Source organism: Calidris pugnax, unplaced genomic scaffold (genome assembly GCF_001431845.1).
Source record: "Calidris pugnax isolate Ruff unplaced genomic scaffold, ASM143184v1 scaffold118, whole genome shotgun sequence".
NCBI classification, from domain to species: Eukaryota; Metazoa; Chordata; class Aves; order Charadriiformes; family Scolopacidae; genus Calidris; species Calidris pugnax.
The window spans coordinates 4901492-4973005 of NW_015090855.1; the positions used below are offsets into that span (position 1 = coordinate 4901492).

A 71514-nucleotide genomic window follows, 5' to 3' on the forward strand; every position below is an offset into this window, starting at 1 on the left:
GCACATGGTCACCCAGTAAAAAGAACCCAGGAAACGCGATGATGACTCCAGATCTGGCATCCTTTGTCCTCTGTCTCGCCACAAATAACCCTGCTGGGACTGGGCAGACAGACACATCCTGGGGTTTGTTAAAATGTGGGTATGGAACCAAGTACAAAAGACTGAGTGAATTAAATGTGTAGGAGAATGAGTGTGAGTGACTGAAATCCGTTTTGTTTAAAATAAAGCCACCTTCTATACAGTCTCACATTTAGCTTTGCTGTGTTGGTTTTACATCAGTAGCTGCTCCCAGTTGATTATTAAAAAATGTCAATAAAACTAATAGTCTGTGGTTACAGAAGAATGTCAAAGAGAGCATGCTCTTAAGGCAAACGAGGACACAGCAAGCTTGAAATAGCTTGTCTTTTTGAGGCAATACTTTTTTCCTCCTTTTTGCCCAAAGGAAGAGACTTGGTACACTTACGATTTCTGCTGTTACACCAATAACTTCTTATTTCACGGTTCATAAAGAAGAAATAACTGTTAAAACAAGTTGGTTTCTCAAAACTAGCCCCAAGTATGAAATTACAGGAAATGTCCTAAACATTTTTGCAGAGCGACACATGCACAACTGTGCTAATACGAGAAACCTGAACAGAAGGGCGGCTGAGAAAACGAATATTTCTGTTTACCTGAATACGCAAGGCTTAGACACCAAATTTCAGATGCAAAACATACATTGCAGTTTAAAAAGACCTGCAGATTTCTCGGCTTCTGAGAATGCTACTGAGTATTTTAAATTGAACAGAAAGAAAAAAGCCAGAATCATTTGCAATAGTCAAAGTTGCTATTGTTAATACCAACAGCAGTTGTTAAAAAATTGTGGCATATTTGGTACCAGTGACCTGTTCTTTCCCTGTGTAGCCATCAACTTGTGCCAGTGATTATTCTGCTAAACACGAAGGATAATCTCAATGATCTCAGAGGTCCCTTCCAACCATGGTGATTCTGGGATTCTGTGAGCAGTTTAAAAAGACCTGCAGATTTCGTGGCTTCTGAGAATGCTACTGAGTATTTTAAATTGAACAGAAAGAAAAAAGCCAGAATCATTTGCAATAGTCAAAGTTGCTATTGTTAATACCAACAGCAGTTGTTAAAAAATTGTGGCATATTTGGTACCAGTGACCTGTTCTTTCCCTGTGTAGCCATCAGCTTGTGCCAGTGGTTATTCTGCTAAACACAAAGGATAATCTCAATGAAAAAAAAAGAAAAAAGAATTCAAGGTCAGCTGATAGAGTTGCAGATGTTCTTGCTATGGAATGATTATGCTTCCAGGGACACAAAATGGACAGTATCAAAGCCATAATATCTGTAAATAACAGTGTGATACTTACCCATGTCCCTTCCTCTCTTTCATGGTTATATGTGGCTTCAGACTTTCAAAAGTCAAATCTGTCCAAAACAGTAAGTAAACTACTGCAGTATCATTTATTATGAGGTTATTTGCTCAGAAAATTTCCAAAGGGAAGCATTATTCCAATGTTTTTATCCTAAAAGATGTGATTAAATAGGACAAAAGGGCTGACAGCATGTACTGGGATAGGACTTAGAATATGAGGTTAATTACAGCATCAAGTCACGGCATCTATTCTTGCCTGTTTCTGCAGCTATAACATAGGGATACTATTCATCACAGATACTAGCTTTAAATAAATAAATAAAATAAAAAAAAAAAAAAAAGAATTCAAGGTCAGCTGATAGAGTTGCAGATGTTCTTGCTATGGAATGATTATGCTTCCAGGGACACAAAATGGACAGTATCAAAGCCATAATATCTGTAAATAACAGTGTGATACTTACCCATGTCCCTGCTTGTGCCAGTGGTTATTCTGCTAAACACAAAGGATAATCTCAATGAAAAAAAAAGAAAAAAGAATTCAAGGTCAGCTGATAGAGTTGCAGATGTTCTTGCTATGGAATGATTATGCTTCCAGGGACACAAAATGGACAGTATCAAAGCCATAATATCTGTAAATAACAGTGTGATACTTACCCATGTCCCTTCCTCTCTTTCATGGTTATATGTGGCTTCAGACTTTCAAAAGTCAAATCTGTCCAAAACAGTAAGTTTCTGCTGCTGAACCTGTCTCACGGTTACAAACAACAGCAGCCCCCATTCTCTTGCAATGGAAAGCACCTGCCTCCTTGTACAGCCAGAGGTTTCATTCACCTCATCCATAAAGAGAAATAAGGCAGCTCCTTTAATGTTTTAATGCATCTTTAAATCTGCAATAAGACTCACTTAACTCTAAAATGGACGATTATGCTTCAAGGGACACAAAACGGACAGTATCAAAGCCATAATATCTGCAAATAACAGTGTGATACTTACCCATGTCCCTTCCTCTCTTTCATGGTTATATGTGGCTTCAGACTTTCAAAAGTCAAATCTGTCCAAAACAGTAAGTTTCTGCTGCTGAACCTGTCTCACGGTTACAAACAACAGCAGCCCCCATTCTCTTGCAATGGAAAGCACCTGCCTCCTTGTACAGCCAGAGGTTTCATTCACCTCATCCATAAAGAGAAATAAGGCAGCTCCTTTAATGTTTTAATGCATCTTTAAATCTGCAATAAGACTCACTTAACTCTAAAATGGAAATACAGGTTGATCAATCGCCTTGAAAATAACCCTCAGAAAGACCCCTGGTTTGCTTGTTGTGTTTCTTGCTCAGTGATCTCTCCCCAGATCTTTTTTGCTCTTTACTCCACTCAGACTCATAGATTCAGTCCAGTTTGGGAACTAGATGGGCTATACTCTATTTTAGCCACAGTCATGCATTCCAAACTGACCAGATGCTTTATTGCTGGAGAAACTCGAAACAAGTTCAGGATGGCCTCAAAGCTAAGTAAGATGGTGGCCAGAAACGTCTTCAGTCTGACTTGAAACTGAGACAAGTAGCGTGGCTGTGAGTAAAGGTGAGCCACAGAGACAGCGCTTGTGGAGAGCACTGGATTCTGCAGAACGGGTTTGGTTAGTTTTGGTTAATGCTCTGCCAGTGACTGGGGAGAAAACCTTCCCAAAACCACGCTACGGTGTTTGTGGCCCAGTGTGCTGTGGGCATGAGCTGTTCCTTGGCACTCAGATCCCAAAGAATACTCTTTCAGAGACAGCGTCAGACACAATTATCCATAATGGAATAGACAATCAACTCCTCGCTCTCTAGTTACAGCCCTCCTGACCCCGTAAGCGCGTGTCTGACTGCCTCTGCTGCCAGAAAATGGCATAAGGGAAGGGAGAGAGATGCAGGGCAGAGCCGTGGGGAGCACACAGGAGCAAAGGGACCGCCGGTGTGACAGGAGGTGTGGATGGTAACCACTGCTTCTGGGACAGGCAACCCCTTCTCCCACAGAAGTTGCCACCCCTAACAGCAGGGTGTATCCTGCTTGGCAGCATAACAACTCTTGGGATTTTCTAGCACTCTGATGCAAAAGAAGAAGGCATCTTGCTGAACACCCCAGGAGCCTCTCTCCTGGCCTGTTTCCTACTTTGCTGACTGTCTCACTGCTCCTCTGCCAAAGGAGCTGGCAAACTGTGGAACGTTACCTAAAACCTCCTAGTTCTGCACAGCCACAGTGCTACAGGATTTTCTGCTAAAAAGAGAAAATGTCTAGCTATGAGTCAAAGGATTTGTGGACAGAGATGCAAGCAGTTCCAGGTGAAGTACTGGAACTGCTGCTTTAAATTCCTAGGACAAATTCAGCGTTGCCAAAATACCAGTGCTGTTCTGGTGGTACTGTTGCTGTAGCTGTAATGGTCCAGGGTTACACAGCAAACAAGGATTTGCAGGGTGAAACAGTTGCTTATTAGGCCAGCAGATGCAGCTGGAAAACATGGAAAAGCTACAGGTACCTGAGATTTCTTACACAAGGTCTTGCTAATTCTATTTCAGACAGCATGTTGGATTCAGTATAGGAATTGAAATACAGCATTTATATATATATGCTGATGATGTACTTTTTTACTCACCATCTCCGCACTTTTCTTGCTCAATTTGGGCTTTGATTGTCTTAAAGTTTCCATTTCCTTTGTCCCAGATCTTTTCTCTCTGTCTGTCATAGTCTATCCCTGCCAACCATCCCCAGGCTAGGGATTCCCCCAATACCTCCTCCTGCTGTCACCTCATGATATTTCCTCACACGTCATTCTCCTCTTCGTCAGTTCTACTCTTCTTGGACTTTCATGAATACCAAACCATCATTCTGGGTCAGTTTTCTCCATCTTTGACTCACCACTAGTTTCGTTCATTCCAGTGATCATTTTTCCTCTTCTAGGGGAATATTTCTTCCATGAAATAAATACCAGAGTGTGTGGTTTTCCTGTTCCCCTTAGCTGTACTCCTACCTAGCTTTCCATCTTTAATTTGGCTATTTCTCTTTCCGCTGTACTCCATGCCAGTTCCTGACCTCCTTAATTCTGCTCCTTAGTCATTCTCACTTGTGGGCTTCTCTCTGATAACAGTGTTCTCTTCCATTTCAAACCATTAATTCCCCTTGCTGTTCCATCTATTGCAGCCTTTTCTTTGCAGTTACCAGCTCACCGAGCACACCATTTACCAGTCCCTTGCAGGGTCACTTTGGACACTCCAATCCTGTCCTTCCCTATTCTGGATTCCACCCGTGGGATTGTTGTGCAGCCTCTCTTCCCAAGATTTCCAGTATGCACCATCTACACAGCTAAATATCTTCTCCAGCATCATCTTATTTTATATCTCATCATGACACCATTCCTTTGTATAGGATGAACAGGCTTGTGGGCTGAGCCGAGCAAATCCTTAACTAATAAACAAAAAGCCAACAAATTGCATTAATAAAAAGTAGATCAGGAAAAACTAAAAATCATTGTCAGCTTTTTATTGATAGTATATTCTTCCTGCTGCATCACGTTCGGTTCTTTTTCCTTTCTATGAAAAACATACAGAAGAAATTGAACGAGTTGCAGAAATGCATGACGTTCAAACTAAGATATGAGCATGCAGAGACTGAAAAGTCCAAAATTGTGTAATTGGGAGGACTGTAATATCGTATCATAAGATATGGTATTACAGAGGAATACAAAGCACTGAGCAATAAAGTGAAGCAAAGCCACGGGTACCTTTTAACCCAAACAATGTAAGAAATAGTGGATCTTAAAGGAGGAAAGGAAATGTTTAGAACATTATTTACACAACTCGTAATTAGCATGTGAAACTCATTGCTCTAAGGTACAAAAAAAACCCCAATGAACTTTAACAGATTCTAAAAACAAGGCAGCTTTTCTCTGTGCAAGAAAAAGGTGTTTTCAGGTCAGTTATGTAAATTCCTTCTTTCAGGGAGCAAGTACCCAAGTGAGTGAAGGTAGGACAGATTTTCCCTTCACTGGATAATTGAGAAAGACTGCTGTGGGGCTTCCTGGTGACTCGTGAACTGGCCTGTACTGGCAGAAACAGGAATCTCAGCTGATGCAATACTGCACAGATACTGTGCTAACATTCCTCCATTTCTGTATGAAACATTCTATTACTTTGAAATGAGCGGTTCTTAAGCTGAAGATGACATGCAAGAAGTCTGCAGGCTTGTGTGTCATATTAGTCAGGAACTTGGTGACCCTTCCCCACGGGACACGGAGTGAAGTTTGTTCACAGTGGGCACGTCCCTCGCAGTAATAAAGCCACGACCAGGCAGATGAGGCTGCATCATCACTGAACAAAGAATACGTAGTTTCCCTGCTAAGACCCTCTCTACATCAAGTATTGAGTACCAAGAGTATGCAACAGGGGGGAAAAGTAGATGACGTGCAAGAAGTCTGCAGGCTTGTGTGTCATATTAGTCAGGAACTTGGTGACCCTTCCCCACGGGACACGGAGTGAAGTTTGTTCACAGTGGGCACGTCCCTCGCAGTAATAAAGCCACGACCAGGCAGATGAGGCTGCATCATCACTGAACAAAGAATACGTAGTTTCCCTGCTAAGACCCTCTCTTCATCAAGTATTGAGTACCAAGAGTATGCAACAGGGGGGAAAAGTGTCACTGTCACAGCTTTGACATTGGAATAAATTCCCCAAGGACAGCTCAACTACACACAGATATATTATACATGACAAATGTGCATTCAGTCTGTTCATAATCTCCACAGAAAAAAATGGTTAACAATTTCACAGCCTACCTAGAGGGTACAACTGAGTACTTGTCTTCACTGCCAACGTTTTTATTTTATGCTTCACTTCATTGTCTTTACTCAAAGACTAAAGTTTTTAAGCCCATGACTCCTCAGCTGGCTTCCTCTTTCTATAGCCACCTCTCACCTTTTTCAGAAATCATCACCCTATCTCTGCAGTTGCCTCTGTTTAGGACTGATCCAACTTGATCCTTTAAGATTTTTTTAAGCTCTCCATTCTCTGGATTCTTGACATTATCCAGCTGAGATTAGCCCAGGGCTAACACAGTACTTTAGCACAAGTCTTACTAACAACAGAAAGAGCGTTTTTAACAAACATCAAAGCTCCAAGGCAGCTTTTAAGGTACTTCAGTCACTGTGCCCTTCCAGTCTGACAGGGATCTATTGAAACAACGCAGCATTTGTTGTCTTTACAAGTTATACAGTTAACTAATAGAAATCTTGTGTAATCAGTGTTTCCAAAGTGTGCTTGTGAAAACACTGTGTGGGATCTCATTGCAAATCAAAGCCAGTATGTGTGATAACCGCTGCATCTTACTTCTCTGGTGTATTGATCTATCAAGGGAAAAAAATTAGATGGGCTTGACTGACTTCTCGGGAACTCCATGCTAGTTGTTAATCATCTTCTAGATGCTAACAAGTTTATCTATTTCAATATTTCCCAGAAACTGGCATCAAACTAACTGGTGCCAACTCTAATTTCTCAGCTCTTTCTCATGCCTCTTACCTCAATTTTATACATAGATGTTGTGCTTATCCATTTCTGATCTTATGAAATTTCCGCCTTTCAAGTTCTTCAAGGTAAGCGCTAACATTCCTGGGATTGCTTCAGTCTCTTCTCCCCGTTGTAGATAAGTGAGATAAAATGAGATAAAATACCTTATTCAAATCCGTGTAAGGAAATGGAAGCTCCTGTATAAGGAGAGAGAGAGAGAGATCCATGATTGTAGATAAGTGAGATGAAGTAATAATAAAATGAGATAAAATACCTTATTCAAATCCGTGTAAGGAAATGGAAGCTCCTGTATAAGGAGAGAGAGAGAGAGATCCATGATCAAATTGCTATAGAGAGCTGATGGGAAAATGAAGAATTAGCCTGAAAAAAAAAGAAATATTGTGAGGCCATGCTAACAAATTCATTTTCTTTGCGTCTATAAGATGCCCAACCTGTGCAGATCAAAGTATTTTAACATTTATTGTTGTGCCTTTTTAGTCAGAGACTAGATGAGTAACCACCAGAGAAGCACAAATTACACTCATAATTTGTACCTGCTACAAAATGAGTGTTTTATTTTATGAGGTGAAGTTTCTCTGTGCAGGGAGAGTTTCCACGTGAGTGCTTACGTTACATTTACAGCATTAATACCATTAGTCTATTCACCGAGACTCTAAGGAGTGGCTGACACGAAGGCATGACTCTGGTGATCCGAAAAAAAGGACTGATGAAGTAAATGAAAAGTTTTGGGGTTTTTTTCCAGACTTATGAGTACATTCATAGGGAGGGAACCCTATGAATTTTATATGAATATATACTTTTATTGCATTAATACTCATCTGTGGATCATACTTGGAAAAGATATTAATTCATACTGACTCAAAAAATATCCCTTCCCGAGTGACGCATCGTTGTATGTGAAATTCTAGATTCCAGGTATGCAATTAAATGCTCTACTTTTTTAAGCATCTCAGTCAACCCTCTGGATAAATAGCCAGAGTTGCATAAGTGCAGTGTGTTAAAACCCATGAGCTAATATATGGTCACTGGGAAGTTTACATGCCCACTAGTATGACTTACCTGCCTCACCCACCTAATGTGAATTATAATTGGTTTGAACATAAGGAGAGGCCTAAACTTTTCTCTATAAATGCTGCCACGCAACCAGAACTTTAGGTCTTATCATATAGGCTTACAGTTGCTCACAGAAACAAAGTCCCAGGCACAGAGGATCAAGGAAGCATGGCGGGTAAGTAAAAAAAAAAAAAAAAAAAAAACTTTGTGCATAAGGAACAGGCATCTGAATAATGTACCATATGTTAGCTTTCTATTTCTAGTGTTCTGTTTTATAAAGGACTCTGAATTGTTGGAGTGCGCTCCAGTTTGGGATTATGAATAGGTTGTTTCAGCATTTTTCTTTCCTGAATTTTCTGAATTCACAAACAAGAAGAAGATCATCCATCCATTACCATACTGGGATTAAATATATATGTGGTTATAAAACCACAGATAGAGCAGAAGAAGTTGTGGCAAACTGCAAGCTGTCTTTTAGCATGAAACTTAATAAATCATAGAGTAGTTCGGGTATGAATGAATCTTGTGTTAATGGGAATATTTGCACCAAGAATAGACTATGGGCTGGATTCCTTCCTGTAGGTTCAGAGTCAGTGAACTGCAGTACCATTTTAACTGTTCGTTAAAATTAGTGTGAAAGGCAAAGGCACTTTAAAATACAGACCGAGCAAGCGGATGTCCTGCAGTGAGGTCTCAGGAGGAAAGATCTTGCATCAGTACCCTTTGGAAAGGGTGGCCCTGTTCTTGATTAGGCCTGGCTCACTGGGACCTCTTTAAAAAATGGATAATGAGACCAGAGTGCAGATGATGCCACTTTACCTCTTCCAGGCATAGAGCTCCTGCTGTGCTGGCTGTATCCGACATAGGCTTGAAGAACTCAGGAAATTAATAAAAAACAACAATCCAGAGAGCAAAGGCTTGAGAAGAGGAATGTCAGGCATCGTTTTCCCCTCACAGAGGTGGAGAGGCACGGTTACCCTCTTCTGGCAATTTTAGGAAAACTGATTACACGAACTCTTCGGACACAGTGTTTGTCTATTTACTATTATTTGAAATAATTCAAGTTACTGACCTGATCTGCTTGTGCTCGCATCCCTCAACAGTCTCTGCTGGTTGCCTGGCCTCATGATGCTTAGTTAATGACTGGCTCAACGCATGTGCTAAGTGCAATACTGTCTAAATGTTTAAAGAGCTGAACGTAGGCTGGGAGGGAATCAGGTGCATACAATGGGCATAAGGCTATTGATTCTCTCATAAATCTCCTCCGCTGAGCAGAGCTTAAATAAATGGCAAAACATTATTTGGTAATTAAGCTGAAAGATTGGACTGAGTGGAAAAATCCTTCTTTTTAACAAAAGAACGATTTGGTAAAGTGGGCAGTAAAAACCTTTTTACAGCAATGGGGAAAAAACCACCAACCCATTGTTTCTGCATTGTAACACTTCCTCTTAAGCAACGATTTGCCAATAACTTTGCACAAAATGCAAGAAGCAATAGCAGCATTTAACGAACAAACAGCTCTTTGCTGATGATGGTCAGCACCAGCTTGTGAAATCCCCAGGGCCCAAGAAAAGTCCAAGTTTAGCTGGAGATGTCAAAAATCCCTGGGGATGCTCCTCCCCAGTGCCACGTGTGATTTAATGTAAAAAACTGTAAGGGTCTGTGTGCAGGTGTGTGTGCACATTAACTGCTTTTTCTCTCTCTCTCATCCCTTCCTCCTGCCCCCCCAAAACACACACCCTGCAAATACACAGACTTTTTTCCCTAGAAGGTTGTTCTGCATCTGTGGGCCAATCTCCAATTTATCTACTTTAACAGAATCCAAAAGGTGGTGAGTAAAGAAAAGGGAAGAGCACCTCAGAAGATCCCATAAATTTCACAGCGTGATTTTTTAAATGATTTTTGCTAGTCTGCAGCACGCTACTGCTACTGAGGAGTCAGCAGTTTGTTTCAGTCTCACGCTCTAAATAATTATCTCAGCTTCTGTCTGTCACTTTTAAGCTTCAGTGCCATTAGAACTAAGGCGTGAGTCACCCCAACAAGCATCTTGTTTGTGTATTAGAATTAAGAGCCCTTGCCTGCAGCATGGAACAGCATGTTGGCTTCTTAGAGATGAGCAGAGCCACTTGGTGATGGGAGCCTGCAAAGAGGTATTCTTTGCTAATGAGCATGCAGCTGGAAGTTAAACCTTCCAAATAATGTCTTTACTCCATTCCAATGGAAGAGATGTGTGCATGAGTGGGGCAGGTAGGGAAATACATTTAAGAATAATAGGCTATAAATAACAGGTCGCATGTGGTGACGTGGGAGCTGTCTGGGGAGCCCAGCATAGGTTCATCCCAGTCTGTGCGCTGCCAGTTTGGATAATTCCTGTCTATACTGGTCCCGTGGTAGTTTTTGAAGTTCACATATTAGTATGTGTCACTACAATGTCACTGCCAGTCTCCCTCTGGAACAAGCCATCTGGAATGAGCCAGGATCCAGGGAGAAGATCTGAGCCCGGCTAACAGGGTAGCCCTTTTTACACAGACAATATGGAGCTGACTGTTCAGCTTCAAAGTCCAGCTCTTGGAGAACTTCAGGGACAATCAGAGAACTTCAGGAAGGCTTCAGGCTGCAGCAGGTTGCAGGCTTCCACTCAAAATACCTCTGCTATTTGGGGCACTGCAGATGGAAGAGGAAGACAGAAAATAAGAAGTATGTCATGGAGAGCACACAGGGCCCAAAAGAGACCTCAGCCAAGTGCTTTTCCCTATGGACTTGACCAATCTACATCAGGGGGTTCTAGTCCTGAAGAACATTGATGTGAGTCAGTCCATACCATTGTTCCAGGTGCCCTGGTCTCTCCCTAGTGTGGTTCACAACTACAGTATCGCTGTAGAAAACCACTCACCTTCCTAGGATAGCAGGAATGGGGTTTGCTGATTAAATTCCTTGCATAGCTGTAGAAAACCACTCGCCTTCCTGTATCTAAGATAGCAGGAATGGGGTTTGCTGATTAAATTCCTTGCATAATTATCCAACAAGGCAACCAGAGAGGAGACAGAATAGCCTAAACTTCTCAGGGTACTGAGGTGGTTCCTAGTGAGTTGTGGCCATATGGCTGTAGCGTGGGAGTATGTAAGGAAGAGCTGTGCTCAGGAAGAATAAAGGAGCAGATAGGCTATTCTAGGGACTGATTTCCCATCCTGACACAAAGGCACAATTAACAGATGACATCTAATAGAATTCAAGTATCAGTGCAGATTAATAGAGTTGGTGGGGAAGAGAACAACAATAGAAAGAAGGAGAGAAAGTAATACTGAGGGGAGTCAGTCAATTTCTTCACTGTTCAGTGCTGGACTCCTCCTCCTGTACATTCATTTCTTTAGCACAGTTACTGGAGCGAGGGAAGAAATCCGGGTATCGCTGGAAAAGGACATCATGAGTTGTATGAATGAACCAGTTTGAAAAAGACAATTCTGATATTGCTTGTTCTGGCTACAGGAAACAAAATACTTTCATTCTCTGAGGTCCAAACAAATCTTCTCTTGCTATCCACCAGCGTTTCAAGCACCTTCCTGTGCAATCCTGACATTTACAGCCACCGCAAAATCTCTGCAAATACTACTTGGCTCCCAGGAAGCTGCTTGGGTCAGACGCATTCTGCTTGACGAATGTTCTGACTAGTGTTAATTTTTTGTCATTAACTGAATCCTCATTCTCAAGCTTCACCCATAATCTTTAATCCAGAGGTCTGGTATGTATCATTCATTTGTTTTACAAACAAAGCACACCAGGGGCCTCCAAGGCAGCTTAGCCAGAGCTGGGAATAAACACCAGGAGCTGATGCAACAGATGGAACTTGTTCTCCTCACCGCGTTCTCTTCCAGAATAAATGGACTGTATCTGCTTCTTATAACAGGCTCTTTATAACTATACTGTCATCTCATCAAATACCAAAACCAATTATGCCATTTGGCTATAGGGCATGATACCCAGCACGCTATCGCTGTCACACACACAGAGGTGAAACACGTGGCACAGCTATCTGGTGGATAAGCTTTCAACAGTAACTAAACTTTCTGTCAAAGAGAAATGGTTTGCTTAGTATCCAAGGATAAGCTGAAATCTTAAAGCAAATTTATTCTGAAAATTGTTAGTGTGTCATTTACAAGAATTTAGAAGTATGGGTAGGAGAGCGTAGCTTAACATCTGAAACCTCTAAAGTATGGACTTAACATTTTAAAATCAAGTTCTAAGAAATTTTAAATATAAGAATTAAAGTTTTGGCATTTTAAATCACAGTGGGGCTTTGCATGTCATAAATCTATGGTCCCTCTTAAGATTAAATATTATTAATGAACAGCGATTCAAAGCAGCAGTCTCAATTATGTCCAGTTAAACACTGTTTCTTCTAATAACACCTTTTCATAGGAAATATGAATAAAATTTGTCTGTATATGAAATGGGTTGAGCAAGCTCAAATTCTAGAATTTCCAAATGTGATACAAACCTGCAAATTGAACAATTTGGGGCTGCTGAATACTGAGCCCAGCCAATGAAAACTCTGGATTTGGGAATGCGTGTAGCTGTGGCCAGGCCAGCGTAATGGGTATCACTCAGAGGCGTCCTTAAGACTGTGCATCGAGTACATCCAATTTTACAGGTCGTTTCATAAAAGTGTCAGAATTAGCCTCTTTCTTAATAGAAAGCGGAGCCACCTGCAAAGCTTAAGCAAAAATCACTGTCTTTGAAGTGAAAGATTTTTGTGCACAAATTAGCGTTGCCGGTTGCATGTGCAGAGAGATCCTGTCAAACAAAGAGTGGTGTACCACCTGAAAACAATGACAGCTTTTTATCACAAGTCACAAATCTACTTACCTGTCATCGCTGTAGCGTGTCACACAAATACGACATGAAGCGCTTGTCTATTTAACGTTGTTAAACAGTAATTGTGTGATGAATGAAAAAAATCTTTTCTTTAAATTTGACCTGATTACGTCTGGGGCAGAGGCAATAGCTTACTCATTGTTTTGCAATTGCTACAATGCAGTGAGGGGGAAAAATGGATTCAGTGAATTAATTTAAAGAAAAAGCAGTTGTAAATGTTGCTCATGAAGTATTTCAAATTAAAAACAAATGCAGTGCAAGAAGGAGTTATACTATTCCTATAATTTTAACATTATAACAGAAAGAAAAGTACCTAAATGCTGAAATTCTTATAAATGTTAATACGTTAAGAAACTCTTAACAAGTGGCCAGACTATTTGGGATAAACATTGTCTAAACTTCAGATGTTAATTTGCAAGGAAGCAAGACCAGGATGTAGGGACTGAGAGAGCAAAAAATGAATAAAAAATGAATCTTCATGTCCTGTTGGTTGTGGAGCAAAGGTTCAAGCTCCACCCCCAGAGGAAATATTGCAAATAGGCAACTTTACACCTAAACTTTTAAAGAGTGAAAGGCACCAGCCGTTCTTTGAGCCAACAGAAGTAGAGGAGACCATTCAGAGGAAAGCTCCAGGACCTATTGATCAGATATGGGCCCAGGTGAGCAAGTGGGAAGCCCCTTGTGTGGTGCTCTTTTTGTTACTTTCTTACATCCCTGCCTCATATCCAGTTCTGTAATGGACACGGAAAGATCACTACTTCTCTAAGGAGTTTTGATCCCAGAAAAAAAAGGAAGAGAAAATTCTTCCATCAAGAGTTAGGAGAAGGATTTCCACAGGAATTGTGTTTTTTCAATTATTGTGCGTGTGGGAACAGCAAACTTATCAGAATGAGATTTGGGAGAACAGGTATATTATCTGATGTAAAAATTATGTATTTTGCAAATAGGAAGGAAGGGGAAGGCTGCAGCTATTTGAAGCTGTCAGACAAGTGCAAGTGAGAGACTGACAAATCTGACATAAGAGAAAGAAACAAAGTAGGACTTAGAGAAGGTATCATTGCAAACCCTGAGGGAGGCTACAATAAGCACAGAAGGTTGAAACCTGAAGTTAGGGCAGAGAGGATATAAAAATTTAGGAGATTTTTCTTCCACCCCGGTCTGTTTTTTGTGGTGTTTGGGTTTTTTTGGCTTACATGCTGATGTTTATACATATGCAAATTGCCCAGTTTAATAATTACTATAAAATGGTCCCATGTTGCCTTTCCAACCTTGCCAGATAACGCTTGCCTTTCTGAAGAGAAATCTTTTGCATGCCTCCAGCTACAATAGATATGCTTCATTGCTAAGTTTATGAAGATTTTTTTTGAAGTAGGCACGTTCCTGAAAAATCAAAGCACGTGCTGCTCACCTCGATACTGTAAAAAAGGTGTTCCCTCAATTTGAGCTGTGACTACGTTGCTAAGACTACTAATGTAGTTATTTCAAGGCTTGTCTAAACTTGACAAACTGAAGATCAAAAAAATAATAATATCTTTACAGTAATAAATCTGTTTGGACATGGGATAATGATTTTTTACTCAATAATGGCACAGGGTAGATGTGTTCCACTAGTAAGGACCACACTCTTACTCTTCCCTATTCTCCCTCTTTTTTTTTTTTTTTTGGGGGGGGGGGGGGGGGGGGGGGGAGGGGGGGGGGGAGGAACAAGTTTTATCTATTTTTTGCTTTATCAGTTCTGATGAAGTCATACTGGTCTCCGTGGAAAATAAAAATTCAGCAACTGAAAATAATTCAGGTATTGAAATTTAATGTTGAATCCATGCATGCTAATGAATTTACTACATTACATTACAAAGTACATCTAGAATATTGCCAGCTACTCGTGTTTTTTCTTTTTTAAAATGTCAAAATCCAATTGTGATTCTGAAATGCTTACAGATGTGCCAGGTTTTTGTGTGTATTTTTTAATTGATACATTAGCATGCTTTTGGTTTATCAAGATGGCAGCTCGTAGACTTGCATTATTTTTAAAATGTTTCAGTTAAAACAATTCAAAGTCCAGTATGAAGTGCAGTAATGAAAACTTTTAAACCTCCAACCCACTGTTCTAGGGGGGGTGGGGGTGGGTGGGGAAGAGGGGAGGAAAGGGTGTGGAAAAGAGGAGAATATAGAATAATAAAGTTATTTTTAAAAAACACGCAGTGCCCTTAGGAATTAAAAAAATCCAAAGTTAATTTTTTCTTCTGTACTTCTGCACTTAATTTAAACCATGGAGCCATCTTCTACTACAGAACCTTCCATACGCTCTGATGATGTCAGAGCCAAACCAATCTCAGATGCTGTTTTTCAGTCTCTGACTGAAGCCATAGTTCATACAGAAGAACTTTCTGCAACATATTATTTCACATACATGGTTTTAGTAGCGAGCTCTCTCCAATTCTGCCATCTCTCCTGCTGCCAAATGACAGCTCCATGTCCATCAACGCGTTCTTGTTAGGTGCTTCCAACAGAGAGTAGCTGTCAGTTAAATCAGAGGAACATGACATGGAAACAGAGCTAGAGAACACATCATGGTTTACATGATTTAAATGCAGAAGTGTTTCTTGGCTGAATCAGGTTTCTTTATTTTTTATTCAGAGGCAGCAAGGCTGCATCTCTGTCAGGATAACACCATGTCTTGGAATGGATGACACCTTGAAAGAATTAGCTGAGTTCAGCCAGATTCTTTACCCAAGTAACTCACAAGAATCCAATTATCAGGGTTCTCTCCTCTTAGATGCCTTCCTGATTTTTCTTTAGTACCAGATATTCTACTCCTTCTATACTTAATTATGCAGATAATCTCTAACAGCTTACGCGAGGTGGAGTCTCTCTCAAAAAAAAATAATGCTCACAAATAAATTATTTCTATTTTTGGTGGAAATCTCTCATGGGTACTAGTTACCTGTAGAAAGTGACATGCAATTCTTTGTTTTGGCTGTGCTTCTTCCTCCGTATAAAGTGTGTCTGTGCTCCTTCCCCCTCGGACGTACCATCAAGTTTTCTTGCTCTCTCACTTTTTTGTAGCTGCATCGCAGCCAAGTACCAACTGGCATCTGAGAGAAAATGGAAAAGAACACCACACAAGTAAATTTTCTAGCAAAGAGCTGGTTGTGAGGCGAGGACAAGCCTTCATTGTCACCTTCAATGGAACAGAACAGCCTGAGCAAAACTTAACGTTCATCGCAGAAACAGGTATGGCTCCCATCTTCTTTCACAGAAAGGGTGACACTGCCTTGTGATGTTTTTTTGGCCCAATATACACTATAGGGCAGCAAGATACTGCTTCAGAGCCAACACGCTGGTTCACACAGCTGTGGAACTGCTTGAGGGGTTTGTTGCATTACTTCCATCCCAGCCAGCAGTGATAGCTCCCTTCAGTTTCCAACGTATGGCACAAATTCATCCGAGGGGAGAGTCACATCTCTGCTGAGCTTGTTGACAACTAAATCTCTATTTCAGCAAGCTGCAGATAAAAATGTTGTTTATTTTCCTTAAAAGGTCCAAGACCCTCAAAGGTGAATAGGACCCAGGCCACATTTGGTGTCTCCAGCACAGTGAGCAAGGACGGCTGGAGTGCAGTCCTACAGTCTACCAGTTCCAACTCTGTGAGCATCTCCATTTCCAGCCCACCTAATGCCATCATTGGACGTTACAAGCTGAGCGTTCAAAGTGGCAGCTCTTCTCCAACAAGCCTTGGCACCTTCGTTTTGCTCTTTAACCCGTGGTCCTCAGGTATGAACATGTTGACTTTTCCCTCAAAGAACTAAAATGCTTGTAGCTTCATTTGCAGCTTCTCCATTTGATCTGTACTTCTTTAATACAGGACCTGAACGTGCACCACGTAATGTATCAGTGAGAAAAGGGTTTAACTGTTTCTTAAGACCTTCTGGCACATAAAATCAGCTCTGTATCATGTACTTACTGGAGAGCTCCTTGCCTTAAAAGATGAAGTTCTGCTTAAGGAGGTTAAGTTCTGCTTTTGCCAGAGCTTCCCGACTTCTGCACAAGTTTAGAAGAGCATGTCTGGGCTCTACGCCAAAAGACAAGACATATCTACCAGCTGCCATCTTCTCCCAGATTTGACAGTGTCATACCTCTGTCTTCACTCAGACACCCCCCACCCCTTTCTCTAATTATAGGAAATCCTGAGTTTCACAATCTCTTTGTAACAGCAAGAACAGAAAAGGGTAGATATCTGCAAGCATTCTTATTGATGGGCACCAAGGCTCCTGAGGTTGTGTTTTATTTTGCCTGCTGTGGTTGCACATACCTCTGTTTTGGCTTTCCAGGTGATGACGTGTTCATGTCTAACAAGGCCGAGTGTGAAGAATATGTCCTAGAAGAGTTTGGCATCATCTTTGCGGGCAATAAGAATCACATCAGCAGCTTTGGATGGAACTTTGGCCAGGTAAATGCGGCGCTGAAACACCAGACTCCCTGCTCTGGTTTTCACATGAACTGGGTGACCAGGGCTTGTTTGCTATTTCAAGTTCATTGCAGTCATACACCTCTGAAGAGCAGGAATCTGGTGTTGAAATTAGAACTTGTGCCAAGCCCTGTAACACTGATTAGCATGAGGATTTATAATTGACTAGTCAGTGATATGACCTGGGACTCAGAGGTGCAGCCAGCAGGAACCTTAGTGTCTGCTTGGTAGTAAAGTACTGTAGCAATGCTGAGGGGCAGAGTCCTGGCCTTAAATCCACAGATTCCAAGTTTTGAGAAGCACTTTGAGTTCTAATCTTCACAGTTTGTTGAGGCCGCATTTTTAGATGGTAACTCCTGGCTGAGCTACAGCAATTCATTTGGTCATTAAAAAAAACATTAAACACTGTGTGGCTCCACTTATCCTGATGTTTTGTAGAGCTAATCTGTGTTTCCAAAACACTAACTTATTTCTATTACATAGTTTCAAGAAGATATTCTTGATATTTGCCTTTCCATGCTGGATCGAAGCTTAAGCCATCGACAGGATCCTGTCACAGATGTATCTCACCGAAATGACCCCAGATACGTGGGCCGTGTTCTCAGCGCAATGGTAAGCAACATGTTCAAAAAGTTCAAACTACTAACTGTTCTTTTACAGTAGTCAGTGAACATAAGAATGAAGACACTTCTCAGAAAATTTTCAGCCACTGTTTGTATGCAGCAGAAATGCGGGCCAGAGAAACACCTAGGTGGCCATCCCATCTCAGGCCACTAGATTTATCTCATCTGAGTGATTTCTGATACTTATCACTTGAATAGCCGAAGTCAAACCAAAAGTATAAGATACAGGGTGGTATGTTGAGGGATCAGGCCCTTGGAGACCTTTAGTCCAACCTGCAATTTGAAGTGGAGTTGGAGCGGTACTAGATCAGCTCAGCCAAGGATTTGTCAAGGCCACCTTGACAATCTCCAAGGATGGAGGTTTCATGGCCTCTCTTGGTGACTGGTCCAGAGCTGCACTACCCTCTCAGCAAGGATTTTTTCTCTAATGTCAAGTATTATTTTCCCAAGCTACAGCTTCCTGCTGTTGCCTCTTGTTATACGATCTGCCAGAACAGAGAAAAATTGGACTCTGACATCTTAGTACATTCCATTCAAGTAGCTGTAAAGCTGCTGTTACATTCCCCTTATCCCCTTCTTAACCAGACTGAACCAGCCCAGTTCTCTCAACTTCTCGCAGACTGTGTGCTCCATGGCCCCTGGCCATCTTGGCAGCCTTCCCTCCTGGGCCCTCTTCAGCGTCTCAGTGTCCCCTTGAACTGAGGAGCCCGAAACTGGAGACAGGGTTCCTGGCACAGCCTCACTAGGGATAATTAAAGGGTGTTAACAGCTTCCATCAATCTCCTGGTCACGCTTTTCTCAATGTAGCCTGGCATGGGCTTTCCCTTTATGATGAGGGAGCGCTGTTGACTCAAGTTCAACCTGGCATTTGCTGTAACGTCCAGGCCCTTTTCAGATGGGCTGCTGCTCACCCAGCCTGTACCAATTGGGGTCATCCTGCCCCAAGTTCTGAAATCTACACCTTTTCTTCCTCAACTTTCTATGGTTTCTGTTGACACATTACCCAGGATTTTCCAGGTGACCGTGCCCCATTTGTTGTGTCAGCCACTTCCCCTAATTTAATGTAAAATTTCTGAGGGCTCACTACATCATGGTGCAGGCACGTTCTGAGAGCTTAGCTGCATGATATGCTGTGATGATGCCATTCAATCATACAGTGGCAAAGTTGCCACCTCATGTCAGGAAGGTTCACTGAAAACTGGTGTTTGCCTTCCCTTTGCCTGGTGCTACCGAACTTGGGTGGGAGAAACAGTGTTTACATGCTCTCCATTTCTTAAGAGCACACATATTTCATTTCCCTGAAAAGCTAAGGCTTCTTTCTGAAGGCCAGCTGCATGAAACAGTGACTTTTGTCCACTAAAATGTCATTCAAGGCTTTTCACTTGCCTGCTCCCCTACTGCTCCTACATCTGTTGTAAACTCTTTAATTTATCTCATCATAAATTTAATTATTTTTACAGGTCAATGCCAATGATGACCGAGGGGTGGTGCTAGGAAACTGGAGTGGAAATTATGACGATGGGAAAAGCCCAAGCAGCTGGACTGGAAGCAGTGAAATCCTGCAAAGCTGGAAGAAATCAGGATTCAGACCTGTTAGATATGGACAATGTTGGGTTTTTGCAGCAGTATTGACTACAGGTACGTTTCATGCCATGCACATAACTGACACTGCACAGATTCTGTTAAAAGAAGCACGAACAATACTTCCCACATGAAAGTCTTTCAAGACATTAGCGTGTTATATAAAACTTCCCATTCCAGAAATACTGCTTTCTGACTATGTTTTTTCCATTCGCTCTCTAGCGCTTAGATGTCTGGGGATTCCCACTCGTACAATCACAAACTTCAGCTCTGCCCACGATGTAGATGGAAATCTGCGTGTAGATGAGTTTTACGATGCTTCTGGAAATCATTTGGAGAGGGGAGGTGACAGCATATGGTAAGGCTCTACGATATTAACAGTAGGACCTATCAATGCCTATAGAGTCTTCAGGTGCAGAGTAGATGTTCTAATGACAAATGCTTTGTTACCTTCTTAAAAACTGTCTTAAAAACAGCTACACCCACACAGGATCAATAAAAAAAACACTACAAAATACTACTACAAAACTCTGTGTTTTCACTCTCAGTTAAGCAGAGAATTATGACCTGAGTTACAATAGCAAATTGAAGCCAGAGCAGGAAAGATGCCACAGATGACTGAAAATTTATGGTATTAGAGTGGATATATCAAACAGTAGGACTTAACTTAGTTTGGAACTATTCTTCAAAAACTGCTCGTGTTAAATTGCAAAAGTTCAACAGAACCAGCTTCCCTGCCTTTTTTTTTTTTTCAGTGACATCATTTACAGTGAAAAATACTATCATTGTTGCCACTATTAATTAAGCATCAAATGCAGCTCAAAGCAGCTTGTGTTCAGTAAAGAACAGGTGCAGTCTCTCACTGGCTGCCTTGGTTACTCCCCTACTTGTTCTGGACCCATTCTAGATACAAGCAATAAGTATAACTGTAGTATTGTGCTATAAGAAAAACAGCTAAAACAAAGGAAGCGCACGTGCTCAGAATTTTTTTTTCCTTTTCAGTAACATCATTTACAGTGAAAATATTATCATTATTGCCACTATTAATTAAGCATCAAATGCAGCTCAAAGCAGCTTGTGTTCAGTAAAGAACAGGTGCAGTCTCTCACTGGCTGCCTTGGTTACTCCCCTACTTGTTCTGGACCCATTCTAGATACAAGCAATAAGTATAACTGTAGTATTGTGCTATAAGAAAAACAGCTAAAACAAAGGAAGCGCATGTGCTCAGAACTTTTGGAGAAAAATAGGCTTTTTGCTTTCTGCCCTTGAACATTTACATCTGTTCCACAATGCAACCTTCAGCTCCTGTCTAGTTAATATAGTCAGGATCAGAGTGGAAGTGGTCAGCCTCAGATAAGAACCTATGCTAATTAAGGCATTTAATACATTTGACTAAGATGGATGATAAATGGATGCAAACAGGAAACTAGAAAGACATACTAGTATCTTACTTTGTTCATTCTTGCATGTAGGAATTTCCACGTCTGGAATGAAAGCTGGTTTTCCCGCAGTGACTTGGGAGCCTCATACAGCGGATGGCAAATTCTGGATGCAACTCCCCAAGAACAAAGTGAAGGTACACAGAGTTTATTTCAGGAATAATGTTGACAAATTATAGAAGTCGGTTACTTTTAGAGAGAAGGAAACAAAAGAAAAAGTAAAACCATTGTAAAAATGATTTCTCATCCTGCTCAGACATAGAGTGGCAGAGAGGGGAGAATATCTTATCTATCATATTAGAAAAGCCTCAGATCAGCTGTGGATGCCAAGAAACAAACTAGACTTCTAGGAGCAGTCTTTCACAGCAATTCCTATATTTCCAATGTACGCATCCAGATCTATCGAAAAATCAAGGGATACTATAAAATAAATCAAAGTGTTCCTTCAGAATAAACAGAAGATACATTGTTGATTGGCCTGGTATGGGGGTCTATGTGGATGAAAGAGCTAGAATGGGACAACAGCACGGGGCAATTAAGTAATCATTAACAAATATCTGTCTAGTGATCTGCTTACCGTCAAAGACTTGATTAGGTCTAAATTATGTTTTCTTCATGCCATAGGAATTTATCAGTGTGGTCCTGCCTCACGGACAGCCATCAAAGAAGGAGACGTAGATCTGGACTACGACTGCCCGTTTGTGTTTGCGGAAGTGAATGCAGACTGCATGTACTGGAATTATGACACTGCAACGGGAAAGAAGACATTAATATTTTCGCAGTCTACCACAATTGGCCAATTCATCAGCACAAAGGCAGTCGGCAGAGATGATCGCATAGATGTCACCAATGATTACAAATACGAAGAAGGTAAATACAAACACTGGTTCTTCTGGTTGCATAGCTGCTTCATTCCCAAACGCATGCAAACTTTAAGACAGGAGTCTCCTAGCGGGAAATTTTTTGCGTCTATAAAGTAAAAGCAAAATTTACACTCAGTTTATTCAGTTCTGGTAGAAAAGGGAAGAGAAGGTAAAGAATAAAAAAATTCTGCCTTGCTCTTTCTCATATGGAGCTGCTTTTTAGGACCTAATATGACAGGTCCAAATATCTCTGCATAAAGCATTCGCTGTTCTACCTGCCTATCACTAATGGGTACTGACTGCCTCTGCTTTGTGAGAATTACCCGACAGCCCGGTTATTTGTCAGCCAGATGAAGGGCCTGTTACAGAAACCTAAGCTAAATCAACACTTGAGCCCAGGAAAGGCAACTCTTTCAAAGGGTCAAACAGCACATAAACTTGTCAGACCTTTGGGTTTGATAGTGTGGAAAGAAAAATTACAAACACGAATTGGATTTGCAAATGCAAAGAATGGACACTGCTAATGGAAATATATATCAGAAGGGTGAAAGGCATGATAAATTAGAGCCCAAATAACAAGCTTCTGTTGTGTACTGGCTCTGCCCGGGATGGAGTTAACTCTCTTCATAGCTGCCCTGCTAAAGCCTTGATAACACGCTGATGTTTTGGCTATTGCTGAACAGCACTCGCAGAGTGTCAAGGCTTTCCCTCTCCCTCCCTGCAGTGGTGAGAAGGCTGTGGGTGGGTGAGAGGCTGGGATGGCACCCAACCAGGACACCTGACCCAAGGGGATATTCCGTGCCATGGAACTTCATGCTCAGCAATAAAATCTCAGCAAGAGGCGGAGGAAAGGGGCAGGGGTGTTTGTATTTCCAAGCAGCCATTCCACATGTTGAGGCCCTGCTTTCCAGGAGGTGGCTGGACATCTGCCTGCCAATGCCAAGTCACGGATGTCCTCCTCTTTTTGCTTTCCCTGTTAAACTCTCATTATCTCAATCCAGAAGTCTTCTCCCCTTCCTTCTGTTTTCTCCCCATCCTTCAGGAAAGGGGAGGGAGCGAGCAGCTGGGTGGGCACTTGCTGACCAGAGTCAACCCACCACACCATGCCCTCAGCTTCCCTTAGATTAGGGGCCTTTTCTGTAATAGCAAATAAGAATTTGCATTTCTAAATATTACAACCATTAAAAGAGATAGAAATCAGAATAGTAAGCAACTTTGGACTGAAGATCTTACATTACAAACAAATGCTATTAGAGGGGCAGTGACACTACTGACTGCAGAGCCAGAAAATGAGGTGTGGCTGTGGAAAACAGAGGCTCTGTTCATCCCTAAGAGCAGACACTGTGTTCTGTTGGCTGGTCTCTAGCAGTCACGTAAAATAAGAGATGAATGTTAAGTGTTGAGGATAATTTTTGTGGTTCTCCCTGACAGGCTCTAAAAAAGAGAGAGACATTTTTAAAAAAGCCCGTAAGAAGCTGGGACTTGAGGATAAGTTTGATCCTACAGCACCAACACCGCGGGAAATCGAGCAGAAGCCTGACATCGCAGGGAAGTTCAAGGTGGCTGGGCCTTTACAAGTCGGCAAAGACCTCAATCTAATTCTGGTTCTTGAAAACTTACAGTCTGATGTTAAGACTGTTCATGTAAATATGACGGCTTGGAGCACCGTGTACACTAGAAGACCAGTTCGTGAGATCTGGAAGGACTCCATGTCTGTCACACTGTCTCCTAAAGAAGGTAATTTTTAAAATAACTTTTAATCACAATCGTATAATTGTTTTACCAGTAAATGGGCATTAGAAGCTTGTGAACTCGGGGAAAAAAACCCTCTAGCACTGCAGTCTGAAATTTCTATGCAGAAAAGGCTGAAAACAATTACATTGTGCTTATAAACATATTAAAAAGGCATATTTCACACCATTTTCCTCAAGTACTATTCACATTTTGGAAAGTCTGTCTCGGGAGTGAAAAGAAGATGCTGAATAAACATGAAGTTTCACTTAAAAAAATCGCATTAAAAAAGATAAGGACAACATAAAAGCATAGAAATCAACTCCAACTAAATGTGTTCTGCTCAGTTATGAGAGGCCTTAACGAAAGGTAGTAGGACACGGATAACAGCAGAAACAAGAAACCAGATGCATTAGCACAGCAGAATAGAATTAAAGTGTGAGGAATAAAAATTGCTGAAATGTCCTGCTAAGCTCCACAGAAAAGAAAGTTTGTATTAAGGAACTGTTGAGGAGTAAAGGATCTAAGATTTTTAATTCTTTTTTGGATGGAGTTCGATAACCTTTTGGAAGAAATTCTCTACCTAAATGAGAGTATTGTTGGAAAGATGAAATTAAGTTACCAGTAGGAGCATGGGATAATAGATATATCAGCATCTCTAAAGTGAGCTGAAAGATCATTGATTCACAACTGATACTATATTGTATTAATCTTGGGCTTTGAGTCCCTAGTGAGAAGCAGAAATAATGTTTCATTTATTTAGTGTGTAGTTTGACTTCTGGAGTTGGGATCTACCAGCTTTCCTAAAGCATTAGGAATTGGACTCTCGGTGAAGACAGAGTTCATATGCCTGATGGCATCACAGTCCCACAGGCAGAAGAGATTCCTTGATTTGAATTACAGCATGTAAACTACTGTACAAACACATGATAGTAAAAAGCAGATAGGGCTGGAAAGAGAAAAGAAATGTAAAGACGTCAGAGCATTTCATAATATCATGAGCAAACAGGCTGATGAGGGCTATCAAAGCGTGTCCCATTACAGATGGGGTGGCACTGGTAAACTCCTTTAACTCCAGCCTTCCTATCTTTCAGAGCAATCTGGAGGAAAACAAGCCAGGCAATATAGTAGTAGGGAATGAAGGAGGGATAACATTGAAGAAATCACTCACTCTCTACAGCAAACTGGTAGATTTGCATGAACTGAGTTTGGCAGTGATGGCTGAAGGCCTTCCCAGTCCCAGACACAGCATAGAAGTAAAATACTAATATTCAGTGTGAAACTCAGTGGGCTTATAAAAGCATGTATTAATTCTTTTTTTTTTTTCTTCCAGAGAAACAATTTCCCATTAATATACAATATACTGAATATCAACAGCAGTTAACTACAGACAACACGATCGAGGTAACAGCTTTATGTCATGTAGAAGGCGGGATTCAAGTGCTAGTGCAGAGAGACATCACCCTGGACAATCCTACCATCGACATAGAGGTAAATTGCTGTCCCTTTGCTCTAATTGCAATGACAAAGAAAAGGCAAAATGAGCCCTTATAAGCACTTTCTTCCCTGGAAGAGAGGTTCTGCTCACATTCTCCATGGTCCATTACAGCCTCTCTTAATATCTCCTCATCTGATGACCGAGGAGGCTCCAATATAAAAGAATACTGAGAACCTGACCTTTCAAGCATTTTCTTTGCACAGATACTTGGTGAAGCGAAAGTGAACAGAGAAGTGGATGTGGAAGTGACATTTACCAATCCCATTGATACAGAAGTGTCAAACTGCATGATGCAGGTAGAAGGCAGTGACCTGCTCAGAGGAATCCTTGAGATAGAGTAAGTACAAGAAATGCCTCCTTCCTGCTATTAAAGATACATGAGATAAAGAACCTATGCATGGATGACTTGGAACCAAACAGTGGGATGAGAAAACATTTTCTTCTTGCTGTAACTTGGGAAGCCAGTCAATGTCACATCTCATAATGAAGGACACAGTTTTGAACTAACTCTTTTTCTAACTTGGGCTTTGGCTCCATAGTTTGGGAGGGCAAATAATTGCTGTCATAATCAGACAGAACTTGTTTTCCTGCCTATCTAGCAAGACCCCACAGTTCCAGAGTAAAATATATGCTTAGCCATGCAGTAAACGTTGCTGAGGCTGTCTATGCAGCTATAGGCCAGATGGGCTGAATGTTCCCATCCTTATCATAGGCCCAGCAGCAGGATACATGACTGTTTCTGCCCATACTATACCCAAATTATAGCAATATTGTAACTGGGATATTTTTCCCCCACTTTGTTAAGCTGGCTGCAGATGCCAATCTGGGTATCACATCAAACAGGTAGATGTACCTATAAAAAGTAGATGCACAGGTGTCCCAGCTTTGGGAACAAAAATGAACACAGATGGTTTAGACACAGGTTGTAATCTCAAAGGGTGGTACCTCTGAAAGAAACAATCCCAAATATGCTCTGTGCATAGCTCTTCCAGACACAATAAATCACAACTAAGGAGGATAGCTTTCAAAGGACAGACTAAACCATGACCACAGGTACTCCTTAAATGACTGAATTTACTTTACTAAGGCCTGGAACTTGAACAAAGCTGAAATCCACAAGACAGGCAGGAAGAGCCTAGGAAAAATGGGGACTATTACAATACAAGTTTGGGTTGGGCTCAGTTTTTTAATTAATAAAAAAAAGTTCTCCAAAACAAGACCTACAGGTACACTGATTTCCAAGCTCTGCTTTCAGAACCCTACAAAATAGTTATCTGAGGAGATTAATAAAGAGTCAAGAAACTATTAGATGGTGAATGGGAAGAATGGAATGAAGTAGGTTCCTGCTATAGATTCCAGGTTCCTATTGTTATGCTTTGATGATTTTGTGTCTTTTCTTGCTCTTTTTCCTTCAGTATTTCACAACTGAAACAGAAAAGTTAAATTTTCACACCATCCCTTATTTTTATACATATACAAAATATCACACAAATTTGGACGTATGCTAGCAAATGGAGTTATTTCTAAAAAAATGCCTGTGATGTGGGATGGTGCTCTTCAACTGAACACACACACAAACATACACAGCAACTTAACATTGCCATTTGCACTTGAGTAACTAGGAATGGTCTATCCCATAATTTATAAGCTCTCCAGAGGGAATTTAGCAACCCCATGTTGTCTATTCCATTCAACTTTATCCTCAGGCAAGGCAAGACAATATGACAGGGTAGAGTTGTTTGGGAAAAACCGTACACATGAGCTTCCAAGAATTACAAAATATACTGGTATAAAACATTTTGACTTCTGTTCAGAATTTCCTGCTGTGTAAACACTGAGGTTTTCTTGGTGCTATAATCTATTCTAGTTCAGGAGTTACTTATGTGTTAATATGTATCAATATTCTTCATGATCTCAGATTACTCTTTTCTAATAATAATTCAAGATGTGCTTTACACCCCCTGTTCTGCATGAAGTTTTATCTCATATGCTATAGTATGTCCCCCTTTGCCCGGGTCACTGCATAATGTATTTGTCAGAGATCTTAATGCATGGGTTTGAGCATTTAAATACCTATCAGATAACCAAGTCTGGCACGGTCTTTTCATGGCCATCCCACTCTGAACTGATAGGAATTCTGACTTAAGATGGGAGATAGTGAGTGAAGAAACTCAAGCATGATGCATAAGCCTGTTTTCAGCTTACATTTTTCCCTTTTTTTCCCTATATTTAGCATACCACCACTGAAAGCCGGTGAGCAATCCAGTACGAAGTTTAAAATCACCCCTTTTGAGGCGGGTCCCAAACATCTACTTGTTAATTTCTCCTGTGATAAGTTTGCAAATATCAAGACCTTTAAGATGATAAATGTGGTTGACTAACGTGAAGATAAACAACGAATGGTCTGCGTGTGTATAAATTGAACAAAATGCCATAAGAAATCTTGTATAAGTAAACAATGGGAAAATTACTGAAACAAAATCCTTACTTCCTGTGATAAGGGGTTACTAATGTCATATTATTAAAATTTTACATTGTAATTTTAAATAAATTGAGGAATAGTTGATTCTCAGTTACTGTTGTGTGTGTCCTTATTATTAAAAAGAGCATCCTTACCTTCTATTCACAGACTGTTTGACTTTTGTCTGGTGTTCTTCGGAAGTCATTCTTTCTGGCTCCAGGTGTCTCAACACAAACATTCATAAACTCATTTTTACACATTCAAAGCCTTATACAGTGGACCTTCAAAGCAGCATTTCTTGTTACTGCAACTGTGATACTAGAAACAGCCAGGATGAGTTGCACAATTTATGTCATTTGCTGCAAAGTCTGTCCTGATATTTCCTTTTTTGGCAAATCACAGTGACCTAATGAGGCATAGGAAAGGTTCAAAAGGAATTTGGGTAGTGTCCAATTTGAGAGGCATTTGACAAACACATTGAGATAATTGCCCAGCTCAACACACATGATATTTTTGCATGCTGGTATTTTACACTTGCTGAAAAAAAAAAAAATAATAATCTTCCTCAGGAATCAAAGGGATTCCTTAAGGCTAAGGGTATTTCGACTTGAGAAGAGTTAGGAATTCTTCACTATATTGTGTGCCAGGAAGCCATCTTTCAGAGTTCAAGTTTAGCCAAGATTTTTTAAACCCTTTATGGGAGGGTAGGTATGGGTCAAAAGCTGGGTTCCAAGAACAAGCGAACTAGGTGTAATCCAGTGACTGACTTGGTTTATGGCTGATAATTGTACATAAGTAAGTCAATCCCTGACTATAAATAATCTGTATCGGTGAAGTGAATGGAAAGTAAAGCTACTGCTCTGTTGCACTTTGGACTGCTGGGCCAGAAAGCCAGTAACACCTTCACAAGTGCCTGGACCCAGCTCTGTGTCCCCCTGCCTCCTTCCACCACACAGCACAGGGCACCTGTGCTTTGCCGTAGTGACTCCTCACTCTTACATGAGCAGCTCAAGTTCCTGTTGGCTATAAACCTCTTCTGTCCTCATAGCCTCCACAATTGCTTCAGGAGGGGACTTGCAGCCACTACTTATCCACCCACAGGATGTTGGTACAAGACTTTACTGGACGTATAACGAGATGAGCTACAGTGAGGATGTACAAGTCACCCACAGTGGTACCCCCTCTTTTTCTCCTCACGTTCCTCAAGGCTCACCAGCACCAAGAAGTCTCATCGTGTAGACCAAACAATTGAAGTTCAAGCTCAAGCATAGCCTTGGATTTAGGACGCGGATCTACACATAATGCCTTCTCTTTACACCTCATGTGTGCGTGAAAACCACCAGAGTATGCTAAAGCCAAGAGAATTACGAGAGCTGAAAGGAGAGAAGCTTGTAAACTGCATCTCTACAGGAACTGAAGGGAAGGCAACACCCTTTCCCTGCAACACTTCACACACACATAAAATTAATGTGTCTAATTAAAGGCATGACTACTTGGATGCGGACTCACAGAAGGGATTCTGCCGGGTTTTATGTGGAAGTTGTACTGATCTCTTTCTAGTAAAGAGTAGCAACAACACAAGCTTTAAGGAGCAATATAGTTACCCCGAGGACACAATAGCACAATACTTGAACAATGGATAAAATTATTAAGGAGATGAATAGGAAAAAAAAAAAAAAGAGTATTTTTTTCTCTGAAAGTTAGTGGACTACACTGCAATTTCAAGGCTGTGAAACAAGGGAAAAGGAGGAACCAAATATTTTGAACCCTTTTGGATGATGGGTGGGTGGAATCAGGCTAGGAAAAACACCGGTGACAATGTTAAGTCCTTAGTCACTTAGGAACCATGACCGCTGCATTCCAAAGGGATTACGAAAGCAGCTGCTGATGCTTTTCTGTGGTGAAGGTGCGACTGGCAGGTGCCGCGTTGGGATGTAGGCCACTCTGAGAGAGGTTCTGGTGGCTTGGTGAACACCACTGTGGGTGTGACATCCAGAGGTAAAGGAGGTGGTTGCAGCTGAGAGAGAAAAAGTGTTCTGAGATTTAATTACTTATGTGAGTAGCAAGGAAGAAGAAAGGAAACAGTCATACTCCAGAGGGAGCAATGTGTAACATCTGAAGCAATCACGGTAAGTACTGAACGCCTGGACTTAAGAACTGGTCGATGCGGTTTGTCACTAAGGCTGTGTGTGAAGACCAGGTAACATCAGAGGCTTGTGGCTCTTATGGTTTCCAAGGAATATGAATTAAGGAAAAGAGGAAAAGGCCAAGTAAAGTAGCTCTGAACAGCAATCAAATCCATTTGAAGAGATTCCTGGAACAAGTTTTGACAGCCTGAACATCCTGGAAACTTTCAAGCGGAGGAAGGACCTCTGAATTATAATGTAAGTGGAGATACACCATTCCATATATACTGCTGCCAAGTGGGAAGGGTTTTAGTGTTTTCTTTTCAGGACAGGGCTAGCATTGATGTCATATAAGTACTCTTTTAGTCTTTCTGGTATCAAAACAAAGTTTCTTAAAAAGGTGGCAGAAGCCATATTTTTTGGTTAAAAAAAAATAATAAAAAAAATCAACCTTAGAAACAGCTGTTGGAGTTTAATTTCTGCTTCTTTTTCAGTTGGATTTTTTTTTCTTAACTTAAAACTTAAAATTCAGAATATTTTTACTTTTTAAGTCTTTACTGGGTGCTAAAACAGTATCAATGGATCTCTGGAATCTTAAACAGATAAATATTCCTGCCAACAGCTATGTTATGTTATTATCTGTACACTTTTAAGCAAGGGTATAAAAATAAAAAGGAATATATTTACAGTTGTTAACACAGACTTAGAGCTTGCACTGATTAAAAACTACTCAAGGTTAATAGCTTGGGAGGGGGGTGAAATAAAACTTTTGCTGAAATATTAGAATAGTAGTATGGAGCTGACTAACGCAACAGGTAAACAGACATTTGTTTCTGATGGGAGTTTATAATTTCACAGAAGTCAGGGGGTGTTGGAGATAATTTGAGACCCTCAAAAACTCCCTCCAAAACCAACTCACAGCTTACCAGAAGTGACATTAACCAATCTGGAAGTTAAGTAATCAGGAAATGCTCCTTTTTCCTTCATACGGCTTTTACGTCCCACCACACTCCCTGTTTCCTCATCCTTAAATATAACTTATTCACGGCACACCTATTATCCTTTGTAGGAAGTTCTTCTTGACTTGGGATTCAAGAGAACGCATTTCCTCTGAGTAAATAATTTTGGTATCTCCTCCCATAATTACACCCACGTTGAGTAGGAACATTGGCATTAGACATACATATATTATAGGAACCAGTTAATTCATTTGACAAGTCTACAGGTATTAATAACAACTAAGTACCTCTCCCTTCTCTCAAATTTCAGCCGACAGCACGAAAAGATTGCTGGGTTTTTTCTTTTTATGATTAAAGTGACTTGGACATCCTTGAAGAACAAAGTAGAAGGTGTATGCAATTCTCATAAGCTGAGGGAATGGCAGGTGAGTTCTGCGTGTCATTTGCTTCCCTTGAGCAGGGAAGCCCTAACTTTATTCAGGACTCTTTCCTTAAGATACATGCCCTGTAGCTATCTGCTCAGATTTCTTATCTGAAGGAAATTTTATATTGTAATTCATTCTCGTACTTCATTTTCAAAGTTTTATTGTTGTTATTGTTAAGACCTGTTTGATAATAACTTTTGAACTAAGTAGAAGATATTTGGGGGGGAAGAAAAGAAATTCCCATTACTTCAAAAGGCACCATGCACAACTCCATCTAACCCTCTTATTTTTTAAATGCTATTTCACAGATGTGTTATGCTTTGTATTAACAAAATTAGTAATCCTTCCTAATGGACCTGTGAGCATGGAGCCTATAGGTGGGAATTCCAAAATGCATTAAACCCTACCAAAGGAAAACAGTAACAACAATATCTCTGCTTTTTAAAGTTTTAAATTAAGATTATTACTGAACTGGGCAACTACAAAGCAGGGTTCTCTCTTGTTTAATGATGAAACAAACACTTTCAGATCAGTTTTTAAAATGTTGTTTTGCAGGGAAAAGCAGCAGCCTACTGCACTTCACTGCTGTTCCAGACAGTCATACTAAAGATTCTCTCTTTCAGCCCATCAATGCTTACACACGTTACTTCTCTGTGCTTTTAGACTACAAACAAGAAAGATATTGTTCCTTGAATTTAATGATTTTTTTTTTTTTTGCATAAGTTAGATTTTACTTTTACTTCTTCTCCAAAGATTATATGTAAACGGTACTTTAATATGCAGCTATATTGTTTCAGATCTGACTTAGCATTTCATTGCTATGTTATATGGTATGAGATAGACTTGGGAGCTTGGTTGAAGATCACTGCTATAGTAATGCCTGGTGCCATAGGCCTTAATCCATCCTTTCCATCCCTCTCTTTTGTTGTTGTTTTATTTTGAATTCCCTTTAGAATGGTGCTGGTCATGTCCACCCATCCTGTCTCTCTCTCCCCTCCCCACCCTAGCCCCATTGCATTTATGATACTAGCATTAATAAAAACGATTTTTAGAATCGTTTCACAATTTTAGAATCTTCTCTGAGGTGCTTGCCCTGAGCATTTGCCAAAATGTACCACACCATGCTCCAGGTGTACTCTGTGGAGTCTCAGAGGGCAGGTATAAACACAGAGGACGGTGCCTCTCAGAACTCCTGAAGACACGATAATTGCTGAAGTGTGAGCCCAGCAATAAAACACGAACTATAGAAGGGAAAACAATCTCACAAGGAGGATCATATGCATACTTGCTTGCCAAAAAGTCAGTTTAGCATTTAAGGCATCAAGAGCCACTTTATGGGTTTTAAACCACAGACCATAATAACAGTATGTGTGCAGGACACTCAATATCAGAGGACTCCAAGCACACTAAGTCATCAGAATTCCTCCAGGACACGAAGGCAGTGCCTACTCGAGCAGGAATCCCAGTGGTCCAGCTGTCACTTTGGGCAGAACTAAATTCAGACTGACTGATTTCTTTGTCAAAAGCTCTAAGTTATGTCCTGAAATACCTCTGAATCATTCGTATAAGACAGATGATCTCTCACCATGTATCTTTCCCTACTCTAGGCCAAACGGCACCAGGATGTAAGCAGGAAAGGCAAGATGTCCTAATAGCCATTTCTGAGATCCTAAAAAATATATAAGTTGAAAATGTAGAAGAGCTACAGGCCATTTTATTTGATGCTGACCATGAAATGATGCTGATTTGCCCCATGTAAATTTTTTTAAGTCCAGTGAAAAAACAGCATCCAGTACTGCATAGGCAGTATCTAAGTCCTCAGTGTATGACAGCCCTGTAACAAAACCGAAGCAAAAATTTCTATTATTGACCACTAGATTTAATCAATTTAATGGAGCGTCTGGTTTTTAGTTGTCCTTCCTCTGATAAAAGATAATTGCTCTTAGTAACCTCATCATGCCATTTACCAGCAAATGACTTCCTTCCGTGCTGCTTCTTCACGTCTTTTCTCCTATTTTACAGATCTGACACCGACACATATCAGCTGGCAGCCATCACTAAACGCAAGAGCACACCATACTGACAAATATGCCAACACCGAGTTGACTGTGAGGCGAGGACAAGGCTTCACTATTTCCCTGTACTTCAACAGACCAAGGCAGAATGGGGAGAGCCTAGCGTTCGTCACTGAAATAGGTAACGCTCCCTTAGCTTAACCCAGGTGCTCACACAACCATAATCTTTAATCCCTGTAGTTCTCCCCTTATTCTATTTAGAGATGCAATCTTTCTTCACGTATTTTTAATGCTTCCCCCCCACCAACGTGCTCATTTCAAGCATGATGTTAATATTGAAAGCCCTCTCTGGAATGGAAACCAATTGCCCCTTCTTTCTGGCAGGACCTGCCCCCTCAGAGTCTCATCGTACAAAGGCTGTATTTAAGGTCTCCGAGGCGGGGGCAAGCGGCTGGACTGCTGTCCAAGGGTCCACCGAGTCCGGCTACACCAACTTCACAATCACCAGCCCAGCCAACGCTGTCATCGGACGGTACAACCTCACCCTCCAAGTAACCTCCGGGAACAAGATCTTCTCCAGATTCCTGGGGCAGTTTGTGTTACTCTTCAACCCTTGGTGCCAAGGTAGGTACCAACGCCTTTGCTCTTGAATGTATCTGACCTGTTTGCTTCCATATCTGCACAGGGAGCTTGCTCCCTCGGGCTGTGTCTTTGGGACACCAGTGGCAGAAATCTCAACTGTCTTTTCAGATCTCTGGTTTCACTACATTAAAAAACTGCTGCTGCACCTGTCCTCCCCCTGCTTTTGTCCTAATTAAATGCACTGCATGATGTGATTTCATAGGCTCTTTCTTCAGGACCGAGCAGATCACCCTTTTCTGTAGACGAGGGCTGACAGACTTTCATAAGTGCATGTACTTCTCAGAACTTGGAGCAAGCACACAGTAACATCCTTGACTTGCACCAAAATCCAAGCAAGACTGCTCTTGTAGATAACTGCAAAGACAATAGGTCAACTAACTTTATAAAAACTGATAGAGGGCCAGTGTGAAGCAGGCTGGCATTTCCCACATCTTTCATCACGGGTTGAAAAGAGACATCTCTTGCTGCTCCATTTTCTATTTTTGCAGCTTCAGCATGTTGCAGAAGAAATGCAATTTCCTAAACTCAGATTTCACAACTACATGGTAGTCTAGAAACCCCAGATTAGTCTTAAAATATACCGCTCTAGAATTAAGTGAGTTCTTAGCCAGCTGAGTGACTAAAGAGCTTATGAAAGAAAAGTTACCACAATCATCCACTATTTTCTTCTGTGGCCATATGTTAGTCAAGGGCCACTAACAAATATGTCAAGAGTCAAGATGAAAAAAGCTGCTAATTAACTCAGGATGTCTTGGAAGACAGAAATAATTATAGAAGTATGTTCAGGAAACTCAGACTGTCTCTGCATAGACAGTCCTGAGGGAAAAACCTTCCCAGAACCTCCTGAAAGATCACTTGTGGTGTAACTTCTAATTGATGGAAACCACACTGCAGGGACTGAAATATTTGACAGCTCCTCAACTGGAACACCAGTAGAGCAGTGGGACTCAGGAGATTAGGCAAATTATTCTCAGATGAAAGCTGAGAAAAATTAAGCTGCACCATTCCATTTTAAAAGTAATGACTTTGCAGAACCCCCCAGATTTATCAGATGATGCAGTGACTGCTGCCAAACAAAAGGGAGTATCCTTAAAGTAGGATGCTGCTGAATAAGCTTCTGTGGAGTGGAATAACTCCCTGGTCCTGACAAAGAGGAACAAACTAAGTTTGAGGGTACGTTACCACTACAGTAAGTGTCATAGCAGAAGGGAAAGAGAATATTTATTTTCTCAGCAAAGGATAAATGGTAGATCTGGTCTGTAGATGTGGTTCCACATGGGAGCTTATTCATTAGCTGGAAAATACAGTAATTAATTCATAAACTGTAATATCAGTAAAGAACTACAATCAAGGAAACAATCAGGACTGGAGATGAAAGAAAAAGCACTGGATTGGAGAAAATCTGTTAGTGGATCCTTAAATGTCATCTGAAAAAAACCCCTCTGATCAAATGGTTCATTACTGACTTTGATACATTTAATTCATTATTAGCACTCTTTATTCTAGTAGTTAACTGTACATTTCTTCAGTAAGTATTATGTCCCAGTGCTATCTATAGCATCACAAGTGAAAATGTCAATTTTAAAGCTTTAGGGGATAAAAGGATACGTATGTCTGAGAACTCTGTAGAATCTGTCTTTTTCCCTAAATGTCTGATACTTGCCACTTGCTTCAGTGGAAAGATTATATTAAGAAATTACTAGAAATACATCTACATTAGAAAGTGTACTTACATATTGATTAAAAACTATCAGTAGAAATTTACATCCTGATTGTTTCTCACTACACCAGGATAAACTTTGAACTCCAGAATTAGAGGACAGAAGAGGCAACAACTTTGTGTTTTTGTATTAAAAGCAACTAATTTAATAAAGGATCAGGTCTATAGTGATCTGTCTTTCTATAACTGTGAAAATAGAGGATTATTGTGGCTGATTGCATTTTTTCCTCCTGCTGAGAGTAACAGAAGAAGGGGTTGTTACTACTAAGTCATACTTGAAAGGAAGAGATTTGTTGTGGTGTGTTGTGGGGGCTTTTTTCCTACTTTTAAAATAATGTTAATTTTACTCTGGGTTGTTGCTAAGAATAGTGTTGTTATAAAAAAGTCTAAGTATATTTATACAAAGTATGGCTCTATCATGTTATAATAGAGAGCATATAAACCTTAGAAAAAAAAAGACATTCTTCAAGTGACAATAGAAGGACATTTAGATCACTCAGAATCATAAACTCATAACACTAGAAGAATCTTGGGCAATTATCTAGTCCCACGCCATGCTCTAACACAGGTTCAGTTTAGTACTTAAGTAATTCCTCACAGATCTCAAATTCCTTCTTAATGACCAGTCTCACAGATCTCAAATTCCTTCTTACTGAGCAGCCATTAGGGAGGGAAGCTCCAGTACCTCCCCCAGCAATTCACTCCAATAAAATAATAGCCTTTCTATTGCATTTTTTCCCTATTAACCAACCAAATCTTTTTTGCTTTGATTTCGGCATATAACTTCTCATCCTGCATAGAACAGATTTACTCCTCCCCTGCCCCTTCCTCTTCACCAAAATTTCTGACATTGATTACCATGCTTGCCCCATTCCTCACCCCAATTCTTTTTGCTTCCTTACGTAATTTGGAGTTAGTTGTTAATTCATAAATTATATTTTCTTCATAAGTTATATTTTCAGGATTGCTGAGAATTCTCAGTGCTCCTCTCCCTCTTTCTAACTGGTCTACAACTATAAGTGCAGCACCTGGAACTGTGCACAGTTCTTTAGGCCCATGCTGGCCCAAAAGCTTGGGAATCAATGTTGATATTATTTTTAAAAGAAAAGAGTGTGGGCAGCTACGACAAAAATACTTATGTGATATAACTTTTAAAATAAACTACACAATCTTTTTATTTGCAGGAAGGAAAGGATGGGAAGTTCCTATAGGAAGGTAAAGAAGTTGACTCAATAAAATAGAAAAGCTAATTTTTATAGACATTTCCTGAAATCCTGAAGGTTTCAGAAAATAATTTTAAACACTATGAAGTTAAACACAGCAATAAATAGACATTGCTATCTGAAGAGTGAACAAAACAACCCGAACATCCATGGGAAGCCAATGCTTTCATAGCAGCTGTTTCCTGTGCCACAGAAACCAATGAATAACTGAAAACTTCAGAGTAGCTGAAAACAAAGAGAATGGTGGAGCAGACTATCCTAATAACATTTCTGATAGCACTTTGGATCAGGCAAGTAGAGACCTTCATTTAGAAATCTTAAAACAAGACAAACATGACTGGAAAACAGAAAAATGTCATCTATGTGATTCTTTTCAAATGTCTATTTTACCTCTAGTTAATCTTAGAAGGCAGAGTAACCCAGAGAGCTAGCCTGGACTTTTCTCAGTCTTCTTCACAAAAATACAGTGTACAGATAGGGGACATCTAGATAATACAAAAAAATACACAAAGACTAAACTAAAATTAGGGGAAAAAAATATTGAAGTAATATAACATGGATCCTGCCCCGGCCACATACAGTAGCAGGCTTTTCCACTGAACTGCACATGTTTGGGGAGCTATAACATTGCGTTTTCCAAATAGTTTTCCCCTTGCTAATCACGATAGAAATGTTTTTGAAAGGTTGCTGGTATTCTCAGATTTAAGTGTAAAAGCACGTGCAACTTGGTTTTCAGGTGATGCTGTGTACATGGCTAATGAGAATGAGAGACAAGAATATGTTCTAAATGAAAATGGAATAATATTTGTGGGCAACGCAAAATACATTGAAGCAAGAGGATGGTACTATGGACAGGTAAGCCATAAGGAATTCATTCGATGTGTTTTCCAAATAGTTTTCCCCTTGCTAAATCAAGATAGAAATGTTTTTGAAAGGTTGCTGGTATTCTCAGATTTAAGTGTAAAAGCACGTGCAACTTGGTTTTCAGGTGATGCTGTGTACATGGCTAATGAGAATGAGAGACAAGAATATGTTCTAAATGAAAATGGAATAATATTTGTGGGCAACGCAAAATACATTGAAGCAAGAGGATGGTACTATGGACAGGTAAGCCATAAGGAATTCATTTGGGCTCCTATTCTGTCTCCAATAGCATTTTCTCTTATCATTATTTGCCCCTCTGATAGGCATGCGGGCTCCTCTCTCCAATAGCATTTTCCCTTATCATTATTTGCCCCTCTGATAGGCATGCCTATTTATATGAAAACTGAACAAACCTGGCTAGGCTTACTTGGGGTTTGCTCAGTAATAGGATTTTGGTGTGAGAGAAGGCTCAGCCCAGCACTGCAGCCAGGACTGACTTCTACACGTGCTAGAAGCTCATGGTACAAGTGTGGACCTCATCTGTGACCAAAACATCCACAGTACAAGTGACAATATACTTGCGTGGCTCCAACGCAGCCATTATTTTTGTAATGCAGTCACAGTGGGCCAGAACTGACACTGACACAGAAGTATAGAATGGTTTGGGTTGGAAGGGACCTATAAAGATCATCTAGTCCAACCCCACTGCAATAAGCAGTGACATCTTCAACTAGATCAGGTTGCTCAGAGCCCCTTCCAACCTGACCTTGAGTGTTTCCAGGGATATGACTTGAGGATCTAATCACTGCAGTCAGAACAAGCTTGGTGGTTTTAGGTTTACTGCAGTCATCTCTTCTGATGGCAAAAGGCATCCCACCAGATTTTTGCTTGAATTAGTTAGCCTTGTCTTTAGCCAATAATGCAGTATGAACTGCACACTACTGTCTATGTGCTCACTGTCCCTGTCACCATCAGGCTGCAATATCTTAGAAAGGAGGAACCACAATAGAATTTCCTCTAGCTCTGTGAAACTATGTATTTTCTTAAAAAAATTTTCTTATCTGATCACAGTTTCAAGATCACCTGCTAAACATCTGTCTCACCATGCTTGATCTGAGCCTGTACTATCGCCAGGATGCAGCCATGGATGTATCCCGAAGAGGAGATCCTAAATATGTGGGGCGAGTAATCAGTTCTATGGTAAGAAATGGACAACTTAATCTGAATTCCACATGCTTAAGCAGAAAGCATTAGTTACACCAGTGAGACTCAGCCACCTGCACCTCAAACAACATAATTAACTAGAAATGGTGCATTACACACAATTGACTTTGTGCATTCTGTCCATTGGTTTATTTTTAGATCAATGGAAATGATAATGATAATGGAGTTCTCCTGGGGAAGTGGCAAGGAAGTTTCCATTCACATGAGAACCCATCCAGGTGGGATGGCAGCGTGGTCATCCTCCAGAAGTGGCGTCAGGACAACTACAAGCCTGTTCAGTATGGCCAGTGCTGGGTTTTTGCAGGCGTGATGTGTACAGGTAAGCTTTAAAAATAGAGGGCCGTGGTGAAATGGAGGCATCTGTGACCTCTGCTTTTATCTAAGCTATAAAGCAATTAATCCTACAAGAGGAACAGTGCTCAGAAGACTGCGAATGCTGAAGAATCACAAAAGATTTAGATGCTTAACTTCATTTCTCAGGTATTTGTAATCACTGAACTAAAGCTATGTGTGCTTTTTGTTTGTGTATATTTGTTGTGGTTTGTTTTTTTTTTTTAATATATTTCAGTGCTGAGGTGCTTGGGGATTCCAACTCGTTTGATTTCAAATTTTAACTCTGCCCATGATGTGGATAGAAACCTGAGTATTGATAAGTACTATGACAGCTCTGGAAAGAGTCTTAATATCGGCAAGGATTCCACATGGTAAATATTTTTTTTGCATCTCACCAATAATTAGAGAGAGGATGAAACTTAAAACCATGAACACTATTAGTAAAATAGTGATTGGACAACATTTAATACAAATATCTAAATCAATACACTAGACATCCATTTGGAAAGAAAACATACTTCATGGCTTTGAGGTAACAGTTACTTCAACCAACCAGCCCAATTTTTTGCGGTGCCTGGCCTCAAACAAGTTGCAACTTTCTTTAAAAAGTGTGTTTCCATTGACAATGTACCAGTTCACAAGGCTGCTTTAATTAAACAGGACAAAAGAGATTCATAGAGAATAAGATGACAAACAGCCACAAAACCCAGTAGTCTCAATGTACTATCTAATTCAGAAAGTGCCTAATTCTCTGACTGGGAAAATTCATAGAGCATATCAGGGAGAGGGTCATTCTACTCATATGCTGTTCTTATCTCTTTTCTAAACATCTACTGCTGCACACTACTGTAGACAGAGTATTGGACTTTATGACCATTTTATTTGACCCAGTATAGTTATTTTAAGTTTCTATTTAAACAAAACTGAACACAATCACCAAGCGTTGTCTATATCCCCAGTTTAAATCTTTCACTTACAGTTCATATTGCTCCCAAACCAAGCTGCTGGCACCTATAATCTCCCCCTCCCTGCCTTGAGGTCTACACCCTAAAAGCAGGCAGTAAAACTATCCTTTGAAAGACACAGTGAGTTGCTGTAACTAGACAGCCCCTGTCACATCTTAGAGAATCTTTTAAAAACAAAATCCCTTGCTCATTTAGAATTGTAAGTTCATATGACTCTAGACATTGTTCTTTGTCTCCAGGGATTATCACGTCTGGAATGAGAGCTGGTTCGTTCGCCCAGACCTGGGAACACCATACAATGGGTGGCAGGTTTTAGATGCAACTCCACAAGAACAAAGCAAAGGTAAGGTCTTAGCAAGACTTAACATCTCTTTTCCAAAATGAGCATGACTAAAAGTTTGGCTTTTTTTCCCCCCCGTGTTTTAGGATTATTTCAGTGCGGCCCTGCATCTGTCAGAGCCATCAAAGAAGGTGATGTAAACTTGGATTATGACACCTTATTTGTGTATACGGAGGTGAACGCTGATTGCAACAGATGGATTGTATACAAGGATGGAACTAAGAAAAGAGTCTATTGTGATACTGAAATAATTGGCAGGTTTATCAGTACCAAAGCTGTGGGCAGCAATTCCCGTGTGGATGTCACCTATAATTACAAATATCCAGAAGGTAAAGGAATTATCACAGATTATTCTCTTTGTTGTCACAATTATCTCCTGCCGAATTCTTGGTGCTAGGATGGGTAACCTGTTTTGTTTGAGCATCTTTCCCCTTCCTTCAGAAAATATTTCTGCCAGTATTCTCAGCCTATATTCTTAATACAATGGGTATTATATCTCTGGGGTTTTGTATCTAGTAGTTTGCCTCTCAAGACACAATACAAAATATACTTTAGTCCTTTACACAGAAGTAAAAAGTGTAATACATACACAAAACAGTGATATGAAATACATTTTATTACTCAAGGCAGACAAACTCCCAAGCTGTCATACCAAAAAGTCTTAAAACTGAGTTCATCAGGTATCATGAACTGTGCACAGGTCTGTAGTATGGGAAGTTACAGATTAATAAGCACTATTTTCCTGACATACCTGGCAGAGGGGATAGGGCAACAGTCAAACTATTAATCCAAAACCTTAAATTCCAGTCCTCTAGCACTAGACATCCATCTCCCCTATAGGGATGCTCATCTCCATGCTCAGCCTCTCCCAGCAAATAAATTCCTCCTTGCTGTGTCCATTCCAACTCCTCATCTGTCCTTTTGAAGAGCCATTACACCCTGCTCCTGGGGAGGGTGACTCAATCTCCCTCTCTGGCTGTATAAATTCTGAGTGATGCTCTCTTGTGCTTCTGCTCTGACATCCTGCCATCAGCCACCCAGCCATTCTGTCATTACGTGCTTGCACTCCCGGTGGGTTCAGTCTCCACATTATTGGATTTTGGAAACAAAGCTACTAGGAAATAGCAAAGGGACTAAGTGCCACTCATCTGTACTTAGCAAATAAACCAGCAAAGGTTAAGAACTGCGTAGCCACATGTTTGCAGGAATATTTTTATATTCCCTCAAAAACTTGGTACCTATGTCTTTGCATCTTTTTTTTTTTAAATTTAGGTTTACAGATTTCATATAATAGTTTGCTTAATGTTTGTGGCTCTAAGTCTTAAGAAAAGGAGGAAAGATGTATTTAACTTTTTTTTTCCTAAAGCTTGCCATTCAGAATCAGTGGCCACGTTTCAATACTTCACTCCTCAAGGCTTTAGTGCAACCATAGTTAGTATAGAGGCTGATTAGCAAAGTAGCACTTGTCAAACTACTGCATGTTCTGACCAAAGAACACTTGATCCCAAACAAATACAAATGCCTTGCATTTCATTTTAGTGACTTATTCACCTTATTACATATGTTTATTACTTACCTGTGAAAAACCTGAACAGAGGCCTAAATAATATGGGGAACTTTTAGGTGTTGCATGTTTCTGGGTGATGCGGAGCTGACAGCCTATATCACTCTGACAGCCTTTACACAGAGAAGGCACAATGGCAACAAAAGGATTCATTTTACTTGGTTCTCTCCTTTGACCAGGTTCTGCTGAGGAAAGACAAGTTTATAAAAAGGCCTTGGCAAAGATATTTGGATCAAGCGTCACAGAAGGACGCACAGAATCTCCAAGTGAAAGACCACCAGAAAGAATGAGAAACCCTGGGATCTCTGGGAAATTCAAGCTGGCTGAACCTCCAGTGTTTGGCAAAGACATTACTCTACTCTTAATGCTCACTAACCTCGGTACTGACCGCAAGACTGTGAAGGTGGACATGAGTGCATCAACCGTCCTGTACACAAGGAGAACAGTGACAGAGATCCTGAAGGCAAACACTTCTGTGGATCTGGGTTCTAAACAAGGTAACTTTCAATGTCCCTAAGGAGCCAGGATAGCCCTCTTCTTAGCCACATGAAGACAACTTGAAGTAAGAAACATCAGTATCATACCTATATCAGCCTTGTAGCGCATCTACTTGCTCCATCTCTTAATAGCATTGTTTATGACTATGTTCTGCAAGATTTTTTTTCTCCCCTCTGAAAACTTTCCCTAGTTCAACCAGGAATTGAAGGCCTCATGAAAGGTTTTACAGAAGGCTACTTTTATATTATAGCTCCAGAATCAACACTCTATATATGTGTGTGTGTGTGTATATATATAGACATACACATATATGGGTGTGTCTGTGGCGATTATCACATGTATAGGAACACATCTTATGCTTTAAACAAATAGAAAAGTCTGATGTTTGCTTTTGGCACTCAACAAGCAATGCTTTAATAGAAATTAACTAGGGCAAAGGTTAAAAGTTGCACTGAAACTGTCTCTTTTGAAGAGTCAAGGCTATTAAAAACTATCCTAGAGATCATTTTCACCCCCAGGGGCTGCAGAGATAAACATTTTTTCCATACTCAGCAGAGAAGTTGTAGGATTACAGCAATAAGCAGCTGACCAGGTCACTTGAAAAGGATCACTCTGAAACTTGACCCAAACTTTCTTCTTGACTGAGGGAACAGATAAAAATGGTTATACCTCTAATTATAAGAAATGCAAAGGGACAGTGATCCAGTGAAATGCAGATAAGCAGGTTCCATCAGTCTCAGGCCAAAATCCTCCATTCAAAACTGTAAGGGTCAAATGAGTTAAAGCAGAGAACGATCACCAGAAGAGAGAGGTACGCAACCAATCTCACAAGGGAAAAAATATAATCAGACTCCAGGTGTCTTATCTTCTGTTCTCTTCAATAATTTCTAAACCCCTCATAATAGCTCTCTTTTCCTTAGCATTCCTTGATGATGTAATGGTTCCTAAATATGTGTCTGAATTCCAGGAAAACATATCCGGTTAAAGATCCCTTATTCTTATTATGGGAAATACCTGACTACTGACAAAAGGATCCAAGTTACTGCCCTGTGTGAAGTCATGCACAGGCAGGGCCTGAAGCTGCTGGTGGAGAAGACAATCATTTTAGAGGACACAAACATTATCATTAAGGTAAACAATTCTCTCCCTGATGCCCTAAACAGTCAGAAAGAATTAAAGGGTCTTTTTGGAGCTCAGATCTTAAGATGAGAATTTGGGAAAAAAATGCATTAATTTAGGCTGCAATTTCAGACATTGCTAAAATTCTGCTTGCTTAAATTGAGGAAGTACGCACGCGAGAGACCAGTTCTGAATCTTTGTCTGAAGAACAGGGTAGATTCAGAACAGCTGTTACCTTCTTTCCTTCCCAGTCATGTGCCACTGCTTTACGTTCACAGAATTTATTTTCATTTCATCTCTATTCTAGATACTGGCACATGGCTGTGTTGCCTTTAAAAAAACTCTGCCTACTTCCAAAATATAGACTTATTCCCTTAATTCTAATGTACATTAGGGCCAGTTTATATTGTTTCAACACTTTAATGCTAATCAACGGTGTGCAGAAACAAAACAAAAAAAGAAAGCCACTCAGCAACCCAAAGATCAGACAGGTTTGATAAGTTGTGCCTGTATAGTCAGGGCACTGTTTCACTGAAATTGTGCACAAAATACAGTATACAGCTTGACAGCACTATTTAGCTAACCCAAATCCAGCTTTAAGTATTAGGAAAGGCATCTCAACTGCTCCTACAGCATCTCATTCATCCTCAAATGCGAGAGATGCTCTGTTTACAGTTTGACTGAAATCTGACCCCAGAAAAGCGCAAAATAGTGAACGATCAGAAATGTGTCTTTGTCATTTAGGTTCCTCGGCGGATTGTAGTGAACAAAGCTGCAACTCTGGAGATCTCCTACGCCAACCCCCTCCCCGAACCCGTGAGCCGCTGTGTGCTACTCGTGACTTTGATGAATCAACAGGTCAAGATACAGTAAGTGAAAGCTGCAGCGTTCACTCAGTGCTTCTAACATGACCAATAGCATGTTTAGTTTCTCAACGAGACAAAATCATGGTTGAATTGTCAGCTTCATGTTTTCTATTAATGAAAATAAGTACGCCACTACATATATATTGAGATACTATGATTCCTCTATCATGTATTATTTTTCTTCCACATAGGAACTTCTTTAACAACTAAAAACCTCTAACATTCTGCCTTCCTGGGAAAGCAAATGGGCATATCAAACCCTTTTGTATCTCTAATATTTCTTCTACGGCTTGGTTTTGTGTTTCTATTTTTATATACAGTACCCTAATACTACAAAAATAACTCTGAACTAAATCAAATAAGTAAGACATTGCCATAGATCCCCTCATTGCAGCCCACACAAGAAGTCGCTGTATTCTCTTTTAAAGCAGGAGAAAAACCACATAGTCTCAAAACATGAGCAAAATGTTCTTTTTTCTTTTCCTCTGGACTCTGCTGCTTTATGCATTAACTCATATTTTCTGAAGCTTGTTTTATTACAAAGCAACCCAATTTGCTGTGACTCTGGAAATATTTGGACAAAATAATCCATAAAAATACAGGAAACATTATTCCAATAAGAGACTAAGCCCATTTAGGCTAAAAGGAGACACAAAACAGAAGCACCTGGCCATTAAAAAAATTGTATTATTTCCAAAGTGGATATGAACCAAGCAGGCATCAAAGCACTGACCTTTGACATAGAGCTTTCCTATTCTGAGTTTGTGTTGACAATCCAAACTTGTATCCAGTCCTAACTCAGAGGCATGAGGTAGCACTTCTCATTTCCATCAGTCCACTCGAGTAAATGAAGATGGTACTATCTTTTATCAATTCTTAGTCTTCACAAAGCCTAAGTAATTCTCAAAAACCAAGGCTGGGTCTCAAATAACTGTTGGTGCTCTAGCTATCACACAGTTCTGCTTCTTGGGAATCTGAAGGAATGACAATGCAAGCCTGAATTAATTGATTTTTAATTTTTTTTTTTTTTTTAGTTTGGCACGACTGGCACCAAGGGAAAGATCAAAAATTTATTTTGAATTCACACCTCGCAGGGCTGGACCCTTACAGCTGCAAGTAGACTTCTCTTGTGACAAGTTTTCACATGTCAAGGGATTTGTAACCATTGCAGTAGCACCTGCATAATGTGATGGAATCAATCAAAATTTCAGCATTAACATGGCAAGATGTTCTCCTCTGTACAGGGACCATGATGACTGCAAGAAACTTCCCATAAAAATTGGTGACCTCTTACATTGCAATAGAATCAAGTCTCCTGCTTTCACAGTGCTTAATTATTTACTCTCTAATTGTATTTCTCTTTTTGTCCTCTTGTCTAGAAAAATGAAGCTCCTTCCTTGTAGAAATAGTTTCACTGTTTTAACAAATCCCACTGTTAAGCTCCAACTTTAACTTTTCCATCAGATAACACAGTCTCTTTGTGACCACATTCTAATTGTCAGCAATAAATAAAAACTATTCATAAAACTGTATTTTGTAATGAATTGTACATTCCATGGAAATACGAGAAATCACAAGATGAGGAAAATTCTTTTTCCTTCATTTAACAGGTTTCTTACCTTAAAAAGTAGAACATTTCCTCCAGCGTTCATTTAATGTCTGCATTTTGTGACACCTAAAACTCCATGAATGGGGAGGAAAAAAGCCTACGAAGGCTGGAAAAAGCAAACGTTTGGGGTTCACAACAATATTTTTGTAGCCTGCGGGCATAGGCCTGTCACAGAGCAGGCAGCACATCTACATATTCAAATCTGTAACTTAATTCCTATGTAAAGTGACAGAGACCCAAGCACCAGGAAGCACGGGGAGGATCTTGCATTAATGTGGAAGTCCAGCAACACAAGGTAACTCATGCTTCTCGCCCACCAGTGTAAGGTCACCGGAGACCAAAGAACATGTTTGTCTTCCAACCTTCCCCATGCGAGTCCTCCCCAGGCAGCCCCTCTCCACGCCTTTGCCATGATGTTCCCATACAGATGCCTCTTTTGTGGGTTCCCAACCCCAACATCGCCAGGTACCAGATTTCACCTGAAACGCGTTTTTAAGTAGCCTTAAGGATTCTCCATGACTGCAGGCAACACAGCCTCTCCAGGGACTGCGATGAAAGCTGATGACTGATGGGGCACCGTAGCCACCCGGCCACTCTTTGGATGTAGGGTGTGAGGGGTACAAATGGCTCTGAAGATGAAGAGGCATGAAGATTTAGATTTGTTGTCTGACTTCTAAAATGTTTAAAGCAGAACTACTAAGGCCAAAATTCTGAATCACCGAGCCGTCAGGAGTTCAACATGGACATCTTTTATCTGACAGGTGATAATATAGTTTGGGTCAGAAGGGACCTTTAAAGGTCACCTAGTCCATTTCAAAGAGTCTGGTGCATCCAGACACAGTCACAAATTCATACAGAAAAAAATACACAAGAAACCATAACAAAACTTTAGATCCCCTTTTCTAAAAATAAATTTAAGCTGCAGGTAATTAATTTGCCTTTTTGGTTGCAGGCAATTTTGTATGTGGAAACAAAACAGAAAACAGCAACAGACCAAAAGAGACATAACGTAGAAGTGTAGAGGTGAGGAAAAGGAGGGATCACCCCTTAACACCTCTTATTCCTCAGTCACAGCCCACTGGAAGTTCAGCAAGTTCAGCCTGCAGCCTCCTCTCAGGACAAATTGGCAGGCCAGTCTGTAGATAAGTTGTGCCACAGGATGAGGGAGGAGCGAGCGTGATGGAGCTCCAGGAGCAGAGCAGAGTGTCTGTAATTAGCGTGGGCAGGGCTCGCACCAGCAGAACAGCTCGGTGGCTTCCTCCAGGGCCCAGCTCAAGGTGCTGTGCCAAAGAGCCGCAGAGAAAACTACATACATGAATTATGAACGCCAAGCTACACACAAAAATGATTAAAAGCAGAGGCAGCCTTAAACACTCCTCTGTACTTCACAGAAATCCCTGATGCTCCGGTGGCCGCACAGCAACGCCCGCCCGGAGGGATGTGCTGCTTCTTCAGTAGGAAATGTGTATTATAGGTAATCCTCTCAGGAACAGAGGATGAGGACGTCACAACTCAGTATGCTTCCAAGAAAGAATGAATTGTACACAGTTACATGAAAGATCTTCAGGCAGACCTGCCTTTAAAAAAAAAAAAGGTGGTATAAAAAGCCACAATGCTACTGAGCAGCAGCAATGTTAGTTAATGAATTACAACCCTATGAAGATCACCCCATGTCCCATACATCCACGTTGTACAATATGTAGATTTGTCTATACCTGCCCTCTGTACAATCAGCCTCCAAAACCCTAAACTGACACAAACCAAACCATCCAAAATCAAGTTTCTTCTCTCTACTTAAGACTGTATTTCCTTCATTAGATCAAATTTGGGATGTTTTCCCCTTATAATAGTTAAGACACCGGGATAGTGTCTATCATCTTTCCTCAGCCGTTCACCAGTTTTAAATAAGCATAATTAAATTCAAGATTGTGCAATTAAAATAGTCATAAGCAGATGCTTACGTAGGACACTACTACAAAAACAGTAACTAGCAACCACAGGTCACACCCAACTTCTATAAACTCTAGTTTATGTAGTGAAGTTGAGAGTCCTAAGCCTTTCGTTACTCATGTCGGTGGAAGAGGATTCGGAATGTTCTTGCACAGTTTTGTGCCCATAAACTGAACTACGCACAAGCGCGGAAAAGAAGAAAGAATCCTTATGGCAGGTAAGTTAAAAATAGCCTGATTGCTCCAGGTATCACTCTTCCAATACAGATGAGTGACATTTGCTGAGGAAACAAGATGAATTGCATTTAGTTGTTCTCTTGGCAATTTAACCTTTTTGAGGTTAAATGCATTTTAGTTATTCTACTAAAACTGACTTTTTAAAAAAAAAATTAATATCATGGGTGTTGAACATATTCTTTTTTTCCTCATAACAGAGAAAAATAGAGTAAGAAAAGATTTCTCTATCATATCCATTAACTACTTTATACAGTGCTTTTGCAGCCACCTAATCAACACTGTTGGCTACTGACTTGGGCATCAAACTGCCACATAGAAGTCCCAGGCTCTAATCCCCTTCTGATATCAAATTGATGTCTGGCCTCAGACAGGTGACTTTATGGCCTTGGACTCCCACATTCACCTCCCTATGAAGCGCTGTGTTTGCCTGTGCACGGCTTTGTTGACGTGCAATCCCCATATCTATGTATTTTATATATATATTATAGCACTTGCTCTCATTCTCGTGACAAGTGGAAGGATCTCTAGTTAGAAAGATTGGTCATATAATACACACAGAGATCTATCTACAATTTAGCATAAGGATTTTATTTTTTTTCTCCTGTTATACCTTCAAAGGCAACAACATGAACCCTGTGTTCATAACAATCAGCATTTTCAGCAGCGATCACCGCGTCGGCAGACTTGCTTATGAACACGCTGCCAATGTCTATCCATTAGAGGACAGACACAACTTTTTAGAAGTTTTCCCAATGGTGCATTAACAGTATTACTGAAAGTATTCTTTGCCAACAGATAGATACTGAAAGCAGGAAAACAAATTATAGGATTTAAATTGAAACAGCGAAGATCAAAACAAAGATAACTTTGAAGAGACAAAAGATGGGTATTAGGCTTTATTGTGTTCTTGCCACACACATAAGCCATTTTTTGCTGATCTCCAGCACATATTCACTAGAAACACTTGTGTAACCATGGACTTTGCAAGGCAAACTGAACTATTAATGCAGTACATTTTGAGAGCTAACCAATGCTAATCACTGCCTTCTTTATCTTCCCACTTCTCCAGCTGTCCCCCTCTTTCTGTGTGGTGCATCTTGTCTTTGCCTGTGACATTCCACTCGGAGTCTTAGCAACACTATTTAAGTCCTTAAAGGCAAAGCCTCAGAGTACCAAACCCATGGCTCAGCTCCCATTAAATCCTACATGTGCTACATTTTTATTTGCAGATATGCAAAATGTTCTTAGTTATCTGCATCATTGCACAACTAACGATGCTCACGCTCCCCGTGCCGAAGAGCCTGGGCATTTAACTTGCACAGTTCAGGGTACACAGTGGAAGGACACACATGAGCAAAACGTTGCAAGGCTAAATTCTTTCCAAACTCTGAGCCAAACTGCCGCTCAAGAACACGGTCTAATTCACTCTTAAATTAGAGGTCTTAACGTTAAGAATGCTGTCTGCTATAGGTCCTTTTCAATTAAACATATTTAAGTTGGAAAAACAAACTGATGATACAAGTCAGAAATTTTCTAGATATTCTACACCACGTGACTCAAACATCACACTCCTGCCGATGGAATTTTTTTCTCCAGGTGACATATCTGAAACATGACCCTTCACTTAACTGAAAATATTCAAAGGTGTTTATGCTCAGACTACAGGAAAGCAACTTGCTCCAGGCCCTTACTGCAGCCTCAGAGCTGCATGTGCACATCCATGGTTCTTCTAAAAACTGAAACATGGGTATAACCATGACCACATCAAGACATCACAGAATAAAATTCTATGCTGTAAACACAGTGGAAAACTCAAATCCCACCCTCTCTATTTCTATAGCAGAATTCTGTGGATTCCCTCAGGCATGAGTCTCATTCCAAGACTCTCAAGGTGCTGCTAAACCAAGTCCGGGAACTTAGTTCAGTGAAACAATGGAAGTGTTGCTTCCACAGAAATCTTCTTCAAGGGAAATTCCTGTGGAATATCATACTGGGGAAGGGCACTCCTCAAACGTGTTCATAGAGGGATCTATATTTTTTCTGCTTTGTTTTTACTTGTTTGGTGGGTTGTTTTTTGTGGTTTTTTAAAGGATCAGGGAACAAGAAAAGTTGAAAGCTTTTGCAATCTGTGCTTCAGTGTCCCATTTTAAACAGCAGGCAAACTGTCACAAGAGAGCAACCCACAGCAGTGCCTGAAGATACACCACTCCTAATCCTACCATCTGTCCTCTGCTGGTTATCTTTTTCCAACAGAGTGTGAAATTGCACCCCACTTCAAGCAACAAGACTGTAAATTAACTGAGATACAAGATAATGCGACAAGATAATGTGCAAATTTAACAATGAAGGACTTCTATTCATCATCTGTCATACTGTGTTTCCAGGATCAGGCACGCACTTGCTCATGAGAGTTTTAATGTTTCTTTATGTACAACTGGAAAACATTCTGGGAACTAGAGATCCCCACAAAAAAAAAAAAAAGTAGGAACATGGTAGAATAGAACAGTCCCTTCAAATTTTAACAAAGTCTTATCTAAATACAATAGGATTATTATTTTTTTTTTTTAATCAAAGATGAATTCTCTGAAGGGTGGTTTTTCTGGCTCTGAAAGATGCCTACAGAAAAGATATTTTAGGTGTTCCTCTAAGTTGTTGTTTCTTTTGCAATTTTTAATAATGACTGGATTTTTCTGTTTTCATAGAACATATATAAATATAACAAAATGACTACATTAGACAAGCTGAAAAGATGTACAAGTTTGAAGCAACAATGCTTTAATTAACTCGCCCCATGTCCTTTCTAGCCCTGAAAATAGCAGATGTCAACTGGCAATCCAAACTAAATAAAGCTGCGCACCACACCTCTGATTACAGCAGCACAGAAGAAATCTTGAGGAGAGGACAGCCCTTCAGCATCACTCTGAACCTCAAAACAACAGCGCAATCTGGGGATAACTTCACCTTTATTGCAAGCACAGGTAATTTCCCCACAACGCTCACCTCACTTCCAAGTCACTCCAGCTCCAAAACACAACAGCCTCACAGCTCTATATGGTCCATCCCCAAATCATTAAGCTTTATCCTCTTTCATTCAGGATTTATTGTCCTCTTAGGCTTAGGAGCTCCCATTTTAAAGCTCAATCTGTACCTTAAGGCAATAGACGGTCAAGGTAATAATTAATAGAAAGGTAGGCGCCAGCCTCATTCTAAAAAGAAGCCTATATCTCTACTCCTACAGACTTACCCAAAACGCTGCAAGTTGTTATCGCTCTGTGGTTCCCTGAACATTTTGCAACTCTGCCTCCCACAGAGCATCATCCCCCATTTGTCTCCTCTCCTCATTCTGCTTCACCTGTATTAACTTCTCTTGATTAACTTCATGTGTTCCCTATTACTAGAAGAGTCAACACCACTCCATTTGTTAAGACTCCCAGCTGTATTTTCCTGAGAGCCTTCTCCAGAAAATTCTCCAGGCAGCTGCTAACTCTTAACGAAATGGGTATTAAAATGAGTGGCTCATCCTGACTATGTATTTTTGAACTGTCAGGTTTTTAGGACAACAGCCCTCCTCGCTCGTCTAGAGTGATTATGGGGGTATTCACTTTTACTGGGTTGTGCATGTAACACAGAGGGCTGCATGGTATGATTCTAGGGACGGGAGCACAACTGGTTTACACTGAAGAAGCATTTGATCTGATAAACCACAATCTTTCAATATAATCATGAAAAAAATTATGGAATTCAGATCATCACTGACCCCAAGTCTGTCACCCAGAGCTGTCATTCAGAACTGCTGTCCCTGTTTCCTCTGGCAGGACCATCTCCATCGGAATCACAGCAGACCAAGGCCATATTTAGGCTTTCTGAGGAGAGTCCCAGCGGCTGGAGTGCCACCCAAGAGCCCAGCGAGCCTGGATGCATCAACTTCACAATATCCAGCCCAGCTGATGCTGTCATTGGGCGATACAAACTCAAAATCCAGACGGTTTCTGGGAACAACAAGGTCTCTTCAAGACTCCTGGGCCAGTTTGTGCTACTCTTCAATCCCTGGTGTCCAAGTATGTTTTGATGTATTGTGTCCTTCAAATAACTCATTGTCTCAGTCAGGAAATCTGGGTGTCACAGTAAAGCATGTACCCAACAGTCACAACTCAACATCAAGGATCAAGTTTTTGCCCCTTCTTCAGTGCTGCAATTCATCAAAGATCCAGCCTATTGCTTGTAGAATTAAGAAATCAGAGGCAGAAAATACTCCAAATATTTATTCTATATTTTTTCCCCTCTGATACTTGTGTTCAATTGTAAACCAAGCAATGTCTACCAGTAAGACACATGCTGGGATTAGCGAAGGGACAGGAGCACAGTCAGTTCGCCTCAAAGGAGCTTAATGCTTATTTTATTCACTCTCTAAATGATGACAGAGGTACAGCAGGGAGTCCTAAGCCTGAATGCACAGGCAGCCTGACCTGTTCCTTAGAACTCCCCTTGAGGTGAGATCTTCAGTTACAGCAGAACAAGTCTCCTTTCAGCCAGCATGTCTCACTCTGCTTCCAGATGACGATGTCTATATGGCTAATGCAAAGGAGCGGAGGGAGTACGTCCTGAATGACAGCGGAATCATATTTCAGGGACTGGAAAAACATATTGAAGAAGAAGCTTGGAACTATGGACAGGTAAAAAGCATCACCTATTCCAGAACTTTGAAAATAAGAACAGTGGGTAAATAGGCTCTCGGGGAGACCGAATCATTATAAAAGTTCAGTATTCCTCTCTCACTTATGTTTTTTGTGCAGATATATGTCTCACTTATCAACACATTACAGCAGCATCAGGATCATTTCCTCTCTCTGGCATGTGCTAATAAAGAAATGAAAGAAAAAAACCCACAATTTTCATTTTCTTCTGCCTATTACACAAACTGGTGAAATTCTACTCATTTCTTGACCCTTGTAAAGGGCAAAGGAAGCCATTTCAGTATTAACCTCTAGGTATTGTGAGGCTAATACATCCAAATATTTACACAGTTGGTTCAGTAATGGGGCAGAAGACATTAAAAGGATATCCCAAGTCTGTTCAAGTGAAACAGCTCAATTTCGAATTTCTGAAGATAAGTTAGGCCTTCTAAACCCAGCTGCTACAAATGCAGTCATAACTACAGTCCACCTGCAGGTGGGGAGTTTAACCTTGGGTTTATTTATGAATTAGCCTTCGATATATTGCTTGTTTTGATTTCAGTTTGAAGAAGGTATCCTTGATATCTCTCTGGCTATACTGGATCGAAGCCTGAACCACCGCGAAGATCCAGCTGTTGATGTATCCAACAGAGGCAATCCTGTCTATGTGAGCAGGGTCATCAGTGCTATGGTAAAGTCATCAACTAGTTACAGCTGGACAATGCACCTACTAACAAAAACCCCAATACTTAATTGTGAATGCCTCAATGTTTTATAGGAATAGCTAATTTTTCTCAAAAAAAACCAAAAAAAAAACCTACAGAAGAGGTAAAATGGACATTTACTCTCAAGGAAAAATCACCCTAAAAGTTTAATTTACCTTCTTCCCAAAAGTTTGCTGTAACTGAAGGGAAGTTTCCAAGACCTTTTGGGGAATGCTGAATCTCAGATGTATTTTCTACCAGATTATCAGTCCATTAGATCTTTTCACGAATTTGGAAAGCTCATGTCCATTCTGAAATCATTTGCTAAGTCATTCAAACACCAAGAGAAGCATGAAATATTTTGGAACACAGGTGTTGGTATGGCTGCATATAATGTGTGTATTTAGTATTCTTCACTTAAGGGGGATTCTTTCAGTGAGGCCTGTATGCATTTCCTTCAACAAATAGTGACATCTTCTCAACACCCCCCCCATCCCCACAAACATATAAATGCACAACTAGAAAAAGTTTTCCATTTTACAGATAATCCATGGCTTACCACATTCCTTATCTGAGATGCCTTCTTTATGGCTGTGACCCTTTTCATCCTTTTAGACAGCACTCACTTTAGGCAATTTCAACTCTTTCAGGTCAACAGCAATGATGAAAAAGGAGTGGTGGAAGGGAAGTGGAAAGGAAAGTACCGCTCTGGAACCAACCCCCTGCACTGGAGTGGAAGCGTGACCATCCTTCGGAAGTGGTACAGGGGGAGATACAAACCCGTCCGGTACGGCCAGTGCTGGGTCTTTGCAGGAGTAATGTGCACAGGTAAACACGGAGGGATGAAGAACACTATCAGAAAGGAAGCTTACTAGAATTTCTGCTGTTTTAACTTTGTGACGTTGTTGTTGAAGCTGTTTCAGCTTTGACAGAGAGAGTAAAGAATCTATACTCTCCATTCATGAAGGGTTATTTGCCTTCTAAACAGCCTTAGTTACAATACTCCACCCCAGTTTTGTGAGTCAACAAACAAATACAAAGCATTTTGCCAGGCTAGACTGGTGAAAAGAACGAAGTTTCCTGCTTCAAAGTTAGGATTCAAAGAAAATCAGTGCTCTTTTAAGTCTGTCTCCTCACAATGCCAGTTTCCTACTGTTGTGTCTTACCTACTGGTGACACAAAACCAAATCACAGCTCTGAGGACCTGTAAAGGGAGCTGAGAGTTGGGAAAAGTGTTTCATCCCAGCAGTTTCCAGTCAGAGCTGCTCTGGGAGACATGAGTCACTTTGGGAAAATACAAAATAAAAACAATGCAATCTAGAGGTGTGTCTCAGAGGGGAAAAGGAAAATGAAGCAGGTAACAGAGCAACAAAAACAGGGAGAAAATGGGAGAGAGAACAGGATAAAGGATTAAGGATTAAAATAAATGAGTGAATCTAATTCTTCTTTAAAAGAACACGGCAGCCAAGAGTGTCGCGTGAGTAGAACTGTCTTCTAAGCAATTGTACACAATGACCGTGAGTCACATCATATTTGAGAGGGAAGTTTCTGAGGGTCTGTTTCCCCACTGAAAACACATGCACTATCCTGCTTTGCCAAGAAAAACAGAAAAATACTTTCTAACTGGCTGTAAAACAGGTTTACAGCACTTTTACAGTGTCCTGTATTGCAGTTCTTAGATCCCTGGGAATACCTACTCGTGTTATTACAAACTTCAACTCTGCCCACGACACGAATATAAATCTGAGTATTGATAAGTACATTGATATTTCTGGAAAGACCCTGGACTTGACTGAAGACAGTGTGTGGTAAATATATATTATTTTTTTCTTAATATTTCTTCCATTATATTGTCCTCTAATTAAAAGATCTAGAATCATGCTTCTGAAAAAGCACCCCAACCTCATGCTCCCAGTGGTATAAAACCCCGTAGCAAAGAGTCAACAGAGCTTAGAAATGCACTATGTGTTTGGTTTCATCATTCTGAAGAATTATCAGAGGAGATAATTTGTACCATTGCTATCCAACATATAATTCGAAATATATAGCTGCTAATTTTGCCTCTACTGTATGGAAGTCTAATTTTTTTCCAAAAAGTTGAAGAATGATGAACCTCTTGCCCCAAAATGATATCAGCTTGTCCCTCAATTCCTAGAGCAGAGCACTCTCAGAAGTTTTAGACCTGGCTCCTGTGCTACGTGGGGTTGATTGTCTCAGTCTTTCATGATTACTATTTTACATCCCTTGCACAACACTGAGAGGTTACTGAAGTAAAAGTAATATATTTAATACAGCTGAGAAAAATCCCATCCCATCCTTTAGGAAGAACACGATGTTTCTTTCACCTCAGGGAAGCTGTTAAAAAGGATGCTTTTGACAAACAAGTGCACAGAAACTATCACACTGCACATGTGTGTGGTACCACATGCATCAGTGTTTCAGTCACCAAGTGCCCTCTTTCATGTGGACTGAATGGGACAAGGGGACACAAAGTAGAAAGCACCTGTGAATTAAATACCAACAGATAGCAATGTGTGCAGGAGGCTTTTAGCTGTTCAGTATGTTGTTCTGGAATGTCCAGAATTGAATACTCGACTCTGCAATTAATTATTTTCCTTTTCACGTTTTTTTCATAACATCCCAATATTTCTCAGAGATCTGAACACAAAAAGCTGGCAAAGAAGGGGAAAGAGGTACTCAAGAAAGGAAACAGTCTCTCCACAGAGGAGTTTTCATTCACTCAACTTGGATTATTTCTTGCATTGCACGAGAAATGTATCAAATCTATCAATATAAAATCAATTGTATGAATCAGAGATTCCCTATTCTACCTCCCTTACAGGAATTTCCATGTCTGGAATGAATGCTGGTTCACTAGAAGAGATCTTGGCTCTTTTTATGATGGATGGCAGGTTCTAGATGCGACACCCCAGGAAAAAAGCAAAGGTAACACTGTTGTAAATATGAAAAGGTGTAGATATTGTTATTCAATTCATAATTCATAAAATTACATAGAATAGCTAAGGTTGGAAGGAACCTTTAGAGTTTGTTTGCTCCAACCCCCTGCTCAGCACAGGGTCAATTATAGCAGGTTTCTCAGGACCATGTCCAGTTGGATTTTGAATATTTCATAGGATGGAGACTCCCTGGGCAAACTGTTGCAGGCTTTGACCACCCTCATACAAGAAGTCTTTTTCTTATATTTAAGTGGAATTTTCTGTGTTTCAATTTGTGCCACTGCCACTTGCTCTTTCACTGGATATCACTAAGGAGAGTCTGATTCTGACTCTTTGTGCCCTCCCATCCCCCCTGTCTCCCAAGCAGACAGAGTGGGTGACCAATGGCCAGCGCTTGGGTTCACACTCTGGCTCTGGTTTTATTTACTAATACAGACACAGCTTCATTGATCTAGTTTGATGACTTCCATCAAAAGATTCATTTATTTGCCCATCTAAAACACACCAAACTCCAGATAAACTGCTTCTCATTCCCCACTACCAAGTTTACCACATTTAGCTCCCTGGATTGTCTCAATGCACATACAGCATTGATGACTCGCATCTCGTAAATCTGATTATACGTCTCACTCAGCTCCCAGTCTCTCCTCTCCTTTCACTAGCCAGCTTAGCACACAGCCTCGCAGGCTTTGAAGGATTAGAACATTTCACACAGCACACATCATAAGCGTTAGCTCTTCCTACACCTTGTCAGCCTCACACCACCTCTGTGCTCCTACCTCGTGATAGAAAATGCACGCGAAATCTCTGGCCATAATGTACATAGAAACAATGCACTTTATCCACACATGTCTTTGGAGAGACTACCTCTCCCTCTTGCCGTCAGCATGAGGATTTGTGTTCTTTCACAACAGGCAACCATTTAACTTCTCCCTCTCTCTAATGCAGGCATTTATCAGTGTGGTCCTGCCTCCACCAGAGCCATTAAGGAAGGGCATGTGGACCTGGATTATGACAGCTCATTTGTGTTTGCAGCAGTGAATGCTGACTATGTTACTTGGATTCACTATAGCAAGAAAAGAAAAGAGAGGATTTATTCTGATACGAAGAAGATTGGAAAATTCATCAGCACCAAAGCAGTGGGCACTAACTCCCGTGTGGATGTCACTGCTAATTACAAATATCCAGAAGGTAAATTCTTTATTACAGTTTTCTTGCCACTGATAGAAGTGAAAAGAATGTAGGCCTTTGTTGGATTGAGCACTGACTTAGTTTCTTTACTTCTTCTGGAGCAAAGTAATTGTGAATTTTCAAAGTCTTAGGTGTCCCTGTCAGCTGATAGTGAGTCAATACGGCCTTTATTCAATACAAAGTCAAAGTTACTTCTGTAAAACATTCTGTCCCAGCTGTTCTGATCAGCTGGTGAGACTATTTCTGTTATGACATGCGCCCCTAGCCACTCCGGAGACTTGTTTCTTCAAAAGGATTTTTTACTCCTGTCTTAATTTCAGCAGAGATGGCAATTCTCCCAGCCTGTGTGGAACTGAGCTCTCCCAGGAGTTATCCTACTGCTCACAGCCTCTGAGAGGTGCCCATGAACAGCCAGCTAAAGCTGCCAGGAATTCGTTTGCTTTTGCTAATTTTAGCATTTAGGTTAGACCTCACTTTCTCCTCTTGGGTATCCTTGCCCTCCTCAGTTTTCCTAAACTGTATTTACTGAGAACAATTATGCTCCATTTTACTATATCCAGTATGAGATCTCTGAGCATGTTATCTTTCAAAGCAGGATCCTTGAAAGAAAGGCGGGTCTATAAAAAAGCACTGAAGCTGCTTGGTGTGAGCAGCACTGGAAAAAGTGGCAAAATTACGAGACCTAGAAGACGACCTTCAGCAGCATGCAGACAGCCTGCTCGAAAACCCACTATCTCAGGGAAGCTGATCCTTAATGCATCTCCTGTAATTGGCCAGGACATCCTCCTTACTTTGGCACTCAGGAACTTGATCTCAGATTTCAAGACCATAAAGGTTAAACTGAGGGCTTCAGCCATTCTCTACACCAGAAAACCAAAAGCGGAGATCTTGGAGTTGTCTAGGTCGATTAAACTTGAATCTGAAGAAGGTAATTTTAATTTTCTTACAGCTTAGGACAAGACATAACTTTGTTTTGTTGCCAAATCACATAGAAATAATGAATGACTCAAGAAGTGCATGATCTGCAAGCAGTTGGAGGGTAAGGGTATTCAGGGGGAGAGAAACATCTGTGCAAGGAAGGAGCATTAAATGCTCCTCAGATAAATGAAAAAAAACACCAGCAGCGATTGCCACATAGATTCATCCTCAGAACTTTTTAGCTACTGATCTCTACCTGGTCATTTAGTGTTTGATGTGAATGTAAGTAGAAGTCACCCATGAGCATCATTGCTGTCTATTGGCTGCCAGCACCCACAAAGGGACAGCCCCAGGGCGATGGCATCCTTGCTCCTTAAAACACAGGTACATTACATATATCTGGTACTTAGGAAAAAAAAACAAAAAACAAAAAAAAGAAAAAGAAGAGGGGGAAATCCTGTTTCTGTTTCCATTCCAGTGAAAGATATTCCATTCAAGATCTCCTATTCCCAGTATAAAAACTCTCTGACGGATGACAGGAAGATCCTAGTGACTGCTGTGTGCAAAACCAAACGGGGAGCCTCACTTCTAGTGGAGAAGGATATTATACTTCAGGATCCTTTTCTCACCATCGAGGTAAAAGCCAGTCCTCTTTGTGTCCCTAGAGAGACCTGTTGAGAAGAAGTAACAAGAACCCTTACTCCATCTGAGTGTGGGAAGAGAAATCATGCCTGAGGGTGATTTGATCTTGTTGCTCTAGTAATAGGCTGCATGACACGAGTCAAATGAAATCCACGAAGGAAAAGCAAACATTTCCAAGTCATAAAGGCATAGCTGTGCTGTGGTATTCTTGGCAGGGCTTGTTGACATGGCACTGATAAAGTTCTCAGTGTTATGAGGGTAAGTGGGAAAGGTAAGATTATCTCCAGAGAGACACACAGAGAGAAACAGAGACAGAGAGATCTAGTCCATATCTAGGCCTCCGCTTTTGTCAGGGAAGTCTGACCATTCTCTTCCAGTTTATTTAGAAAGCCTGATTTTTACCAAAGACATTTTCACTGCCTTGCTGATAATGCCTGGGGCTGGGAGGCTAATTACTAATATTCAAGGAAGTTCTTTCACCTTATCAGGCAAAGTGCCACTTTTCACCTTCTGTAACATCTTCCCAAATGTTTAATAATTAGAACTGGAGGCTTTTTTTTTTTCTTCTTCCCACTGAAGACTGACTTCTGGCTAAGGTTGCACAATGGGTAAAAAGCAAATCTTAGCCTACAGGAAAGACCTGGTGCTCGGTCTGCCCGGGGACAGCCTGGGGTTTGCATGGCCCATCACACCCACGTGAACTCGCTTAACTTGTTCTGGACGGTCCAGCACATTCTCACGCTGTATCAGAGACGGGATCAAGTGCCATCTACCTACTGCCCTGTAAACAACACACAGGGAGTATGATAATCTGCAGCCTTTCAGAGCCTCCGGACTAGATGAGCTACCCCAAACCACGCTGTCAGCAGCACACAGGAAAAGCAAGGTTACACAAAGGAATAAAAAAACGTTTGTATTTTTGTAGGTCTGACCATTTCTGAATACCAAGTCCTAGTGAGAGTTTGTAAAAAGCCTTCTGTGCTGTACCGTGCAAATAACAGTGTCAGCTCATACAGGGCAGGCACCTGAATTAAATTATTTCAATTCAGTGACTATGTTTCAAGAAGGGTTTATTTTCTGTTGATTGGAACTTCTGTATAAACATACAGTCGATAACAGAGAAATGCAACTGGGCTGCTGGATTTCTCCATTATAATTAATATTACATTATCTATAAAGATTACCAGATAGGCCAATTCCACTTTATCTCAGTCAAAATAAGATAATGAGTATGTTTATTTGCTACTTGGCATTCTATTTTTTCTTTCGCCTGAGACGCCACAATTCACCTCTGTCTCACATCTCCAATGCTTTCTTCCCCTAAACCTTTCATTTAGCCTAACTGAAGCTAATTTGACTTAAGCTGCCAACTGTGTTTAGCCATATATGCCAAGTTAATATTTGCATTCTCATTCTGCTCTCGCTCTGGTAAGTATCATATGCTATTATACATAACACCATACACTGACCCAGTTAAAAAGTCAGGACTAAATGTTAGATTCTACAGTAGTTTGTTCTTTCTCAGCCACACTTGATGGCTGATTCAAGCCTACACTCTGATACTCAAAAATATATACATGTATTAATTCCTGGCTCTTTCCTGTCCAGGAGATCCTAAGAGGGTAATGGGTTTGCAATGGAAATGAAAAGAGAAAACCATGAGAAAGAGGCGAGACTGATGCCGTGGCTGAGCAGAATGTTTTCTCTCTGTAGGTCCTTGGTCCAGCAGTGGTACACGAGCCTGTTAATGTGCAGGTCACATTTACCAACCCACTGTCTGACGTGGTGACAGACTGCATGCTGAGAGCAGAAGGCAGTGGATTGCTCAAGGAGCAACTCAGGATCACGTACGTACACGCTGTCTGGCTAATAACTCAGGCACTTGGGTGGGAAATCTGAAATAAAAGTGGGTTTTTTTAAAAAAAGATTCTGTCAACCTCATGATTTTTGTTTGCACCAACCTTGGACAAAATACCATCATGTCAGTGCTCCCCATATACTAGTTGGAGTTTTTTACTGATTTGAATTACGGAATGCTCAGGGAGTGGAGAGATGTTCTGCTTTTAACGGCATGTATCTTGGAGCGCTGTAGTTAGTGACTGAATTATATCAAGAGAAAAAATTTTAAAACTTTCTTCTTTTTGTGGTTTGCAAAAGGAAAACCAAACAATCCTTGAAGGATAAGAAAGTAAGTGATGGTATTTTTTGCCTTAAGATGTTAAGTTACTAAAGAGGCAGGACATATACTGTAATGAAATGTCTTAAAAATGTGTCCACTGATATCATACCAGTAAGAAATTGTTCTCCCATCTCCTCCATGGTTATTACTTTAAAACTTTTAAGGTTTTAAAACTATTACTTTAAAAACGGTTTTTAAAGTATCCAAAATATTTATGCTGGGGGAGTTAGCACCAAGAAACTGAGAGAGGAAAACAAAAAAGACAGCAAAAGATGGATAATGATGTGAATCACTGAGGGTTCCTTTACACTGAATAAAAATTTCAGGTCTAGATCCTGACCTAGAACCTTGACTTGCCCTACCAGCATCAGTAGCTCTCAGCTTTGGTACCTCCTTAGAGCAGAGATGCCCCGTTCCCTGATTCTCTCTGTTTCCCGGTGCTACCCTCAGTCTCCTGGTGTTGGACAGCCAAGAGTCATTTCTAACTACAGACATAAAATCAATGTTTACCACACCAAAATATAGCATGAGCATATCTAAAGCACTTTCTCTCTGTTTCCCGGTGCTACCCTCACTCTCCTGGTGTTGGACAGCCAAGAGTCATTTCTAACTACAGACATAAAATCAATGTTTACCACACCAAAATATAGCATGAGCATATCTAAAGCACTGTAAATGTTGTGAGTGATGAGGGTAATATAGACAGCTTGATTTGGGCTCTTCTAAAGATAACCTTTCTGATCATTCCTCTGGCGCTCAGTATGTTTTGCTCTCATGACAGCCCCTAATTCTCTATCAGAGGTTGAGAACAGCAACTATTTCCCCATATCCATCACAGCTTGATTAGATCTTCAAGGATAGTGCTGTGGGGGCTGTGAACATGGAAGGTTACGTCCATGTGTGCTAGGAGTGTACAAACACAGCAGCCACTTTCTCCGGCTCTTCCTTTCCATACTGTCTTAGATTTGGGGACTCTGAAGAACGCATAGCAAGAATTTTTCAGCTGCTTGAACTTACAAATGTATTCTCTCTTTTAGTGTGGCAAGAATGGGCCCCATGGAGAGCTCAACAGTGGAATTTGAAATCATTCCCTACAAGAGTGGCACCAGGCAGCTTCAGGTGGACTTGGTTTGCAAGCATTTTTCAGACATTAAGGGCTTTGTGATGCTTGATGTGGCTCCTGCTCAGTGATATAACCTGTACACCAGTTTGGGTTCATTCCTCTTTATGAAACTGGCCCAATATTCATACATTATTATGACTGGGAGCACAGAAATGCAGACTACTAAGCCGATGTAATATCAATGGAAGTTAATAAAAAGGTACTATACATTATGCTGTAAAGACAGTGTCATCTTAATTCATTAACCGGTTTTATGGGCCTTCATTAATAGAATTACTAGTGGAAATCATATAATTTAACTTGAAGGAGAGGATCAAGTGTGATGGTTTTCAGCATTACAGCTTGTAGCAATGGGAGCAGCTAGATTTCCACGGGAAACCATATAAATCACTGGTTTTGTAAGCTTCGTTGAATGTAATTTAATTATATTGACTAAATACAAGTGTTACTCAGTAATAGCGAAATTACTATCCAAGTAGCTGACATGATTAAATTCTAGAATTATGATTTCATGTAATTACAAGATGGAAAATACAGCAATAAAACACAGCAGTGTTACAATAGAAATCTCTTCTTATGACTGGAAAAATGAGAAGCTATTCAACAATCATGATTTAATCATGTCACAAATTATAAATAATTAAATATTCAACCAAGAAATGACTGGGAGTAACAGCACAAAAGCTGATAAAAGAAACATGTCCTTGAGTAAGGAGTGGCAAACATTAGAGCACCTGAAATAATAACAGGCTGGAATAGCTGTTCCTGAAAACAGGAATGAAGCAGAACATCATTAAACAGGAAAAGGGTGATCTGTCACCTGGACTAAGAGACATTTCTTTACACACATGGCTCCACACACAACGTACCTCTGTCCAAAATGGTTCGTTCTGGATGAAGTAAACTAACGAATGAAACTTCTCCAAAGATAAACAGATAAATCTTTATCACAGCCAACCTGACGGAGAGCAAAACACATTGCATTTCTATCTGTAGTAATATCTAACACACTGTAGTTAACTACTCAGAAAATTTTCATGTATGTACATCTTGCAAATTCACCTCCTCATATAGCTGTAATTATCACTTATTTTAGTTGGCTCTACCAGGAAAAAAAGAAAAGCATTTGGCTCCTGAGGGCAGGGTGGGGAGAAGTATTTAACAAGGAAAATAACGCAAGAGATGCCTTATAGCCCCTACTCTATGCATTCAACCCATGGTCTTGTTCAAGTAGCTACACCTCTACAATCACCCTCTCCCAAACAAGATTCTGGATAAAACTGTATTTGAATCAATTGACATTTTAACAGCAGCTTCTATGAAATTTCTTATTGGATAAAACAGCATTTAGGGATTACAAACCCACAGAGGCAGGAAAACATGGAAATTTCCATGCAAGTCACAAAATATTTTGAGGAACTAGAGATGTCACAGCAAGTGTACTCAGCAGCAGTGCACGTGCACAAACAAAATCTCTTCTCTTCCAGGAGCATGTTTCATCCAAGTCTTAAACCTCCATTTCTAAAGCCTCCTTCTATCAATCACATACGCAAAAGTATCATTCCTAGTTTTATCTAAGACAATATAATCTTTAGAGGTATGTTATTTACATAGTTGCACAGATATACACAGGATTCTTCTAAAACATGTGATAAGAAAAAGTCTTTGCCTCAGCTTAGTCTTTTTAATAAGCACTAAAAGGAAAATATAAGGAACTTTTATTTTTACTGGTGGTTAGATCTTGAGGACATGAGAAATTTTAGGAATTAATAGGAAAAGAGAATATTGTACTCAAGAAATCATTCTGTTTTCGTCTAAACAAAATACATTTGGTCTAAGAGAATATGATTGCAACTGGTGCTATGCAGTGGTGGGGCCACAAATGCCAGAATAGCTACCAACAACTCAGAAAAAAGAAGAAAAAAAATAGTTGATTTTAAAAAGAGTTTACAGGAGGGGAAAAACTGGTTCCTGCTCCTATTAGGCAAAAAGAGAGAAAAAGGTGCAGCTGATGTAATGAATAAGTAAATTTCTTAATACCCTGCCTAGTTAGGTTCTCAGTTTCACAAGATATCTTCAGAAACAGCTTCAGACAAATCCCAAACTGATAGCTATACTGTTTTGTGTATAGAAATTACCTAAATACTTTCTATTACAACTTTTCTAACTTAAGCACAGCTAAAAGATCTCAGGACTTACATGTAACTGAAGCTGACTGCTATGTTTCATTGCATTTTAAATACAAATGACGGACAAGACGAAGGTGCCAATTTGGCAGATTAATTGCAGGAAAACCTGCCTGAGCCACAGTACTGACCCACAGCAAAGGACCCCAAACTGTACCCTCTCCATAAGGAACTGCAGCAATTACCTTGGGGTATTTTCAAAGGCTTCGCTAGGCATAGACACCAGCAATTTCCCAAAGAGGAAATTAATGTGTGGGGACCCACTTTCAATGCTCTCTGCCTTTGTAACACCACCCCCTATTAGTCTGAATCTATTCCAGGACTAACAGGCAGAAGCCACAACCAACGCAAGCGATCAGTCAATGCATCAGTCCTAATTATTTTGGCATTATGCATTTTGATAAAATTGGAGTGGGGGCTGAGGGAGACACTGGGTGTTTTTACTTTGCTCCAGGTCAGAAATTCCTCGTTGCACCCCTGAGAGAATTGGCCAAACTTGTCTACGAGAGCACTTGAGAAAAAGCAGCCCATGCTGTGTGTTTTTGCTTTGTGCAGGCACCGCCTTCAAGGCTGTTTCTTGCCCACGCCTCCTGCCACACACTCACCCAGCCCTTTATCTGCATCTTACAAAATCGCTGTATCTGCCCTCCTAAATTCTGTCCGAGGAAGTTCCACCTGTTTCCTTTCATCCGGGTATCACAAAGCAGACAGGAAAAAAAAAACAAACCTATTTTTCTGTTTGCAAAGGCAGATACTCTGTAATATTTCCAGATGCATTCAGAAAGCACAGGAGGGGAAGGAAAGGCTCAGGACAGTATAATCAGAAGAATGTATGAAAATTCAGAATTACAGTCACACATCCTCATTCCACAAATGTGCTTAACGTAGATCATCATCCTCCATGAAGAAGGCATTACGCCGTCCATATCTAAAACCCAGCACTGTGTCCATTTATGCCTCACAGAGCTAACAAGCCAAAATAGCAAAGATCTGAATGTCCCTAAGAGATAATTTGCCCTTTCCCTCCTGACAACACCTACTACTGTCCAGCAATGCAGTCCCAACACTTCCCCCAGAAAGAATGTTTCACGGACACAAAGTGACTCAGTGACACAGATTAAACAGAGGTCTCATTTAAATGTCTTTGATTTAAAGCCAAGGAAACCTCCAAAACATGTAAACTCCTATTTTATTACATCAATTACAATATTTTGCCACCCACACATATAGTTACAAGGGATGCAGAAGCCTGTCAAAACTAGTCAGCCCGGAGAGACTGGAATGAAGATTGAAAAGGACACACACACACAGAGGAATTCAGATTTCTCCAGGCAACGGAGAGGGGAAGGGGCACCTTTGCACCTAGCGATTAAGTCTTGCAGGATCTTGGAAAGTCAGGGTACACAATTCCCCACTCCCCTCAGAAAAGGCCTTAAGGTAGAGATGGTGTTTCACGAAATCTCATTAAATCTTGCAAGAATGCAGACTGTCATTACATTTAACACACAGTACAGCCATTCCATTCAAATCCCTTCACTATTTCTCCCTAAATACAATGCAGGAAATTTCAGGCAGTGTTTGTCACACACGAGCTTGGAATGACCTCATCCTAATTAACTATTTGTAAGGGAAGCCGGCTGTTAGAAGGAAAATCAGCCCTGACGCTGGTGCCAAGTTCCAAGCTTTGCAACACTCGGGGGTGCTGGCTTTTCGGGGTGTCAGCACTATCAACCGCCCGCAGCAACCGCACCCAGCTCGGTCCCAAGGTTGAAATGCAGACCTGGCCAGCGCCATGTACAAGAAATACACATTCTTCCTGCCTTAGACATAAAACAGCTGTTCAATTAAACTAATGTTCATTGCAGAGAAAAATGTGTAAGTGCCCAAGGAAGGATTTAAATAGCCTTTGTCAAACCCACAATCTTTACACAGCCCTTAGTCATAAGTCAATGGGAGTTGTTGGAGTAAAATACGGCTAATTACCAGTATTTTTCTTTATAAATATGCAGTTTAAATCTCAGCATGCCCAAGAGGCTGACCCAGCCCTCATTGCATTCCGATCATTCAAAAAAATTAAGAGAGCACTAGCTGATATGACACATCCATAGTATTAATTGGTCTTGGAAGACATCTCCAGGATGGTGAATCTTTCTCCCCACCCTTCTGTTCCCCTGATCTAAGTTTCTAGAGCCTTGATTCAGGCAGTCAATTAAGTTACCAGCCTTTTACAGATTAAAACCAAACCAAACAGAAATTGCCCAAGTTGGTAGTTTTAAATCACTTGGTTGTTTCGGCTGTCACCAAAGCTGCATTGATTTACCACTTGGTATCTATTACTCTTGTGTACTCAGTGGAGGGCACCGTTCACTATACAAGACAAAACAAAAGGCACAGTGTACAACAACATTTCTCGTTGCTCTAAAGAAACAAGAAATTCCGCCAATAAGGAAAATTCACATCTAATTCATGGATGTGGCATGGCAGAGGTTCAAATGTAGAAACAACAAAAGGGAAACAGATGTATGGATTTTTTGATCACTATATTCAGAAAGAGATCAAGTTATTAAAGATGCTCACATACCATTTTAAGCCTCTATTTTTATAGGTAATAAAGAAGATAAAACAACTTTATGGGTTTATTTTTGGACCTGTAAAACAATGAAAATCCCCCAAGATAGTACCATAGTAATATCCAAACAGGATGGAGACTTTCAAGGATCCTCTGGATCACTTTTGCTTTAGATTTCTATGACCATGTGAGGGATATGGTGGATACAGAGCAGTGACAACATTTGCCTGGACCTGGATGAAATTTTTCAGAAGCAGCAATGCATGAAGTGAATGCAAAAAGGGTACAAAATCTGCTCATGACATAAAGCCATTTAAATTATTGAGGACTAAAAAACTACGAGGAACAGAAGGTCCCAAACAAGGTAAAACAGAGGACAATATAACACTGAGTGAAATTCAGCTTGGTAAATACAGTCGGAAAGCAGTTTCAGCCAGCCATTGTGCAGAGTATTACATCAACCATATCAAGTGCAGAAGGAGAGCTCAGCACAAACAGGCAGCTCAACTGAAATCTCAGCACCCTTTGCTTCCGTGATTCCCACTAATGACACGTTAGGCTGCAAAGGAGACAGGTGGCGGTGACTACAAAGAATATTTATCCTTAACAAGAACTATCAGAGTGATATTAAATCTTGCATATCATCATGTACTCAGTCATGAAATCATCAACTGGGAGATGACGCCTCACTTGCTGGGGTGAAGCTGATGCACATTCGACGCTTCACTTGCTGGGGTGAAGCTGATGCACATTCTTCTGAGGCACCTGGTGTTGTCTACTGTCAGAGACCAGATCAGACTGGACGAACCTCCGTTCTGATCCAGTCTCGCAAGTTGTATGTGCTTCTGCTTTTGTTGCATTTTAGAGACAAGTATAGGTTTGGATGTGGTTAATTGTGAGCGATTCTTACTGAATCCTTACAATGAAGAAGGGAATTCACTTGGTTGATTTCACAGATCTGGTGCACGTGAGGTTACACGTGCCAAAACCAATGTTCACAATATTGCAGCCTCGGGTTCAGAGGTTGAAATCAGCATAAGCAGAACACACACCTAATTTAACTGTAGTTTTACAAACAATGGCACATCTCAGCAGCATGATTAATGTGTTAAATGTAAGAGCAAATAACGTTCACAGCTAGCAACTGTACAGGGCAATGGGCTGGAACACACGTTATAATAAAGGACAGCTTGAGCTTACATGCTTCCACTTCTTGAATAAAAGGAAGCCTGAAAAATAAACCTGACATCAAGTTGACTTTGCGACTGGAGAGATCAGTGAGAAGGACTTAGAGGACAGGTGGATTTTGCAGGGAAAAACCAAACCCATTCTTTCCAAAAGAACGCCATCATGAATGCTGTTCCTGAAGCTCCAGTAAAAATAAGTTGCTCCCGTTGAAAAGATTTTCTCTTTCTGGAGCCAGAAACATGTACGTAATAGCTATATAGGAAGCATAGGAAAGAACCACCCTTAAAACAAATCTGCAAGACAAAGTCAGTCAAAGGTTACTGAATATGCCCTTTACAGTTCAGGTGGAAATAAGTACTATTTTTTGAAGCGTCTGATCTTTGCTGGAAGATCTTAGGGCCGCATCTTTGGAGGACCCATATAGTAGAGCGACCTGTCATTGTATCTGAAGGACTGTCCATTTGCCCACCTCCTGACACAGAACATATCACTACCAACAGCATTTTGCTGAAAAACAACATATAAGAATCCCATATTCCAGACAGACAGAAAGGTGATTCACAAGTAGGAAACCTCACTATTTTGGCTGAATGTTTTGACCCCTGCAGTGGGCGATTCCTGTTTCCTTCTCTCAGATCTCGAGAGCGAGATCTTGAGCACTGCAAGCAGCAGTCTCTTTTGTGCGTTAACCTCGTCAACGGGCATTTTTAGCCCATTGAAAGATACAAAGGGACAATAAGTAGTTCTCTGTTCAGGGTTTACAAAGTGCTCATCTGTGCGTCCTACGTAGCAAATATTACTTGCAGTTTCCCGTTTGACCAAGAGGTGGCACTGTGCGTGTGCGCAGCCATCAGGAGGCAGCAGTGACGGGACAAACACCTGGCTGGGACAAGGTGACCTCCAGAGGTGGCGGGTGACCTCCAGGGGTGGTGTCCAACCTCAGCCATCGGGCAGTGCTGTGAATCTACACAATTACAGCTATGCTGCAAACAACAAAAACTAAGCGACTTTGTATTTAGCTTAAATCACACATTTAAGTAAGCAACTGTAAAGCAGATGCAAACTCAAAGACAACCACCGAGCTCCCTGGACCATGTTGTGCAGCAGCTGTCTAGTGTAAATCCTGGAATGGCTACAACTACCTCTGAATGCATCGCTGCTTATATAGGATATGGGTTCTTTTTTCCTAATGTATATGTGCCTACATGGATCTCTACTTGCTATTTTATGGCCTAGTTCTTCAATATCTTCAGGTTCCTCGACAACTTCTCCAAAGCTGCCTCCTTCATCTTTCCTACTCAGAATAACTGAACAAGCTTTGCCACCTCCTGGCTTTTTATCAGCTTCTCAAGTTAGTTATGAATTTGTGGAATGTCTGCAGATCTACTGGTGACTCACTCCACAGTGAAAACTCTTTATTTCTGCTGTCTTATTTCCTATCTTCTAATCAATTATTTATCAATGTAGTGACCTTCCTTTTATATTACGGCAACTTTAAGAATGTATTTAGTCCAAGTTTCCAGCATGATATTTTTAAATAGTCTGCATTATGCCACGGAAATTCTACTTTTTTTAGTTGTTAACGAGTTTCCTCATTTTGAACTGGTTTCACTTTTTGAATTAGGCATAAGGGCAATGGATATATCTTGACCTTTTATTTTTTACTCCTTGAAGGGTTTAGGATCTAAGTAGATTAGAGTCAATGCTGGAGAGCAGCTCTTCAACACTTACACTTGAAGTGCATTGTGTGCATCATTTAGAGCCGATTTAAGACTTGTATTTCCTACTCTGGGGTCCTCAATACATAGCTCTTTGAAGAAATTGTCACTGTCTTTAAAGGCTTTGCATCCCACTGTGGAATTTAACCTCATCTGTAGCTAGAAAAGTTCACCACTTTCTGCTCTTTACTGTGGTCTGAGAGATAAGAGAGCAACTTCTGCACAGCAGGCCAGCCAGATAAGCTGAAGAACTGGCAACATCACGTCCCACCCTGTATCAAGAAATTGAACAAACAACTCTGCAAGTGGGTAATTTTTACAGAAAGCTGAAGGAAGGAGCCATTGCCCACCAGAACAAGCAGGAGCTGAAGACTGTCGCAGTGCAGGGAACCAGACATGGGCCAAGGTAAGCAAAAATCACTTTGGTTAGTCCCAAGCATTTGCCAGTTGTCATTCAGGAAAAACAACTGTCCCTGCTCCGGGACAGCGTTCATGAGGCTTGTAGAAGAGGTGAGCTGCTTACAATTTGCATGGAGGACTGCACAAAAAGGGGCAGCAAACAGAAGCTGGTATCAATGCCTACCTGGAGCTTGGGAGAAGCAGTGAGAGGCAGCTAAAGCAGGCGTGAGGGTTTGGAAGCAAAGGCAAGAGGGTTATTCTTAATATAGGGGAGGGGGGAACAAGGAGTTGGGGGAGGCACGCCAGGGTGCAAAACTGAATCAGTGAGATGACTACACGATGCCACTTGAGCAGTCTACAAGATCACCAGAGCAGACATCTTCACCACAGAGAAGAAAATACATGAGGTCAGAGTTGGCTTTGTAAAGCTTAAACTGGTGCAGGGCTATTAGCCACTTGGCAAAAGAACAACCAAGCTCAGGGTGAAGGCCTTTACAGTTACTGGGCAGAAAGTCTTGAAGGCACTGAGTGGAGAAATACAGGATCTGCCGTTTGTGCGCCCCAGGATGTGGCCCCAGGCCAGCCTGCGGGTAGCTCACAGCCCCAAACTCATTCTGTGTCCTCTCACACCACAGGTTTGAGCATCAAAAAATGTGATTTCAAGATCAACGTGAACAACAGTAACCACCACACAGAAGAAATCAGCACCGAAAGGCTTATTGTGAGGAGGGGGCAGCCATTCACTATCACTGTGAGCTTCTCAGCTCCAATACACAACTACCTGCAGCAGCTGAAGAGGACTTCCCTCATAGTACAGACAGGTAACGTCTTTACCATACCTATCAGAGCCCTAGTCCTCCACTCTCCTGAA

The 71514-nt window shown here is 40.7% G+C and overlaps 4 protein-coding genes across 4 annotated transcripts in view; all 4 read left to right on the plus strand.

Annotated features, from left to right (window-relative positions):
• The first annotated feature begins 13418 nt into the window (after positions 1-13418).
• Positions 13419-27629, plus strand: LOC106889031 (protein-glutamine gamma-glutamyltransferase E-like). Its single transcript, XM_014943678.1, has 13 exons — positions 13419-13513; positions 15921-16088; positions 16395-16628; positions 17186-17304; positions 17806-17934; positions 19406-19583; positions 19749-19884; positions 20999-21102; positions 21590-21835; positions 23260-23565; positions 24893-25050; positions 25261-25394; positions 27291-27629. The coding sequence occupies exons 1-13, from the start codon at positions 13504-13506 to the stop codon at positions 27436-27438; spliced, it is 2070 nt and encodes a 689-aa protein (XP_014799164.1). The 5' UTR covers positions 13419-13503; the 3' UTR covers positions 27439-27629.
• Positions 27630-29442: 1813 nt separating this feature from the next.
• Positions 29443-45933, plus strand: LOC106889039 (protein-glutamine gamma-glutamyltransferase 6-like). Its single transcript, XM_014943688.1, has 15 exons — positions 29443-29647; positions 29756-29902; positions 30914-31028; positions 33051-33224; positions 33428-33667; positions 37365-37483; positions 38564-38692; positions 38855-39035; positions 39285-39420; positions 40254-40357; positions 40441-40683; positions 42098-42415; positions 43384-43547; positions 44280-44404; positions 45436-45933. The coding sequence occupies exons 3-15, from the start codon at positions 31022-31024 to the stop codon at positions 45584-45586; spliced, it is 2091 nt and encodes a 696-aa protein (XP_014799174.1). The 5' UTR covers positions 29443-29647; positions 29756-29902; positions 30914-31021; the 3' UTR covers positions 45587-45933.
• A 5054-nt stretch (positions 45934-50987) lies between these two features.
• Positions 50988-62799, plus strand: LOC106889017 (protein-glutamine gamma-glutamyltransferase 6-like). Its single transcript, XM_014943660.1, has 12 exons — positions 50988-51174; positions 52012-52254; positions 52751-52869; positions 53432-53560; positions 54224-54401; positions 55246-55381; positions 56416-56519; positions 57479-57721; positions 58317-58649; positions 59118-59275; positions 60995-61128; positions 62498-62799. Exons 1-12 carry the CDS (start codon positions 50988-50990, stop codon positions 62649-62651), a joined length of 2118 nt encoding a protein of 705 aa, XP_014799146.1. The 3' UTR covers positions 62652-62799.
• A 7697-nt stretch (positions 62800-70496) lies between these two features.
• Positions 70497-71514, plus strand: part of LOC106889060 (erythrocyte membrane protein band 4.2-like) — a 9078-nt gene continuing 8060 nt past the window's right edge. The window contains exons 1-2 of the mRNA XM_014943735.1: positions 70497-70650; positions 71279-71464. Coding sequence (XP_014799221.1) covers positions 70641-70650; positions 71279-71464 — 196 coding nt within the window. The 5' untranslated portion in view covers positions 70497-70640. The remainder of the gene's footprint in view (positions 70651-71278; positions 71465-71514) is intronic.

Coding starts and splice junctions, on each gene's coding strand:
- LOC106889039 (XM_014943688.1), top strand. Junction 33,225..33,427: donor AGCGTTCGTCACTGAAATAG/GTAACGCTCCCT, acceptor TCTTTCTGGCAG/GACCTGCCCCCTCAGAGTCT. Junction 37,484..38,563: donor GAGGATGGTACTATGGACAG/GTAAGCCATAAG, acceptor ATCTGATCACAG/TTTCAAGATCACCTGCTAAA.
- LOC106889031 (XM_014943678.1), top strand. Junction 17,305..17,805: donor TTGGATGGAACTTTGGCCAG/GTAAATGCGGCG, acceptor TCTATTACATAG/TTTCAAGAAGATATTCTTGA. Junction 21,103..21,589: donor TCCCCAAGAACAAAGTGAAG/GTACACAGAGTT, acceptor TTCATGCCATAG/GAATTTATCAGTGTGGTCCT.
- LOC106889017 (XM_014943660.1), top strand. CDS start 50,988: ATGTCCTTTCTAGCCCTGAAAATAGCAGATGTCAACTGGCAATCCAAA. Junction 53,561..54,223: donor GCAGGGTCATCAGTGCTATG/GTAAAGTCATCA, acceptor CAACTCTTTCAG/GTCAACAGCAATGATGAAAA. Junction 59,276..60,994: donor ATCCTTTTCTCACCATCGAG/GTAAAAGCCAGT, acceptor TTCTCTCTGTAG/GTCCTTGGTCCAGCAGTGGT.